General features: G+C 38.4%; 5 protein-coding genes and 1 pseudogene across 6 annotated transcripts; 2 read left to right on the forward strand and 4 right to left on the reverse strand.

Annotated features, from left to right (window-relative positions):
* The first annotated feature begins 2,034 nt into the window (after positions 1-2,034).
* Positions 2,035-26,589, forward strand: slc16a12b (solute carrier family 16 member 12b). 2 transcript variants are annotated; one of them, XM_088917188.1, is made up of 9 exons: positions 2,035-2,650; positions 6,546-6,597; positions 6,686-6,773; positions 9,188-9,445; positions 17,079-17,182; positions 19,976-20,119; positions 21,338-21,926; positions 23,091-23,350; positions 24,393-26,589. In XM_088917188.1, exons 4-9 carry the CDS (start codon positions 9,336-9,338, stop codon positions 24,614-24,616), a joined length of 1,431 nt encoding a protein of 476 aa, XP_088773314.1. In that variant the 5' UTR covers positions 2,035-2,650; positions 6,546-6,597; positions 6,686-6,773; positions 9,188-9,335; the 3' UTR covers positions 24,617-26,589. The 2 variants fall into 2 exon arrangements, with proteins under 2 accessions (XP_088773314.1, XP_088773313.1); XM_088917187.1 differs by lacking the exon at positions 2,035-2,650 and having other exon boundaries at positions 6,535-6,597.
* Positions 26,590-28,699: 2,110 nt separating this feature from the next.
* LOC148834691 (interferon-induced protein with tetratricopeptide repeats 5-like) lies at positions 28,700-33,434 on the reverse strand. Its single transcript, XM_088917966.1, has 2 exons — positions 33,367-33,434; positions 28,700-30,274 (listed from the first exon to the last, which is right to left on the reverse strand). Exons 1-2 carry the CDS (start codon positions 33,369-33,371, stop codon positions 28,843-28,845), a joined length of 1,437 nt encoding a protein of 478 aa, XP_088774092.1. The 5' UTR covers positions 33,372-33,434; the 3' UTR covers positions 28,700-28,842.
* An 899-nt stretch (positions 33,435-34,333) lies between these two features.
* LOC148834692 (antiviral innate immune response effector IFIT1-like) lies at positions 34,334-36,422 on the reverse strand. Its single transcript, XM_088917400.1, has 2 exons — positions 36,380-36,422; positions 34,334-35,734 (listed from the first exon to the last, which is right to left on the reverse strand). Exons 1-2 carry the CDS (start codon positions 36,382-36,384, stop codon positions 34,378-34,380), a joined length of 1,362 nt encoding a protein of 453 aa, XP_088773526.1. The 5' UTR covers positions 36,385-36,422; the 3' UTR covers positions 34,334-34,377.
* Positions 36,423-43,957: 7,535 nt separating this feature from the next.
* Positions 43,958-47,669, reverse strand: LOC148834693 (interferon-induced protein with tetratricopeptide repeats 3-like; annotated as a pseudogene).
* Positions 47,670-47,797: 128 nt separating this feature from the next.
* On the reverse strand, positions 47,798-51,724 carry ifit9 (interferon-induced protein with tetratricopeptide repeats 9). The gene is made up of 2 exons (XM_088917917.1): positions 51,364-51,724; positions 47,798-50,338 (listed from the first exon to the last, which is right to left on the reverse strand). The coding sequence occupies exons 1-2, from the start codon at positions 51,366-51,368 to the stop codon at positions 48,892-48,894; spliced, it is 1,452 nt and encodes a 483-aa protein (XP_088774043.1). The 5' UTR covers positions 51,369-51,724; the 3' UTR covers positions 47,798-48,891.
* A 2,516-nt stretch (positions 51,725-54,240) lies between these two features.
* ch25h (cholesterol 25-hydroxylase) lies at positions 54,241-55,969 on the forward strand. The gene has a single exon (XM_088916761.1). The coding sequence runs from the start codon at positions 54,945-54,947 to the stop codon at positions 55,722-55,724; it is 780 nt and encodes a 259-aa protein (XP_088772887.1). The 5' UTR covers positions 54,241-54,944; the 3' UTR covers positions 55,725-55,969.
* The last annotated feature ends 16,120 nt before the right edge of the window (positions 55,970-72,089 follow it).

Below are 72,089 nucleotides of genomic sequence, written 5' to 3' on the forward strand. Positions count from 1 at the left end.
AAAAACTAAGGCACCAGTACGGGTCTTTATTATGATACCTCCCGCACTTAACGTTAGCCTTGTCAAAAACAAAACTCAACAGGCGCAATCAAAACAAACTGACGCCTGAACGCACACCTAATAGCCTGCACCAAGCCTGGCAGTAAAAACACACACCCACCTTCTTTCTGGCTCACTTAGTGAGAGGGCTGATGCTGTTTGACAGATACCAAATGCTGGATATCGGGCTGCAGAGACATATTTTGTTTGGCTTTAAAGCCTCGTTTGATAACACTTCGGAACACACAACACACTGCGGCAGCGACTCGTTCTCAGTTCCCACGCACGTAAAGCCCAGAGCCCTTATCCATGATATGAAGGGTAATTAAGGAGTTATACAACATTCTGCATTAGCTTTCTTGTCGTGTCACATACAGTATAATGGCGCTAAATGGCGGTCACGCAGCATGCTAAGCCATAATATGTATAAAATGTTTAGATTATTTTATTTATATAATATATATATAATGTTATATATTTACGACTCTTTTACAATTACAACCAGGGCCGGCGCAACCCATACTTCGGCCCGGGTGCAAGTAAAAGCCCCCCGACTTCCTTCTCCCTCCGCCAGTGCACACAGAGCAAGAGAGCAGAACTAAAACGGGTTAACGTATTGAACTTGATACTGAGTAACTAGTTATTTTAAAGTTTACAACTTAACTGGTCGCAACAAACTTAGCGATGATATCACTAAAACCCACCTGCCTTGCGATGCTGTTCTTTATAGACAGCAAAGACAGAGCTGACAGTCTTTCCTGTGACATGGTGGACCTTAGATCGAAGTTTTGATCAATCAATTTCAGTTTGCTAAACGAGCGTTCAGCACTGGCGACAGCAACTGGAATTGTTAGAAACACTTGACATGCTATCACAGTGTTTGGAAACGCAGATTTCATATATTTTTTGACCAAATACTGCAGTACCTCAGATGGAGTGTTGACTTCATTGGGGAACAGATGAGAGAAACTAATTCAGTTGCCAAATCTCCGCCATGTCTCCTAAAAATAAGGCAAGCTCGTTGCATGCTTCAGTTGAATTATCTCCAGCATTTTTAATGTCAAACAAAATGCCAAAAAGACGACTGAATTCGGTCAAGAAAGAAAAACGTTCTTCTGTCTCACTGATGATAGTGTCCAGTAAGCAATTGATAAAGTTCAATTTAAACTTTTCCTCTCTCATTGTCTTTTCTGTTCTTTTCGTTTCTCGCTACCCGAGTTACATTTCTGGATCGTGCACACTGACACAGCTTAGCTAAAGGTAAGTTTGTCTGTTGCTCAGTCTTGCAGGGGAACAGGTCGCGTTATCCAATTCTACATATTTTGGAATGAACGCGCCAATGACCAATTGCAAATAATCCGCACAGCCGTGTTTTCCAATAGATCATTGTGTTTTATTTTAAAATATGCCAGACTAATATCGCTATTGGATAATACACCGCGTCCCCCGCCCTAGACATACGAACTCTCGTTCGTTTATTTTACGGATGGTCTTTTCTAAAAAAAAAAGCTGTAATATTAATGACGTTAGCAACGGGCCCCCTTAGATCTGGGCCCGAGGGCAGTTGCACCCCCAGGAGCGCCGGCCCTGATTACAACAATCATTTGACGGCCCCCCTGCAGTACTACCGCGGTCCACAGGTTGAAAACCACTGTGCTAGACAGCTTAAATATAGTGCATTATATATATATATTTTGCTTTTTTAAAAAAAAATGACACGACCTTTAAAGCTCCTGCACACTATTGAAAACAATTAGCACCTTCTGTGTTCTGCAAAAACTCGTACTTGAAACATAGCACTGCATTAACAACAATGATAATGTATGTGCAAAAATAAAAAGAATACACAGTACAGAATGCCATAAAGCCAAGCTACAAAGCATTAATTGCATGAATATGTTAGATTCTACATTAAATTAAGTTAACTAATTAATTTGGTTAGAGTAACATTATTTCTACAGCACGTCACCGAAGTACAGCCCTTCCCGTGCCAAGGTTACATCACATCGTGCATTAAGTTACCATAAAATGAAGCGATGCATTTCGTCCTCAGTTGAGGAGAAGGGGTCGGAGTTTATATGGCATATTTCACCGAAATATATTTTTTTTCTTGCGACTTCAGCTTCCTCATCAGCAGAGATTAATAATAACATCGTTATCGCCAAGGCAAAGCGAACTCGCATGTGTCGGTTTTCAGCAGTCTGACGCCTGGGAGCGCTGCCCTGGTGCTAGTCCTCTGCTTGGGCTGCACGTGCACGCCTGAGGTTCTTCTGCCCTCGCCCTGGGCGCTATAGAGAAGATGAGCAATTACATCACCGCAGCCGGATAAGAGAACTTGAAAAGCTACTTCTTAAGATGGGCGAGTATGCACTTCTAAGCGAGGATTTTTGCAGTTAATTTGGAGCAATGCGAGAGGACACAGAAAGAGAAGGGGTAGTCCGTGCAGGATAAGGCATTTTTTATTTACCATAAACCTGGTAAAAGTTTTTGGGGGCGTTTTGTTTTTCATTGTATCGTTTTTTCTCATTTTTAGAAGAAAAGTTTCATGTTTTAAGACATGCTAACTCCAGATACAAACGGATAATTGGATGTCGAAGTTGCACAGAAAGGGGTAAGTTTTGGTAGGTTTTTGAAAATTGTAAATACAACATGTCTTGTGTAAAATAGCATAAGTATATAAATATCGTATCACGTGAAGTACTTAAATATACAATATACTTTAAAATACATATAATAGGTCGTACGTGACCTGCTTTTGCTTTTTTAAGCGTGGTAAATTAAGTACACCGTCTGCAGTAACTCGAGCTACCCAGCTCACGTGAGGAAGGATTTCAAGAAAATAAGTTTGATGATGTATTTTAAAGAAGCTACAAATGAAATAAATAAAAAAGTAAAGATGCACAATAAATTATATTAATGGAATTAAGACTTACACAATACCAAAAAAAAAATAAAGCTGCTGTACTTCAATCTTCACATCAATCTTCAATTGAGCTAGACCGATCAATTTGCTAATCGATTTAAAAGATTTCTTGGTATTCAAAAAATGCTAAGAAAGCGCAGATTTTAAAATCTTTAAAGATTGTGGCTGGGATCTCCAGCTCAGGACTAGGAGAGCCCCTGTCCGGCATGTTCTTGATGTAACGATAAAATCATCTAAATCTAAAGGACTGGAACAATTCAAGAAGATGTTTTCTTATTCTAAAATATTATACACGTTATTTAGTGATCACCGGGTAACAAATACCAGAAAGCTCTTAAACCCTCAAGGACCTAAGTTCCCTCAACTAAACAAAGTACTTGTTTAGCTGATCAGCTTATAAATGTGTTTAATTAACAAAGTATTGATTTAGGGTGACCTATAAGACAAATTGGACTAGGGCTGTCTGGAAGCAGAGTTAGAGACCCTGACCTTAAGTGTTACATATGTTTAGACAGGTATCTGGGCTGTGATTAATACTATTTACCTGTAGAAAGAAAAATAAACACTTGTTTTTCAAGGCTGTTTAAGGATTGTTTATGGTGTGCAGGTCCACAGTGCCTCAGGCTTTTCTGAAGAGACTGATTATTTGCATAGAAAGGTTATTTCTAATACTAGTTTGCCTGCTTTGCTCTCAAAATATGGAGCTCTGCAGCAGCAGAAATGTATGAAGTAGCTGCAGCATGGTGCAAAATGTTTTCCTTTTTGTTCCTTAAAGGTTTTAATGCTGTTTTTAGTTTTTTTAATTATTTATTCTGTATGTAAAAATGGATCTCTATTGTTAATGATGTATTTAGCAAATTGCATATGTACAGCAGGAGTGTAACAGCTTTGTGCGGAAACATTGACATTTGAAACATTGAAATCAATGGTATTGAGAAATGTGCTGGAAGAGTGGGTGAACTGTGATATAGCAGACACAGACCAGTATGAACACTGGAAATAATTTATCTGACAGCGTGACCCTGTTTAAATGTAAGTCAATTAGTTATATAATATCTTATTGAATATCTTGTAACCTCTACTGTATGGACAAGGGTTTTAAAATATTTTTGTAAATACTGAAGGGGCAAGTGAATGCAGTTTTAAATAATTTTGATTGTGCTGAAAATCATTACATTTTTCAGGAGCCTACAAAGTGCCTTGTATACTGTAGAAATACTGCAGTCCTTTGCAGGAGGCCTCACAGGTGTTAGCCTTGACACTTATTGAGCCTTTTTATGAAAATGTGTTTATTTTTCTAGGCAAAACCTTAGGAAATGAATGGTAAGGCTATCCATCTCGATGTAGTTGTCATGTTTTGAATAGGAAACAGAAGTTTTTAACTGAAGTTCAGGAGACACAATGACAACCACGTCTTTTGCCTTAGCTGTTTTAAATCACAGTAATCCCTGATGCTGTTTCTAAAAGATATATATGTACACTTAATATGCAAATCTATTTTCTTTTTCATTTTGTATGATGTACCACTCCACCCTTCATCTCCACCTTTGCTGTCGCCCCTTGGTTTACTCCTTACTCTGCAAACACAGGACAAACATAATAAAAGGGTACTGATGGAAATGCTAATTAAAAGTCACAGTTTATAGCAGTTGCATGTCTTTTAGCACAGTCAAGCAGTGGTGGAGGTTTACTGTTTCACAGATGTCATTATATTGAAATGACTGGCACAACTGAAGCCCCGTCTTCAAGTGTGAGTGTGATGAGAACAGCTCTTCCTGCCCCTGCTGGCAGCATGTAGAGTGCCAGTGCCTAGACAGAGGAGACCTCTGCCATACCCAAAGACCTGGCCCTCTGCCACAGCTGAGTTCTCCACTGTCTAGATTTCACAGGGGCGTGACATCGCTTCTGTACCTCACTCAGCACTCTTGGTCAGTTTGGAAGCTAAGCAAGGCTAGACGTGGGGCGAGTATTGAGATGGAACAGATGGGAAACCAGGTTGCAGCTATAGATGGAAGAGTAGGTGGTACTCTTCCTGGACCAGAATTTCCAAACCAGTGCCCTACTATGTTAACCAGGGACACTGTGCTGTCAGAGGAGTGATTCCTTTACATTAGACGTTAATCCATGGTCCTGAGTACATGGTATTATGACGCAGTGCAGACCTGGAGAGTGTCTGTCTGTATAACAGGGCTGAGGAAAATACTCGCAAGGTCCCGGTGAAGGCAGGCTGACAGGCGAGAGCTGGGGATGCGCTGGGCTGACTGGCAGAACAGGGGAAGAACTGGGCAGGCAGACAGGAGGCAGAGAGAACAAGGAAGCTGCGCAGCCAAGCAGGTCAGGTTTGTTGCTAAGGATGCGTAGCAGCAAGGAGGCAGACAGAGAGACAGCTGGCTGCCAGGTCCTGTCTCAGAATCAGGATCAAGGAACCACACAGATTGAGGTGGAATACAGGACTTATAACTGTGCGAGGAGCAATTCCATACACTGTTAGGAAGCTGAATGACAGGGCGTCTCACTAAGGACAGGGCAGGGCTTAAGTGACCGGCACGGATGAGGTAAATATCCTTTAAGTGGGGGAATGTGGTATAGATAGCCCACCTGATCATGTCCTCATGGCACTGGGAGGTGTTTGACTCCACGTACTAATGTGGCCTGTTGACATGGAGACCAGGAGCTGCAAGGTAACACTTGGTCTGTAAAAATCCAGTAGTATTGTTCATGAGAGCAGAGGTCAATAACCCTGGTGTGCTGGATAATTTCCACTATGGTCTTGACCAATAGCCTATATAAAGTCACCCCTTACAGTTGGTGAAGCAGTTTCTCACTTTGCCACCTAATCTGCTGTGGGGCTGCTGGTGCAGAAATGTGGCCACATGTTACCCGGGTGGATGCAGCACTCCATGAAGTGGGTCTTCTTTTTACCTTGTCTTATCTTATTTTATCTTATCTTTTTACCTCATTTTCCCTTCGGGGATCAAAAAGGTCTTATCTGTCTTTATGCAAAGCACTTTTAGATGAAAAATGCCTCTTGAAATCAATTAATTTGAGTTGATGGGTAACCCATTTCGGTTGATGGGTAACCCTTAAATATTCCGCTCATCTGTGTGAGCAGTGTGCCAGGACAAAAACCAAGGCAAATGATTGACCAATACATTTGTTTGATGTCGATTGAGGTCAAGATAAAATGGTATTAAACAAATTCTGAGACCTTAAACAGTCTATAATTGAGCACTGTGATAAGAACACAAGAAAAGCTTACAAATAAGACCATTTGGCCCATTTAGCTCATTTGGTAGTTGGTAGCTAATTGGTCTGAGGTTCTTGGCCAGCCATGTCTTGAAAGAAACCAAGGTGTTAACTTCAATAGCATAGCTGGGTAGCCTGTTACATACTCCCACAACCATAATATTTATTCACAGGCCAGACAAGATAATCTCTATGGGAAGTTGATAAAGAACATTTGTGGTTTCTGTAAAAAAACAAAAACTTCCCTAATAGTTGAAGTCTCCTCCCACCTAATGCATCCCTCCTAAAGCATGATTTAAAAGTTACACAACTGTTCTCTTGGTTTTTGTTTTCACAGACTAATGAGTGCTTCATAGAATGTGGAACGAATTAGCGCTCAGCATGGCTAGGTATGTAGTATTTCACTGAGGTGATCCATTGGTTTGCAGTATACAGACAGTCGCATCACTGAACTAAATCAAACTTTCTTGTGTTTAGTAGTAGGTTTCCATTGAGCAGAACTATGAAAGCTCTGGCTAGTATGAAGCCAATATCAAGTGCCATGTTGGTCATTGTCAGTTTCCAGGTGAGTCTTTTTTTTACTCAAACGTTATCCCTTCTGCCAATGTCAAGGATAGAAAGTGTTCGGAATAACATGAAACACTCATACTGTTTTTCTGGAAATTTACAGTGAACTATAAGGATTATATTAAATGTCTTGCCTAAAATAGAAGCCTAAGTTATGCATACATGCTTGGTTTTTTAGAAGTGACAATTAAATGCTTTACTGTATAAGTTGTAGATTACTTATTATGCTGTATACATGACAAAGTAATGGCCTGCGCATGTTTAATCTTTCATTTTACTGTTAAATTGCTGGATAATTTTTAAGCAAGGTGGAATCTTCTATAAATTGCACAGTATTTAGTATGATTCGTGAGAGGTCTGTTTTGACCCACACCAGAACTCAGATGTCACGTGAATCCCAGCCTTTGTTCAGCTACTCATTGTGAGTGTGTACAAGCTTCTGGTTTAACAACGAGTCTTTTCTTCTCCAAATTTAAATCTCTAATTGTTCAGTGAGTCATGTCTTCTTTCTCCATCCATTAATGTTTGTTATTTCAGAAATAAAGTTGTCGGTGAAGTTATTTTCAAACGGTGCTGCTTTGTTTACAATACTACAAGGTGTAAGGTCTCACTTCTTATACTTAAAATACCTATTTTTGTATTTAATAAGTGCTGTGAGGAACTCATATAAACTCATGTTAGTGGTGTAGTGCACTGAATAATGTTTTTGCATTTTGTATATTTTCATTGTATAAAGCACAGAAAACCAAATGCGTAAATTCAAAGGAAATGGATAAATAGATTTCATTATATTTAGTTAACAGATACAGCAATTTGTTTAAATTCAAATAAGCACTGGGCACAGTTTATGTAAATAGAGCACACCATATTCAGGAAGTGTGTTTTTGCTTTGACCAGCAGTCCTGCTTTATAAAACCTCTCAGGAAAAAAATGTGAATCTGTAGCACACCTGCAGTGTGAATCCTGTTGCTAGGGGTGCTGTTGGCATGGCGTGACTTTTTGTTGTTATTTTTTTCTCTTGTATTTCCTGTGTAAATGAGACTAGAGGAAATTCTTTGGCATCACATCAGAAAGAGGTGGAAGGTTCGAAATATGTAGTGACTCCTCTGAAAAATGCATTGTTCTCCCATTTAAACCTTCATGTTTGAAGCCAGAGTACTGTATTCATGACTAACCCCTCAGGGATCAGGGATGTTTACAGTGTAACATGTTAAGCATGCTGTTGTTTTTCTAATTTCGCATTAAAGCCTTTCACAAGGCAGCAAGCCCCTCCTGGTAAATAAGTCAGTGTTGTTCAATCAGAATTCAGCATGGAGCAGCACAGAAAAGGCCCATGCAAATGGATGATGTTCTAATAGTCCAAAGCTATACTATGATGTTGCAGGAGATAGCTGTTGGGTTTGGATGCAGTGGGGTGTTTGTTCACCGCATGAACAGTCTTTCAGTCTGTTGGGTGACTCAGCAGAAAACTGTAAGGGAGGAGTCTTTCCTGACTGGATTGAAACAAATGAAATCAAGCTTGGATTCCCTTTAGGATGGTGGCTGTGCCCTAGCAACACACACTGCTTCCCCAGGTCCCTGGGAAACATCTGATAAAAGCACTATCCCTTGGTTAGGAGATACAATTTCAGACGTCAATCAGAAGCAGAAGATTCACTCAGCACCCTCCAAAATGATCCACTGACACAGAGTAGTTGAGATGTCAGTTTTAAAAGACACAAATCGCACTACATAGTTCGGTATCTTTTCTGGTGTTCCATTTGAAAATGCAAAATCATTTTCTTTTTACTTCACCTGATTTAGCATAAACTAACTTTTCAAATCAGTAAATTAAAAAGTGCAGAATAAGCAGAAATACACTACACGCATTTTGATGTGGACTATTTTTAACATGTAAGCAATAATATTCTGAATTTTTATATTTCTGTTTAATTTTCCTTTTTAATGGGCATAAAAGAGAACCATATTTTGAAATCAAAGCCAATAGATATTCTGGAAAAGCACCTACAAAAGGGAAATTTGAAACATTAGGTTTACAAAATTGCAGCAATCAGATAGTTGTCCATTAAAAGTGTTCAGAGACAATCTCACACAAGCCTCACTGCTTTCAGAGAAAGCATGAGATGTCAGAACTGTAACTTGTAAAGTTAAAACATAACAGCCAGGACAGTAACCTTGAAGGTATTCTGTCAAGACAAAGGGAAAACAGTGCAGACCAGGACTGAGAAGCATTAAAAAAACAGTCATATGAGTTCACTTCTCTAAATATCCAATTCTGTACCGTTGAAGAAAAGCAAAAGGTGAGCTATACATCAGAGGAAAGCTACTTTAAAAAAAAGCAAATTCTGCCTTTTAGTAACTTTTCCTACCTCTATGTTTCATGCATTTTTTAATGTTTGTGTTGTTTTCTAGAGGAACTGACAAATCCCTCTTCGGATAACATTCCATACATTCTGTGCAACACTGAGCGCTGTGGCACCGAGCGAACCGCGAGCTGGGGCTCAGCGCTGGGAACTCGAGCTGGAAAAAAGGGATTAGGAGTGCAAGCTGCGTTTCAGCCATGGCCCAAAGTAAAAAGGAGCTGGGAGTCGCCCCTCCTGATGGAGGCTGGGGATGGATGATTGTCGCCGGCTGCTTCCTTGTCACTGTTTGCACCCGCGCGGTCACCAGGTGAGCTGGGAAGCGCATGCTGAGGCACGCTACAGCACAGGCTCGTCTCGTACTAGAACAGGAAGAGCGAAAGACTGCATTTCTTGTAAAACTACGTCAAGTGTGTAATGCTTTTAGTTTACTTCAAGGAGTGCTATAAAAATCTGTGACACAAGTAATATTGTGCTATATGTAACAGGGTTCCATGTGCCATGTCTAAATAAGTAATAAGAGAAATGTATTTCTGGCAAATTTTTACTTTACAGCTACAAATTAAGTTGCTGAGCTTTTATACTGTGACCTGCATTGTATTTTTTCCTGCAAACTGTGGAGGGCTACTTTGACTTGTTTTGTAAATAGTTTGTTTGTAAAGGATTTGCTGTTTCACTTGGGGGCATGATGATTGCTGATTGTGCTTATTATAAATGTGTTGTCTGTGCAAAACCTGTAACGCTGTTAGAGATCTCTAGGTAATTTCCCTCTCCTTAAATGGGTGTTCACTATTTATAAAAAAAAATCGAATACAGTGTGTTCAGGGAAAGACAGCACTGAAAGCTGCGATGAGCAGATTCTATATTTGTTTTACCACTGACCCATTTTCTAGTGGGAACAAGGCTCCCCTTCACTGAATTTGCAGGAGGTAGCTTGTGTTTCCCTCAGATTCTGTTCCAGGTCGTGTTACACTGGGATGTCCTGTAAACATGGAGCTTCGTGTGAACATGTAATGAGTATGGATTGAGTGTCGGTCTCTTTGGGCCCTGAAGCATCAGGTTTTGCAGTTTGCAGAGAGCAAAGGGATTTTTGGATATACAATGTTCGGAAGGTGCTGCATTTTGTACATCAGTGTACAGTCTGGCTGCTTTATGTTTGTCAGAATAAATCTGTCGTTGATTCCTTCTGCAGAACTACTAGATAGTACCATTTACATTGCGCATGGGCCATTAGCATTTTCCTGTTGAGATCATATTAAGGTACAGAAATTGCTTTGTTCCTGAATGTGTTTTCTTGGGTTGCTTGAGAAGAGTTAACATTCCTTGGTCCACAAGTTCTTTGGTCACGTGCCGTGATCTTTCAGAGCATGAAAAATGTCAGGCCTTCATGTCTGTGAAAATATGAAGGGTAATTTTAACTGCACTCACAAATTAAGACAAATGTTGAAAGACCATCACACAAGATTTAATTTACATGGCAATTTTTTGCCCAGTTGTGTTGTTAGAAATCCTTCTTTCTCTCAAATAAAACATTTTGTTGCTCCCTTATTCTTTAAGAAGTACAAAATAATCTATTTAATTAAATGCTCATGCTAAACTACTGTAAAATGGATGAAGATTAATCATTTTTCATGTCTCTCATAGGTTTAATATCCACGTAAATGCAAGTGCATGCATTATTTTTTTCATTCTTTAGGATGCATGAAAATAAACATTTTTTGTTCAAGTGGTATTTTACAATGTATAAATTCCTGCTTGGGTAGGAAAGGAATAAAAAGTTTTTTTCCAATTTCCAGTTTAAAACAGGCATATTCAAAGTAGAGCTGTTGTAAACTGGAAGACATTAGGCTTCCTCTTTACACAGCTCTGCCTGCCTAGCTATGTGTGATAGATATACCTATATATATTTTACTTGTTCGATCAGTGTGAATATACAAACTGTTGTGTGAGCTTTGGAGAAGGGGAGTTACAACAATGACAGTACCTCCAAGATACATAAATAAAGTTTTTCAAGGAACTGAGTCAAAATCAATACATTTAATTAGTTTTGGATCTAAGCTGATATTCAACGTTTCAGATGTTAAAAGTGTTATATTTTCATATCCTTTTAGTATTAAATATTTATCTTGCGGTAGATTTATTTTATGTTCCTTATTGGTCAATAAAAGAAGTCTGGAAGCACAATAAGCTTAAGTCACTCAACGTGGTTGCTTTTTCAGAGAGCAGGCAGTGAATCAAAGCACACCCATAGATGAAAAACACTTTCAGATACAGTAGCTTCTACTTTAGCTTCTCAACTCCAATAATGTCATGACCATGGATTCCTCAGCATATTATGTGTGTCCATATTAATAGTAATTTTTACTGATTTAAGTTTTTTACCTAGTAAGTAAGGGATAAGGTGCAGTGTAGTGTGGTGACTGAGTATCTGGTTAGTCCCTGCTGCAGACACTACTGTTGTCCATCTCAGTCCATGTTATTATTACCTGTGGGGCTACATGTCACTGTTGAAAACTCTGGGCTGCCATGCTTTCCAATAATGACTTGAAGGTAGCTGCTGAAAAAGTTAATATAATGTCACCTGACATGGTTCAGGTTGCAGTGCTGAATTTCTTCACGTTTGGCATTTGGCTAAATGCAGACATAAACATATTTGTTGACCATATTTGGAAATGGTGTGAATTTCCAGTTTTAAAGGATTAGAAGCAATTTATTTTGGTAAATATTAGGCACATAAGAATGTTTACAGTCAAGGTGGCAATTCAGCTCTTTTAGCCCTGTTGGTGGTAGCTATTTGACCGAAGGATCTCTTTTCATTTTTGTGAAAAAATCTTAAATGATTTCAGCATTACAATTGTAACCCCTCTGGAGGTGGTACACAGTTTTGGCCTTTCCGTTATAACAAGCAGTCTGCAGCCATTGTTTGTTGTTGGAAGACATTCTTGGATGCCTAATATTAATACCTAATATATATGACTGGCTGTCTAAAATCAGTTAAATAAACCTACAGTAGCTGAAATAAAAATAGATATATTTAAGTATAGACACACATGCACAGTATAAATAAATCACACGAAGGAGCAAGATCTGGTGTGACGTGATTTTTGTTTGCACTAGTGTTTAGGGCTAGGACTGTTCATATTAAGTGATCTGTAGTGCGTGATATCACTCTGCCATAAATATTTTAATTCCATGTACAGTAGAATTGGTGTCACGTTGTCTTCTGCACTGAAGGCATTAAAGCTTGAAGAAAGTCGGAGGGGTTTCATGTGATGCTCTTCCTCACTGCAGTATTCACACAACTAGATGTCTGTTCTCTGTACAACAATGGTCTTTTCTTCTTCCAGATTACATGAAACAGCTGTGGAATAAAGCTCAATAACAGCAAAATCTCTATAGATGGGGTGGTCTTGGGTCTCTTAACCCCCTTTTTTCCTTCTCCAAATAAGGGCTGCTTTTGCACAATCATGTTTTCTTAACAAGTCAAAACATGAGTAGCTGGAAGAAAGGGTTCTTACGAGCAATTACCTGTGTTCTTGATAGTCACCAGATAATTATTTGTATCCATCTGCTCAATGGAAGTCGTGAAACTGAAGTAGCAGAGAGCTCGTTGTAATGTCCTTAATTATAGGGTGGTATTCAGTTGAATAAGTGTGACCAATATTCTATAAAAAAGTTTGAGTAGGAAGCTGTGTCAGCATGTATAGGCTACAAAGGAACAGGTAAAGGTTTATTTCATGAAGTAGGCTTCATAGCTGAAACCTTATGCCTCTTTTCTTTTCATTTCACCATGGAATATTTAAACTTTCAAGTAGGTAGCTGCATCAGCCTGTGTAGGCTGCAAAGGAACAAGTCAAAGGTTCATTCCATGCTGAAAAGAGAAGAAAGGAAACACAATGTTTCGGCTGTGGAGCTGATTGCAATAAATGTTTACCTTTTCCTTTGCGATATTTTATAACGTATGTTTTCAACACCTATACTGAATTTATTTTATTTAAATCTTAAGGTTAGCAGATGATAAAAAAAGTCCCAGAATCTTCATTTAGCTGCTCTATAAGATTGATTTGAATTCCTAAGCTGTTTGATTTAAAAGGTGTAGATCATGAACGTCGTCTATATTTAAGAAGGAAGTATCAGCAGGCTGATGTAATTAAAGTTAGCTACTAACACAGCATGTCAAAATAAACCATAGCAGCTAATTGCAGCTGGAAAGGGATCAGGTTTTCTGTCTGAGCAGCACGTGAAGATCTGCTGATCCGAGCTCTGTTGTTGGAGAGCTTCCACACCAATGTGGGTCAGAGCGATTAAGCAGCTTTGGCCTACACTTTTCTTCAGTTTAGTATACCAGGGAGTTTCTTTGACAATCACCTTCTTTGCCAGACCTCGTCCTGGCTCCAGCTTTTGGAATTGGCTACTCCAAACTTCCCTTCCCCCTTGCTTAGTGAACAATAATGGAAAATTGGCTTTGTTAATCACATTTTATTTTTAGTTGTATTTTCTCTTGTTCTGCTCAGTTGTTTTATCAAATATAATTTTCCAACATGTCAAAAATTGCTTTCCCCAACTTTTAGCAGTTCAACGCAAAAAGACCAGTATGTTTTGCCATGTGTTGAATTTCAAATGCCGTATAAATGGAAGGCATGTCAACTGGATTCTTTTAGCCTAAATCTAATCTCTATGGAGCACCTTGACTTGATTTTCTACTTGTGTCTGTTCAGAAACATTTGACTCTCAGCTGTAATTGTGGCTAAATCTGAATCCACCAAGTGTTAACTAGGGAAGGTGAGTCATTGCAGTGCAATTGCTTGCAATCAACGTGTTTTAGTTTCTTGGCAGTTTCTGATGACACTTAACTTCTATCACCCTTCGAAGTGTTCAGTTTGAGTACTGAAGTTTTGATTAAAAATATTAGCTTTTTAAAATAATGTGTATGCATCAGTGGTAATTCAGCAAAATGGAACTTCATTGGAAGGAGGTAAATACTTTGGCGAGGCAGTGTGTAATTTGTGTCAGCCTCATTGGAAGTCTGCACAGATTTATTTGTATGTTTTGGTGGTCTGAGCTCGCTTCAAAGTGAACGTGACAGTGATTTAAGCCATTTGATCTGCTGGGAGTGAACTCCTCTGTTTGTTGCTGTGCCAGGAGAAGCAGAAGGGTCATCACTGCGAAGTCCTCTTCGCGCTGAGAGAACTGCAGCAGTTATCTGCTGTGTGCAGCACACTGTTTGTGCAGCTGCCGGTTTGTCTCTCTCTGGGCTTGTTTTCACTGCTCTGAGCAGCCAACATACTGACCACATTAACTGCTTCCTTTTCTTACTGTCGAGTCCATTCTCAGTCTTCATTTGACGAACCTCCCTTCAGCCCTCAGCCCTTCCAAAGACCGGGCACATATTCTCCGCTGTAGCCTGAAAAGGAGGGACACCAAGGTATGGGAATAGAAATGCTAAAAGCAAGAGGATTGATTTAAAATGAGACATGCCAGCGTTGTCATTTTGGCTGCTTTCTTTTTTAAATTTTACATTTCAAGGGAAGGTTGCAAACAAAAGGACTAGAGGGGGGCTTTTCAGGCAGTTTTGCTTCTTTGGTCATTAACTGTAGGTTGTTTTGCAGAATCAAAAAGTTCATTCAATTATTAATTTTTGTGAACAAGATATTTTAATTTTAACTTCTCAGATACAATCAGAATTAAAGTAAAAGGCAACATTATGCCCTCCACCCCAGAGCCATAGACTTGGACCAATTATTCTGAAGTCCTAATAGAGCACTGCACTCTTCAAAAACAAGTATCAGGCCAGGGTATTTAAGACATTGTTGTGTTTACGATATATCATGTCCATACAATATACTGTCCATTTTCATTAGTATTTACAGATACTGAGGTAAAAGGGGCAGAGGTATGGGGTGGAAGGGGTAGGGTATAGGGGTAGAAGAGGTAGGATTATAAAGGTAGTGTAAGGGTGTAGGTTAGAAGGGCTAGATTGATGAGCCTGAATTGGAGGTTTCCAAAATATGGCAAACAACAGATGGGAAGGTAGACACTTTTGAATTCCCATAGACATAGAAAACTGGGTACACAGGAATGTTTACAAATAAAATAATCAATTTTTCAGTTGCTAATTAACACTAAAATCCCATCTACTCTATCTGCTTTTGAAAGAAGCCATGCTGTCAGTTTCATTAACTGTACTGGGTAGCTTTTTCCAGACTCCCACAATCCTTTATGTAAATAAGTGCCTCTTAGATAATTATTATTCTTAATAATTCTTCTTACACACATATACTCATAGTTTCCACTTGTGTCCCCTGCTTTAGTTTTATTTTTCTAACCCTGTTTCACAAACTTTTTTTTGTTTCAGTTGCATATAAACATTTTGAAATGCACAAATTATTGGCAGTTTTACACAACATGTTACAAAGCTATCACAGTATGTGCAACAGCAGATATAATGATATGTTTACCTTCTGCAGTTCTATTCCACAGGAAAGACACAGGGAAGGTACCTGTAATGAAGCGTTCTTTCAGGACCCTATGCAGACAGCACAATCAGGGGAGGAGTGAGGAAAACACGGGGTAAAAGGCATGCAAAGGGGCTGGAAGGAAAACAGGGGGCGTGTCCATGGTGCGCTGGTGTTCGGGGGAGGTGTGGCTGAGGCAAACAGTCCAAGGGAGTCCGAGACAAATCCATGAGTGTAGCAAAAGTCCAAGACCGGGTAATCCATCGTGACAGACAAACAGAGTGAAAAGCCGGAGCGGGATCCGGCAGAGGGTCAGGGGAATAAAAGGGGGTAACAGGACCAGGCGCTCCCTGATCCCAGACTCAGAATGTCAGGACGATGTGATGAAGCCTGTGCCATGGAGTCGCTCCTGGACTCGTGGATAGGCGGGCTTCCGGGAGTCCATCCTCCAAAGCTGAGCCCCAGTAGGCAGGAACATCTGGGTTATAAAGCACAGGGGACTGGAACCGGAGGCAGGTGCGGGAGATGAGTACAAAACCAGGAAGGGCTGGAGCGTCCTTATGAGAAGGGGTTTACGAGCGTGACAGTACCACTCAAAAAATACTTTTTCATTTATTAAGCTTGATTTATCCAGATTTCCTTCTGGAGATCTCCAACCACACAGGGGAGGAAAAACATTGTAAGGGAAAGTTTGTTTTGTGTTGTGAATGTGTTAGGTGACCCCAGGCAACAATGCAGTGCCAGCCCTGAGAGTTCAAAGGTTACAAGGAAGGTCACTCGTGTTTTTATTGCAATGAGACGCACAACAAAGCAAAACAGTCTAATTTTTACAAAAAATATTTTCTAAAACTTTATTTTTATACACTTCCCTTCCTGTTTTTGTTAGTATATGTATCTGTTTTTCAGGCACAACTAGTTATAGTTTAAGAGCTGAGAAACAGGATTACTTGTTTGACAAAGGCTCTGATTACACTCTACTCAGAAAAGACACATGATCTGGAAACTGACAGCTGTTTACTAATGGCGTTCGTGTAGTATGTGTTGTGTGGAGCACTTCGAGCGTGGTCTATAATGTCATTTTGAGATGATGACACTGTGTCAGTATTTGGATTGTATGTCTGCCTTAATGCAACAGAACACACTTAAATAGTTCAGTAAATTCAGTTAAACTTCCTTTTGTCACCTTACTTTACCAATAGTGGTTTGAAAATTATTTTACCTCATAGTACTTTTTTATTATTACTTTCTTGAGGTGGTTAAGGATTTACACAATGTGCCACTAATGGAAATGTAATAAAGAAGCTTTTTAAAATGATAAAAATGCTCATGTTCTGCTTGATATACAGACAATGATGGTGTTTTGGTTCCTTTTCAGGTTTCTGTACTTTGTTTGATAGTATTTAAAGATCACATGTATCCTGTGCTGACAGACAGTCATGTTTCAAAAAATGCATTTCAAACTCCTACCTTATTCCTTTTGTCTTTCAGATGTATCTCCATATTTTTTGTGGAATTTCAATTGCACTTTGCGCGGGATTACTCAGGAACAGCGTGGATCCACTCTTTAGTGGACTGTACCACAATGCTGTGTGGTAAGGAAAATGTTTTTTAAAATGTGTAAAATATAGGACTGGTATTCAGACTGAATTTGGTTACCTTGTTTCAAACCTCTGCTAAAAGTAAGCAGCACTATCAGCAAACCAGCCCAGCTGGTTTTGGCCTTGCTTGCTCTTAGTTGTTAATTCATTCAGACATTTAGGTCGACCAAGTGAACGCAGTGGACTTTACTTCAATCCCTGCATCGGCGGTCCCTTTGCAACTCTGGATTACATATTAACTCAGGTGACCTCAGCTGAAATGACAAACTGAGTGAATGCTCTTCTCTGTTGTGGGGCTCAGTTACACGTTATAAACGTGCAGACAAATTCAGTAATATCGTTTTGGGGCAGATCCTTCCAGAGACTTTGCAGCTTCATGCTGGAGCCAGAGCAGTGCCAGCTGAACTCAGATGATGCACATCATGTATGATGCAACCAGCTGACAGAATGGCATGTGGTACCATTGAGCTGGCAGCCAAGGTTACCATGAGGTTGAAAGGCTCTCAGGGGAGGAATGCTGTTGACCCATTTCGGAAATTCAGAAGGCAGTTTTTCTTTGACCTACTGTATAGCACTAATAATAGTGTATGCCCAGTTACCATTACTTAGCAAATAGTACAATCCTGGCCCAGAAATAAAGCACTTAATATATGTAGTGTTTTATTTCATGACAGTACAATTGTCTTTTTTACTCATAAAAATTAGAGCAGAGATCAAGTTTTGAACCCAAAGAAAATGTGTTGAAACAATTTTTTATACATTCAAAATAGATTCTAGAGAGTGTGAATTCAGAAAAAACATTGATATTTAAAATGTTATACAGATACAGCCATTCAAAACAAGTGGGGTACTCTGCGGTACAACGCGGTGGGTGTGTCGCATCAAAACTCGTCAAAACGCATCATTTCGCGTCATACCGCTTTGTGGAGTGAAATTCGGCATAGCCAGCAATACACATATCAATGGAAAGTCTTATACTACTGCTTGTGCAACAGTACATTAATATAATTATATCATTATTTATTTATTTAGATACGCGATTCCATATTATAATCCCTGTTAATCCAATTCTGAAAGTATGCTTTTGTTTACTCCGATAACGAGCATATTCGCAGAAAAACGTTTCCGAAATAACCACATGTAAGACTTTGATGCTTAAAATGTTAAGGGAGAAATGGAATACTGGTGTGTATTTTTTCTTTTAACTACCAATACCAGCAATATACAGTTTACATAATATGTTTATGTTCCTAAATGAATATCGTTTATGACCTTCAGATGCGTTATGCTCCTATTCTTTTTATGCTCAGCTACTAAAATGTCCCTTTAGTTGTAAAATTCCATATAAATATTCAATACTAAGCGCATTAAAAAGTAAAGAGATTAAATGATTAAATCTTTTCACTACCGACCAATGCACCACGAGTGCCCCTGTCAGTCATTCTGGCCAGCCAATCACGTACTGTGGTAGGGCGCGGTGGCTCGTGTGTACTTGTGTGTGGTACGGGTTTGTACCGCGAACTTTGAATGGCTGCATCTGTATGTGGGATTGGTACAGTAACCCCTTGGTAAAATTTCCAATTATGTGCAAAGTCATATTCTATCCCTATAGTGTACAGTAGATTCATATTCCTGAATTCTATATAGTATTAATTTTCACCTTGTTTTATTATTTGTGCATTTGTACAGAGCATTAAATTATTGTCTAAAATGTTCTAAAGCAAACAAATCACAAACAACATCCATTGTAAATAATTTGCCTACACCTATACTATTTCCCCTATTTCTCATTTTACAGACAAAATTCCTCTTTAGGAGATTTTAAGTCCGAAGTCCGTTAAAGCGAAGTACGTTAAACTGAGGGTTTACTGTAATATGAAGGCATTGCTATTTAAAGGAGGACAATATTCACAATGATTCATTCATAAAGCTACAACAGTTCAGTGTATTTTTGCAAGTTCTCAATGTTCTGTTTCAAGATGTTGTACTTCAGTTGTTACAGTCAGTTCTGTGTTACAAGACTGTTCTGCCGTGCCATCCAACTGCAGGAGAAGTTCAAGGAAATTTGTTATCTTAAACAATGCAAAAAACAGGACTGATCCATTACCTAATTCAAAAACAATTCTTGGGAAAAACATTTTTTGATTGTATGGATTATGCAAAATGATTTGCAGTGCTTGGAAAACATGTAAAATGAGCTAGGAATTACAGTGTTGATATTTGTATCATTTCTGTGTGTCCAATACTGCAAAGATACTGACAATTTGTAGAAATCATCGCCATAGTAGATCAGGTTTCTAAAAAGAACATTTTTGAAAAGAACAGAAGCGATTGCCTTTCTCAGGAAGCGCTGATACTTTCTAGAAGTATTTCTTTAGAGTTTATTGTGTTGAGTCCTTATTGACTACTTTTGCAAACAGTGTTCTGCAACAGAGTGATTTAAGTATGGGTTTTGTGTGTGTCAAAGCTAACAGTACTGTAGCAGTGTCTCTCAACCTGTTCTGTACCAGGGCCCAGCTCCCTAAGATCCTTGTCCTCTGAGAGCTGCTTAGGCTCAAAATTGAACGATGAATGATTCTTCCACTGTGTCTGCCTCTCGGGCTCTGTCTGCGAGTTCACATCGGGTACTGGTCAACACTACTCCAGGGACTGGCGCCAGCAGTTGAGAAACATGGTGCTTTAAGTTCCACACATCTACAGCTGTGAGAGTAACCCATAGTTTATTTGCAGAAATAACCCCTAATGCATTTGCAACCCAACATTCTTTATCTTCTCGTTTCTCTACAGCACCTCTTGGTAGCTTAATTGGGAATCGCCTATCCTGCCGCATTGCTATTATTCTGGGAGGGTTTCTGGCTTCGACGGGCCTTGTCCTGAGCTCTTTCGCCACAAGTCTGGAATACCTGTATCTGACACTGGGAGTCCTCACAGGTGGGGATATGTGTGACCTGATCTCCCAAGATCAAGCTCTTAGAGGTCATTACTCAGGCTTAGGAAGTTGTTCCTCCAACTATCTTTAGACCTGGGCTAAAATATAGTCGGTATGTAAAGCCAGAGAGATTGTAATGACTGAAAATCTGCCTCTAGAGGGCACCAAAGACCGGTATGATGTGTCATGTCGGCAATACAGTATACTGTATATACTGTAAATTATTGAATTATTTGTTAAGTGGTTAGAATGCACATTTTTACATGGAAATAATTAGTCATGTGTCAATGCATAACAAATGTTAATGGAACATATGGTGTTTGGGGTAAAAAATAGCTAGTGGTTTTTGTAGTAGAATAGGAGGGCTTTTCTAGAGACTACTGTTAAAACTCTGAAACAAAGCTTCCTTCGGATTGTGTTATGGAATTTATGTTGTGGTGAGTTTTGGAATGACCTTATCATAAGGAAGGGTCTGTCAGTGTCTTTCAGAGCTCTTTTTTAGAACTTGACTCAATAATCCATGGCTGAGAACTGACCACAAGCTTGGTTTGGGAGTGCTTACGCTTTGATTTATTCATCATTCACAATAATAAGATTTAAACCCCATTTACAAATCAGTGAAAAAATGTATAGCATTCTTTTAACTGTGTTAGATTTGTTCTATTGTTCTCAACTTCACAGTTTAATAAAGCCATAATTGAAAATGAAGGTAAATATTGTACATTTTTGCCTGCCTCTCACTAGTGTACCAGGGGGCCCTGTTCAGATTGAGAGGGGAGAAATATCCATGATTTTGGAGCACTTATATGAAAAGAAACGATGAACAGGCCATGTAAACAGACAAATGTTAAACATTTCACAGCTTGGAGAGAATGAATGACTCTTACAGCACTTTCTAAAGATAATCATATCAGTTTTGTGGGTTAAAGTGTTATTCTTGTTCTTATACGCTGTACCACATTGTGAAAACAAAAATAACATATCCAGTTTTGCAGTATTTTGTCAGTTGCCACTATCTTTCCTTACATAGTATTATAATAAAAAGTAAGTGTGAGTATACTTCTTATACCTTTTTATACTAAGTATACAGTATATGGTTGTAAAACCATAGAATCACATAAGTCTTCTTATTTAATTGTCTCTTTATAGCTGTACAAGTAGTGAAGTCTGTGTGTATTTGCACTCTGGATAAGCACTTGGTCTGTCTTTCTCTTCTCCAGGTATTGGGTTTGCGCTCTGCTACACCCCAGCCATTGCCATGGTTGGCAAGTACTTCTGTGAAAGGAAGGCGCTGGCTTATGGGATTGCTATGTCCGGCAGCGGGATCGGGACTTTCGTTCTAGCGCCGGCGGTCCAGCTCCTGATCGAGCATTACTCCTGGCGTGGGGCGCTCCTCATCCTGGGGGGGTTTGTGTCGAACCTGTGCGTCTGCGGAGCCCTGATGAGGCCCATCACTCTGAAGGAAGAGCAGCTGAGCAGCGCCTTGTCCGTCGACGCCGAGCATGCTTACAAAACGAAGCAAAAGGACTTGAGCTCGACCCCGGCGCAGTTCCTGAGCAAGGACCATGGGCACAGGTGCTTCTGCTTCCAGTCAGTGCAGGAGTACCACTTCCTCCTGATGCCTGACTTCATGGTCCTGGCGGTGTCCTTCCTCTTCCTGGCATATGGCTGCAGTGTGCCCTTCGTTTATCTCGTGCCTTATGCTCTGAACGTGGGGGTGAGTCACCAGCAGGCGGCCTTCCTCATGTCCATCCTGGGGGTGATTGACATTGTGGGGAACATCACATTCGGCTGGCTCACAGACAGAAGGTAGGTACTGGAAAGGGAAAGACCAGTTTTTTTTAGTCAAGCTGCAGCTCAGATTGTTAAGAAATCACAACCTCATTTTTAATCACAACCTCATTTCATTTACGTCAAGAAACAGGGTGAACAGAACCATGTCAGGTCTCTGTTGTTCCAGTACTTACTGTATTCTGCATGTTAGCAACTTTAGTTTTATTAGTTTTAGCAGGTAGTATTAGTAAGTGTAGTGGTAGAGCATGTAAAATCAAGGATGTAGGGACTGGAGAGTTAAAGCAGAATATTGTACCTCTTGGTATATGAGCCTACTTTTGCCCTGTGTTGTTTCCAGCCCAATGCTAGCATGTCTTTTTAGATGTGTTAGTGTGTCCACAGGTGTGGCAGTGAGAATGATCTCAGAGCACGTCAGTACAATTGCCTTTGCTTCATGTACTAGAGGAAGGCACTTTTTGTGATTGATGCGGTTGCTCTGAGTGGACTGATTTTTGAGAATGGAACTGTGGCAATACAGAGATCTTTTGAAGTGTATGAATGCAACATACAGTATAACAGCATAAGATCTGACCTGCAGTTTGGTGTAGTTTGTTTCATTTTTGTTTTGCACTGGATTTCTCTTGGTGTTAATAATCTGGTTGATGTGTCTCATAGCTTAGAATTTTGATATTTTGCTGTGAGATTTACGGGTGTTTCAAAATGCTCTGCTGTGGGTGTAACAATAGGAAACTGGTTTTGAGTAAATACACTGTAGGTGTGTGTATGAAGAAAATATTTGAGTGAAAATCAATACATTACGAACCCTGATTCTGACTGAGTTAGACGTTTTCCTAATGCAACACACTTTTGAGAAAATCCATCTAGCTATTTATTTCAGTACCTACAGTAGGCATATCCATGAAACGTAATATATTTCACAGTGTTTGTGCCATTTGTACAGGTCTGTTTATACAGTGACAAAGCGCCATTTTTTGCTAAACACATCTGAAGAAATTACAGATGGGAAAAGATTATTCACAGATATAGTTTGTTTTGCTTTCCACACTGATTGATCTGATTTTCTAACCACTGTTTATCGTTGCTTACTTGTGACCAGCAAATGCTGTGGAAAAATAATAAAAAGAGATACATAATTGGACTTCAGTTTAATTCGTGTTTTTTTGTTTGTTTGTCTCACAGGTGTTTAAAAAAGTATCGCAACATTTGTTACCTGTTAGCAGTGGGTCTGGAGGGCCTGTGCTGTCTCTTCATCCCTATTCTGAAAAGCTTCCCACTGCTTGTTCCATTTGCTGTGCTCTATGGGTATTTTGATGGCGCTTATGTGGCCTTAATACCTGTTGTAACATCAGACGTCGTTGGAACAACATACCTCTCTTCAGCTCTGGGAGTTGTGTATTTTCTTCATGCAATTCCTTACCTTGTGAGCCCACCTATTGCAGGTCAGTGCTGCCAATTATTAGGCCCTCAGCAGAATGTTTAACAGACAGTATGTGGCTGACAAGACAGATTTCTAATGTATTGCAGTTACAGAAATCTATTAACACATTTTTGCTGATTCATGATGTTTGATCAGTTTCAGCTGGTTCCTGCCTAATGTGTAACTCATTTTGTTCCTAAGAATGCATTTAGTGTACATAAAAAGGGTTGCAAACAAGAGGGGGCCATTAGCCCCATCTAGACTGTTTGGTAGATAGCAGCTAATGTATTTGAGGATCTTATCCACACATTTCTTGAAAGAAGCAGAGTATCAGCTTCAACAACATGGTTTAACTAGCTTGTTCCATAGCTGCACAGTACTTTTCTGTATAGAAGAGCTTATAGGTTTTCTGTTTCTTAGATAGTGTGTATGCATTCTTGAGTATGTCAGCTGAAAGCATGGCGTCCTTCAGGTAGACAAAGGCCTTGAAATCATTTTAACATGCTCGAGAGCCTTTTATGACTTGAATGATGAATGAAATGGAGGCCCTCAAAAGGCACATCGGAGGCTGCCCACGTGCTATATTCCAGCTCTGAAAAGCCCTTTTCAGATTGTTGGGGTTTAAAAAAAAAACACAGAAGCAATACGTTACATGATCCCAATCCATAGATAAAAGGAACTACAAAAAGAGTATATTTTTGCTTGTGTTCTGTATGTGGCTAGAGAACAGAGGGTACTGAAAGTAATTTATTATATGTTTTGAGAGTTAAGTATTCATACTTCAGAAGCAGGAGAATATTAGGTAAGCCTGGTTCTCTCAGTGAAGATGAATGTACATTTTTATATATTTATTTGTGGGATACTTTTACTCCTTTTTTGCTTTTGCAATTATTTACATAGCTTGGTGATTTACTGGAACAATTTGGGTAAAGTAGCTTGTTCAAGATTAGAACAGCAGAGTTTCACCTGGGATTTGAACCCACAACCTTCCAGTTACAAGTCTAAAGCCCTGGCTGCTGTGCCAGCAGTGCTGTCTTTCATGTACCTGTGCTTTCCTCCTGCAGGCTGGCTGGTAGACAGAACTGGCACCTACACTGCAGCTTTCCTCCTCAGTGGGCTCTCCCTCATCTCCAGTTCACTGTTGCTGAGTGCCGTAGCTGGGATCAAGAGGTGCAGAAGAAGACAGTCAGGCACTTACACCACTTCCACTGAGCCCAAACTGCAAGACTGGAAGAACAAGCAGACCAACTACTATAGTGCTTCAGATCAGGAACCAAAACTTCTGTGAATGAGAGACATTTGGCAAGCTACCTTGATAGGAATGAAGAATTCTGATTATTTTTCACTCAGTAAATATTATTATTGCCTGTTTTTGCCAAACCAAAGTACAATATTGTTAAAGTATATGACAAAAAAACAAAATTGTATTATTATGGAATTTTACTTTTTGTATACTTTAGTTTTGTGGGGGGTTTTGTGTGTGTATATGAATACTTTACTACTTTCCCAAAACACGTTTTTGTAAGTTAGTTATTGATTTTTTTGTGTGCAGATTTTATGCTTTAATGGGCCATATCTGTAAGATTGTTAATACCAATAAAAATGTTGGGTGTAGATTCTTAAAAGCCCTCATAGCATGGCAGTAAAATAAATAATTTCATACTGAAACTTTGCCTAGAAGGGACTGGTGTGGTAAGATAGGAATATGAATAGAAATATGAAGTGCATGTGTGTGCATATATTGTATATGTCTTTCTTCTTGTAGTAGGAATGAAAAAGGGTGATGACTACGATGATGATTTATATATATGTATTACCATCACCTCAAGCCCCTTTATTCAGCTACCCTTGTACAATTACCCCTGATGATTTTGTGGATTGTATTGTGCCATCTTCGTCTCTGGCTCTCTGGATCCACTTCAGTATTTCCGTGGTCTGGCAGTCTCCAGACTGTTGCCAAGCCTGCTCGCTTTTGATGCCACAGTGGTGCCTCATGGTTTTTATTAGGCTTGAATTTGCTTGTTTCTCTTGCCTTATCCTGTCATTATTCTGGGCACACATCAGGCTGTACTTCCTTGAGATGTTAAGCAGTCTTAGACCATTTATGCATTCAGTGTCCTTGTTGTGCATCTGTGTGTTAGTACTGGCAACACAGGTGGGTCAAGCATATTTCTTTTCAGGCACAGAGGCAGTTGCTCCTTCAGAATGTGCCTGATACCACAAAAGCACTTCAGCCCATTGACTCTTTACTTCAGACATCTAATTTCCAGCTGATAGTATTGTGTCAGAAACAGTATATGTAATTGCTGACTTCTTCTGTGATCACACCATGTATTCCATTTGTCTTGTGAGAAAAATATATTCAGGTTTGCTTTAGTTTTCTGTAAATTTATTTCCAGACCAACTGCAGTTTTCTCTTCTTGCCCAGTTTGAATTTGCAGTTGTATTTGTTTTTACACAAATATAATGATGTCACCAGGTTCTGTAATTGTAGTGCTTTGTTTTCTCAATCCAGTATCCGAACCATTTCTTTCAGTATGATTATAAATCATTTGGGTGTATTGCCATTTTATAACATGTGCTTCCCTTTTTTGGCATTTATAATGTTATAAAAATAATATTTTGAAGAACTGAACAGAGGTTGTACAGCACAGCAATTCTAGTTGTTTTAAAATTTCAAAAGAATAAAACTTAATATACTAAAGATATTACTTAATATAGTAAGGTGCCTTATGTCAAAACTGGAAAAAAAAATTGAGTGGCTTATTATTTATATAAAGATGACCAAAGCATGCTGATAGTTGGTTTTAATTTCTATAACTTCAGACCCTTCTTCTATCAGAGTTTGGTAAATTTACAAATCAATTTCTATTCATGGTGTCGAAGTTACTTTTCTTTGGAGTTCATGACTAGTCAGAAAATGTCAGAACCTTTGTTTTCCAGCTTTATAACAGTGTTACTGAAAGCTCCATGAAGTCTGCTATAGGATTGACCTTTGAGGGTATCAGGGATCTGTCAGTTACCTAAAAAAACCTCTTCTTATCTGTTTTCCTTGTCTGTTTGCATGTCTTGTGTCATTTTCCTTATTTTGTATCTAATGCTTGTTTGATTTAGAAATATGCAAATGTTTGCCTCTAGAAAATAATACAAAACTGAAATCCATAAAGTGAGACGGTGCTGAAGTGTCTTGGTACAATATATTGTATATTAAAATATACTGTATGTGGCTGTCAAAGTTTAAGTTAAAATCTTTTGTCATCATCTGGCTCCATCTTGTGGAATAATTTGAACAATACATACAAACATTTTTGTTCAACAGGGAACGGGTATTTCTTGATTAAACTGATATTTTTAAATTCTTCGATTTTTGGCACGTCTCTATATTTTCGTTTTCAGTACCATTTTAATTGTATTTTTTCCATTTAACTTAGTATTATTCGAAGTATTTTGGGTTTTCTGTCACTGGGATCTCAGTCAATTATGAAGGCACATTTTTTGTTGATACTGACTTTTAAAAATAAAAACTGACATTTTTTAATATGCAATTGCTGTATTAAGATATCTGTTCATTCACTGTAGGTATTTTGTCTATGGAGGAAATAAGATTTGTTTGATGTTATTTGTAATGTTTATCATGGCAAATCATGGTACTGTATATATTGATTAGACTCTCGACTCTAATTTCCTAATGAAATAATTTTGCAGATATACACATTGATATAAAAACAGATTATCCTCGCCTGGACCGGTTTTCCGGCTGTATCATGTAATGAATTAGTTTTCAATTGGCGAAAAACATTGATCATGAGCATGTGAAAAATGTTTTAATAACTTTAATAATACGTGAAAGTTAATGAATTAAGCAATACACTTTATGTTTACATAACTGAAAGTAAGAGAAGTCAGACCATCTAGCTCATTTGGGTGCTGTCAGGGGACCTATATGGGGAATAGGAGGATCCTTATGCGTGACCGGAATCCCACAGGACGCAGAGTAGCAAAGGGACGATCCGAAAGACGAAATCCAAAAGGCTGGGTCGATAAGGGAGGCAGAGGGTCCGGTAACGAGAGATATCCAAAAACAATCCGAAAGTCAAACTCCAGGAGGCAAGGTCGAAAAGGGAGGCTAGGGGTCCGGCAATGAAAGAAATCCAAAACAATCCAAAAGTCGAAATCCAGAAGGCGAGGTCAAGAGGCGGAAGCAGAAGATTCGTAACGGGAGATCAGTCGAAAGGCTTGGAAACGCGCACTGAAGAATACTAAGAAAGGTTTCTCAATAGTGAGCGTGGGAAGGTGTGCGAAGGGGGTTTAAATACTGAAAGGAAAGGGGTGTGATTGGATGATTGGTTAGGGAGTGAGAATCTGATGCATGTGAGAATCTGATGGGTTCAATCAGGGATGAGATTGTGAAGCAGAGGTTCCGGGAATGTAACGTCGTTTGCGAGGGAGAGTGTGGAATGTGACAGGGGCAGAACGTCGTTTCCGAGGTAGAGTGTGGGGCGTGACAGGTGCTAATAGCTAATTGAACAAAATGAGTTAGTCCAGTTGATTCTTCAGCGATGGTCAATTTTAAATGCACTTCCCCTTATTTTCAATTTCTGTCTACTGGTTAATTTATCATTAATGAAATAGGAATATGCAATACCATATTATTATATATCATCCTTTATTTTGTACAGAATACAAATATAATGCCTTGTGCTGTTCACACAGTATATAGGTACAATCCTGCTCAATATATTTTTTGTTATAATTTTGTTATACAGTGAAAGGCATTAAAAACACAACAAATGAGTAATGCAATCAATATACCTGTAACCTGTATATACATTTACTTAATTATATAACATAAAGCTAAATATACCGTGAATTCACATAAGAGTGTGTGCAATAAATGTAATAAAAATGGAAATTGTATTTTTAAAAATTTTATCAATCATTGAATTGTATTAATTACTATACAATTAAGCAGAATTAAATACAGATTTAATAACAGACACTGAAACCATTAGGACATGCAGAAGAAATTTCAAACAAATGCTGTCTAAATGGAAAGGTAAGAACCCAGACCTGTACAAAGCATAACTGAGTAAAAGCCCTGTGAAGGTGAATTAAGAAATCATTAAATGTGCATGTGCACCAACAATATAGAGAACTGCACTGTTAAATGTATCAGATCTTTAAACATTTTGTAAAATATATTTTTTAAACTGTTCACATATTCTACCCAAGTCTCGGAGACATTGTGATCATCCTTCACGTGTTTAATAGTTCACAAAGAATTTCTATATTAAAAGAACATTCTCAGTAATATGGAGTACATAATATGGTATATAATAATATCACCCACACTGATGTAATTTGTCAGATAGTGCTTCTCTGGACCAGCCTGAAAAGCACATGCATGATTTCCATGTAGCATGCATCTTTAGCCCCAAAAAGATGGAGCTTTTTCACATGGATGAATCACGACATTCTTATAAATGGTAGTTTGCGTTTGCTACACAAAGATGTTCAGCTCAGCGAAAGCCGCAGATCACAAAGAGCAGCTAGATATTCCTCATTGCCAAGGTCACCTAACAAAGCCTTCTCATAACACTCGATGGCTTGTATTTTCTCATCTTTCATTCGATGGACAAAACCCAGAATACCATAGGCTTCTGCATCATGGGGGCTCTTGGAGATGTGATTCTCTGCAATGGTTTTCAGTTTGTAAAGACACTTCTTGTCTTTTCCTACACATGCTTCCTTATAGTGCTTAATAGCAAGGTAGTCTGATTTTTTGTGGTAAAGTTGGAAATCTCCGTAATAGTAATGTACTATTGGAATATTTTCATTCTTCTCTTTAGCAATAGAAAACATTCTCTGAAACAGTTCCTCTGCTCTTTCAGTGTTTTTACATTCAGCATAGAAGAGTGCTAGTTCTACCCCTGCAGAAATAAATGAAGGCTTTTGTGTGGTTGCTTTTTCCAAGTGGTAGATGCACAGTCTGCGAAGTTGGTCGATCTCCATGCTGTTCTGGACATAATTTCCATTTTTGCTCAGTGCAATCTTTTTCTTTTTGTAACTGAGTGCTATTTGATGGTGTACAAACCCTGAATTTGGTGTCCGTTCCAGTGCCCGTTTCAAAAGTTTAATGGATTTCTCTACAGGCCCGTTCTGTCTGAAAAACTTGGCCACATACCGTGTAACATAGGGGTTGTCTGGTGACGTCTCCAGAGCTTTCTCCACTAGCTCTTCAGCTTCCTTGTTTTCTTTAAAATGTGCAAGCTTCAGGCCCAGCAGGACCATGATCACACAGTCTTCTGGGTTAAGCTCCAGTGCTCTTCTTAGCTGTTTCAGGGCAGCTGAGTCCTTAGCACTAATCAGTTCTGATTCAAACCCTTCAAGCCGACGAAGTGCGATAGCATACCCTGCATTCCAGTCAGCATTATCTGGCTCCACTTTCAGAGCCTTTTCAAAACACTCTTTGGCTGTTGTGTAGTATTTCCGGTTGTACTTCAAACAGCTCCAGCCTTTCTCCCCATATACAGCAGGCTGGAGGTCAGCTGGAGAGGTGGCCAGGAATCTCTTGTTAATATTGTCCAGCATGTCCAGGTAGCTCTGGACTTTGCTGAGGTCACCCATGTGATGGTACACCCAGGCAAAGTCTCCATAAGTAATACTGAGAAACTTCCCATATTCATCTCCATGCTGTTTCTTTATAAATTCTTCAGCCTTTCTTAGGTTTTCTAATGCTTCTTCATTGAAACCTTGCAGGTGATTTACATAAGCCAGAAGGTTGTAGGTGCAAACAGTCCCTGTATCTCCGCCATGGCCAAGCCCCATTTGTTCCTGAAGTCTGTCCTGCAGGTCTTTCAGGTCGGCATCAACTTTTCTCAAGCCCCAAGTGAAGTGACACTCGAGTCGGAGAAGTTTGATTTTAATTGATGCTTCTTGATTCAAACTGTTACAAAAAGAAATGGTTAAATAAGGCTAAATAAGCAAAACAACGTCTAATATTACATTAATAGTCACATTGACACTTTCTAATGAGAGGAATAAAAGAATTGCTTCCCTGAAAAAGACTGCTAATTTAGAATAAGGTGAAATAATACAGGCTAGGTGTAGGCTATTCAGGACAAAAGAACCTTTCCTAAAGACTGTCTAACCTTTCTACTCCACCAACAGCTCAGTCTGTATAATCGCATCCATCTATTTTCTAACTGCTTCATCCAACACAGGAGCGAGAAGGAGCCCGAGCCTATCCCAGCAGCACAAGGCAGGACAGGCCCTGGACGGGCCGTCAGTCCATCGCAGGGCACACTCTGACACAAACGAGCACACACTTTAAAACCAGGGCCAGTTTTCCCAGAAGTCAATTAACCTGCCAGTATATCTTTGGACGGTGGGAGAAAACTGGAGCACCTGGAGGAAACCCACACTAAAGGGAAAAACAACATTCCACGCTGATAGCACCCCATTGATTTGAACCCAGGACCCCAGCACTGCAAGGCAGCAATGCTAGCCACCGCGACATCTGTATAGAAATATCAAAAAGTAAGTATGACCCTGACCGAAATTTCCCATATGATGGCACAAGATCGATTCAGTCTCCCAGGATTAGGTTGTGCTGCTTCGGACAGGTTATCATTGGCACATGTAAGCCTACTGTGTTGTAAGCAACTGTCAGGACCCTGGGCCATTGCAGGTGTCACTGAGTGTGACCAGGAGGCAGCTGTCCTGACATTATGTCTGGTCCTTATTCCTCCTGCGCTACTTTGAAGGTCGTACTGGTGAAGCCAAAGTAATGAACAGATGCAGATTACAAATTGTAGAAGAGTGACAAATCAAGTTAGATGAATGTGTACAGAATAGTGTGATATACAGTAACTGCAACTTTCAACTTGAAAAACACTGAGGCAATTTCTGTCATCATGGGCAATTTCTTCATGAAAATCACGTTTTTTAAAATTAATTTACTGTTTTATTTTCTTTTCATCTCTGTCTATTTAACAAAATATGATATGTTGTTAAAATGAGCTTCTGTGTCTTTTACAGTGCCTTGCGAAAGTATTCGGCCCCCTTGAACTTTTCAACCTTTTGCCACATTTCAGGCTTCAAACATAAAGATATACATTTTTTATTTTATGTGAAGAATCACCAACAAGTGGGACACAATTGTGAAGTGGAACGAAATCTATTGGATTTTTGAAACTTTTTTAACCAATAAAAAAATGAAAAGTGGGGCGTGCAAAATTATTCGGCCCCTTTACTTTCAGTGCAGCAAACTCACTCCAGAAGTTCAGCGAGGATCTCTGAATGATCCAATGTTGTCCTAAATGACTGATGGTGATAAATAGAATCCACCTGTGTGTAATCAAGTCTCTGTATAAATGCACCTGCTCTGTGATAGTCTCAAGGTTCTGTTGAAAGCGCAGAGAGCATCATGAAGACCAAGGAACACACCAGGCAGGTCCGTAATACTGTTGTGGAGAAGTTTAAAGCCGGATTTGGATACAAAAAGATTTCCCAAGCTTCAAACATCCCAAGGAGCACTGTGCAAGCGATCATCTTGAAATGGAAGGAGTATCAGACCACTGCAAATCTACCAAGACCTGGCCGTCCCTCTAAACTTTCAGCTCAGACAAGGAGAAGACTGATCAGAGATGCAGCCAAGAGGCCCATGATCACTCTGGATGAACTGCAGAGAACTACAGCTGAGGTGGGAGAGTCTGTCCATAGGACAACAATCAGTCTTACACTGCACAAATCTGGCCTTTATGGAAGAGTGGCAAGAAGAAAGCCATTTCTCAAAGATATCCATAAAAAGTCTCGTCTAAAGTTTGCCACAAGCCACCTGGGAGACACCCCAAACATGTGGAAGAAGGTGCTCTGGTCAGATGAAACCAAAATCGAACTTTTTGGCCACAATGCAAAACGATATGTTTGGCGTAAAAGCAACACAGCTCATCACCCTCAACACACCATCCCCACTGTCAAACATGGTGGTGGCAGCATCATGGTTTGGGCCTGCTTTTCTTCAGCAGGGACAGGGAAGATGGTTAAAATTGAGGGGAAGATGGATGCAGCCAAATACAGGACCATTCTGGATGAAAACCTGTTGGAGTCTGCAAAAGACCTGAAACTGGGACGGAGATTTATCTTCCAACAAGACAATGATCCCAAACATACAGCAAAATCCACAAAGGAATGGTTCACAAATAAACGTATCCAGGTGTTTGAATGGCCAAGTCAAAGTCCAGACCTGAATCCAATCGAGAATCTGTGGAAAGAGCTGAAAACTGCTGTTCACAAACGCTCTCCATCCAACCTCACTGAGCTCGAGCTGTTTTGCAAGGAAGAATGGGCAAGAATTTCAGTCTCTCGATGTGCAAAACTGATAGAGACATACCCCAAGCGACTTGCAGCTGTAATCGCAGCAAAAGGTGGCTCTACAAAGTATTAACGCAAGGGGGCCGAATAATTTTGCACGCCCCACTTTTCATTTTTTTATTAGTTAAAAAAGTTTCAAAAATCCAATAGATTTCGTTCCACTTCACAATTGTGTCCCACTTGTTGGTGATTCTTCACATAAAATAAAAAATTTATATCTTTATGTTTGAAGCCTGAAATGTGGCAAAAGGTTGAAAAGTTCAAGGGGGCCGAATACTTTCGCAAGACACTGTATATGTGTATCTTGAGTCACCTAATCTGTTCACTCTCTCTTCTTTGTGCAGAATGATTTGTTTTATTGGTATCAACCATACACATCGACCATAGTTAAGAGACCATAGTTTCAATTTTCTGGCGACCAATCTTATAACAAAATTTAAAATTATTCATTTAGCTCATAAGTTTACTTTATGAATTCATACAGACCAAATTATTAAAACTATGTTATTGATACTGTAATTTCAGTTTACGAAATTAGTCATTTCAAATGCACGTGCAATACATTGCAGAACATTTATATTTTAAACAGTGCAACGTCGTGAAATAATAAGAATAGATTCTAAACTCCTGAATGTGTGAAGAATAATGCGGATCCATACTTACTCCATGAATAATTTGCCTCGGATCTCTTCAGCTGTTGAAAGTCTCTTGTCTGGTGCAAATAAACTGGTGAGCCGCCCCCTTATCCTTTATTTATACTCTATACAGTATGAGCTCAGGAATCAGAAAGCGAAAGTGTAGACTAACACTGGTTTGTTGTCACCAGTCACCTGACATTACTCGTGTCGCCATGGTCTGGAGTTTTCGATTCTGTTTCTTGAGCTGAGACCAAGCTTTCGTTTCGAAAAGAAACGAAACTACGTTTGACATTTTGAGTTCAGCGCAAATCTTCCTGTTTCTATGAGAAGCTCGCAAAACCCCAAAAGTGCACCATGAAGAGTTTAAATATTCCTGAAAGCAATTGCAATATACTAAGACGATTATTTTTATGTTAGAAGTAAATTAATACAACTACATTCACAATCATAATAAGTACAATACAATAACTACCTTTTGATCATTCAAATAGTGTTTTTATTTCAACATTCTGTATTATAGAAATTTACAGATAAAGCTAAAAAATATGCAATGCAAGTGACATTAATTCAGTGATAAAAATATTTTTTGAGTTGACGTTGGTTGCAAACTTTAAAGAACAATCTTTGATCATATTAATTGATAATAATTGATAATATTAATTTGTATTACGTTTACAATTCATCTGGATTTTAAAACAATATATATAAATAAATTTGAACAATAACAATACTAACAGTAACAAGGTTATATCAATAACATTGTATATACATTCAGAATTTCTACTTAGTAATTTCTAGCTATGGTGTACTATTTAAAGAGCTGTTACTTAAAATAAAATGTTCAATCCAAACTAAGGAAGGAAAGAAAACTCGAAGACACAGGTACAGGACAGAAAAACTGTGATACAAGAGATCATTTATTTAATTCAGTCATTAATCTACTTAAGATCAGATATATATCAGACAGATATGTGCTGTCAGAGAATCCTAGTTAAAATGATGCCAATGTCAGCCTTAGCTTAGCTTAGACTTTTTCCTACATTTCTTTGTGTCCAAGACCTTTTCCCTCAATTTGATTAATAAAGTTCAAAATATCCTGTGCTTCTTCAACATGTGTTTTCTTTAGTTTGTACACAATTTGTTTTAGTTTTTTGGTACACTTTTCTCGTTCCCTTGAGGGATATCGTAATATTACTGCTTCTTTGTACCACGGAATTGCATCCAGATCAGAGTGCCTGTTATACAATTGGAAATTGCCATAGTAAAGATACAGTGCTTGCTTTTCCACAGGATTCATTTGATGCATCCTCCTGAATGCAGTCTGAAATATTTCTTCTGCTTTCTCAATGTTTCCTAATTCTGCGTACATTTGGGCAAGGTCTGTATGAAGGTAGAGGTATTTTGACTGCAGCATCATAATTTCTTCATAAAGTTGAATGGCCCATCTTGTAAACTTGTTCTTTTCTTCCTTGGTGTGCTTTTTGCCTGCCACAAATTGGTGCACTTTCCACTTACAGCAGAGTGCTAACTGGTGCTTCAGAAAACAAGAATTTGGAGACAATTTCAAAGCCTTTTCCAGTATTTCAAAGGCTCTATCCAACTCCCCGTGCTCTCTAAAAAATTTTACCACATATCGGATAACCTGGGGGTCCTCCTGTGATGTCAGTGCAGTTTGTTCAGTTAGTTTTTTGGCTTCATCTACATGGCCATAATCCACAAGTTTTAAGGCCAGCTGTATGGCGACAAATGCATTTTGTTGGTCGAGTTGTCTTGCATGCCTTAACTGCACCAACGCCATGGAATCTTCTTCTCTTCTCTCCCTTCTTCTGAAACCTTCAATGCGGGTTAGTGCAATAGCATACCCTACATGCCACTCGTTCTCTAATGGTTCTTCTTTAAGTGCTGTTTCAAAACATTCTTTTGCTGTCTCATAATGCTCCCTAGAGAACTTCAACAAAGACCAACCCTTTTCCCCAAAGACCGCAGGGTGCAGCACCAAAGTTGTAGAAGTGGAAACCTTGCTCTCCATCTCTTGCAGCTTTTCCAGGTAGCCCTGAGCAGTGCTATACTCTCCCAACTCATAGTGCAACCAGGCAAAGTCTCCATAAGTGACAATGAGCTTTTTCTCATATGAGTTCTCATGGTTCTTCCTTGTGAAATTTTCAGCTTTCTCTAGACACCTCAATGCCTCGTCATGTTGAGCCAGCAAATATTTCACATAGGCAAGGAGGCTGTACACTCGTGAGATCCATTTATCTTTGCCTGAGGAGAACTGAATGTCTTCTTCTAGTCTGTCTTCAAGATCTTTGAGGTCAAGTAAATCTTTCTTCAAATCCCAAGTGAAGTGACATTGTAGCTTTTCCAGTTTGGCTTTCAAACCACTTTGATTTAAACTGTTATAAATAAAAAAGAAACAGATTATGTGTGTTTACTTCAGTTTTGTTAATATTCCCCTAATGTTCTATTGCTTCTATACTTGGCAGAAACCCACATGTAGGTACTGTAGTAATACAGTATGTGAAGAAGTTATCTATCCACCCCTTTTCTAACCACTTCTTCCAATTCAGGGTTGAATGGGAGCCGGAGCCTATCCCTGCATGCAAAGGCCACAATGCAGGGTACACCCTGCTCGGGACGACAGTCCATCGCAGAGCAGATGGACACAAACACATTCACACCCCAAAGCCAACTAATCTACCAGTATGTCTGTGGACTCTGGGAAGAAAGCAGAGTATATGTGAAGACATGCAAAGACTTATTGCAAATGTTGGCATTTATTTTTTACTCTTTAGTCAATTATTGTTTACCTGTTTATTTTTTTTCTCTTTTTCTCAACTTCCTTAGTACTTAACAGTGTGTATCTGGGAACCTTCCTTAAGTTAATTAATATTTTAAGTTATCCTATATAAAGCATTAACCAATATAATTTGCAAAAAAAATCCAAATCTATGAAAAAAAGCACCTAATTCACCAGTGATCAAACTATAAATTCAACCTAAAATATTTCATTTCACTACAGAAATACATAATGAACTTACGCCATCCTGATGACCAGTGAAGATCTGCGATTCCTTCTTTGTAGTTTTGATGTGAAACACACTAAATGTGAGTGGTGTCCAGGGCTGTGTTCCTTATAAACCCAGTAATGAGATTAGATAATGACGTCATTCTACAGGTAAGACATACAACATTACTGAACTTTGGCCAGTGATTCTTCTCAAGAATGTGTGATCACCATTAAAGGAAACAGATAAATGTCTGGATTCTACTGAAAGGAAAGAGGAAGACTGAGAGCTGATGTAATCAATAGTTCATCAGTAGTACATATCAATCATGCAAAAATTCTACATTTTTATTAAACAATGACACGCTGCTGGTAGTAAACCTTTTTCATGACTAGAAGTGCATCTTCTTGTTCAAGAAGGCCTTCGTTAGGCTTCTTATAAAGTTTTTATATGATTCTCACTCTCTTTCCAGGGAAGGGGTAGGCAACAGAACTGAAAAGTTAAGATTATAAAACAGGTTAGAAATAAGAGGAAGTCATTCAGTCCATCTATTGGTATTTTAGTTAATATTGGTAGTTATTAATTAACTCATCCGAGCTGCTTCTTGAAAGAAACTGGGGTATTGCTTCCAACAGCATGGCTAGGGAACTTCAACATAGTTTCCTCTTGTGCTCTCTAGATTGTGTTTCACCATTAATTCTGAAAGTCCTCAAGTTTTAGGTTCCTCTAAGGTTTAGAGGTACCTTTATTGTTGGCACCTGATTAAGAAAAAAAGGAAAACACAACTGGTTTAACTTTTTACCCATTAAATTGGTTAAATTAGGTTATTAATGTCACGAATTGCACACGGGCGTATAAGCGGTCCCAGATTCTTACGAGCTTTTCTCCCTAAACGTCCACGCACCAATCTGCTCAGCACTATTTAAGCCCTAACTAGTTCCCTTCCTCACTCACGATTGAGGTCTCCTCCCAGAGCTGCATATTCGTACATTTCCTACCATGCTTTACTTGTTTGATCCCCTTAATCTGACTCAACGCCTTCCTTCGACTACGCCCTCGCCTCCCAATTTGGTACTTATGAACTCCCGATGCCTTTCCGGATTTTGGACCCCTGCTCTTGTACTCGACCACGTCATCGCCTACGGACTTGACTCCTAACCTTCGCTATCAGAAGTGTCTCGCATAGGATCCCAATCTACCGAGGTCCAGCTGAGCCTGACAATTAAGGCATAAGACAGAATGAAAACCAGAGGCGAGTGTAACTTTAGAGGAATGGAGTTGACAGCCCTGCTCTAGTGCAGGGCAGGCATCTGATACTGTGATGATTCAGTCCTTTGCTGTGTGTCTGTGGGTACAGGCAACACAAGACTGAAGTCCCTGATAGAACCAGTGAGGACAGACTGGACTGTCTAGCTGGTAACCTCAAAAGCTGACCTTAATCCTCTCAGGGGTCCACAGGTCATCACCTTCCATTGCTTTTCATTAATACATTTACATTTAATACATAATTTCATTAATTTCTAAAAACAGAAAAGCGGTTCCAATTTATTGCTATCTTAGAGGGTTTCATATGGTTTCATAACCAGACTAAATATGTGTTTGATGCAAAAGCCACGTGTACAAAGTACAAATTATTGCAATCTGTGAGTAATCTTAAGTATAGTGCTGTTCCTGTGGAAGTCCATAGTGCCAGAGAAGGTGGCCTATTTTCTCTTTCTAAAAAAAGAAACTAAGCAGCTGCCTTTTACCACTTTATTACATTTGGAGTACATAAAAGCAGGGGCACATTGTAACCCTTATAACACCAGTCTATGGGGAGAGTTAAAGGTTTTTTTTGCTTCCTTTGGGAGTCATGTGTACATCAAAAATATGTTTGAACTGGGGTGGCTTTCTTTTTCTTCCTGGGGTGGGGACTTTTCCTTTTTCATTATTGTACTTATAATTACAGTACTGTATTAGACAGTTAGACAAGGATAAAAATGGTCACAAAGATAACTATTTAATAAGATCAGCATTTATTTCTAGCCATGTGAAACATCGTAATGAAAAACATTCAAAGATAAACAATCTTCAGAAAACCTATATTTTAATCTTTTTTTCTTCCTAATATTTTAAGTTTTCTAGTTTCTTTCTGATCTGTTAATTTGCAAGACACGTCAGACATGGATGATTCTACAAAATGAAAACAAATGACAGATTTATTATATAATAAAGAATTTAACTGTTTGCACTTCATATCCCTTTTTCAGAATAAGAGCGCAGATAATGCAACAGAGAATACAGCAAGGTGGCTCAGTAATTAGCATTGCTGGGACCCTTGGACCAATTCCTGGGGGACTATCAGTGTGGAGTTTCTATGTTCTCCACGGTTATGTGGGTTTTGTTCCACAGTCCATAGACACTCACTTATGTTAATTGGTTTCTGATTTATTCATTTAAAAAATGGCTCTTGTGCGTGTTTTTGTGTCTGTTTGTACCTGCCTGTGATGCGCTATACAGTACAGTATATACAGTACTACTAATAATATACGTGCAAGACTTTATTTAACATTTGGAAAGACATTGCTGCATACCCAATTTGCAAATAGATACTGTGGATTATTATTAAATCAAGGCCAGTTAAAAACTATTTTCATTAAAACTTTTAAAAAACAAGATGTAAATGTTGATATCTTAAATGACTTAATCCAGAATAAATTGAGTAAAATAGAAAGCAATAACAAATGTGCTGCTCAGTTTCTATTTCCTGTGCCAGTTTTAGATTGTTAAGAAAACAAAACTGATCAACTGAAAGGCTGTCTCAGTTCAGCTATCTGAAAAGCTACCATTTATACAGTGGTAATTAGATGCACTCAAACCACACCCAAACCTAGCAACAAGGAAACTTTGACACAGGAAATGCACACAGATCTATACTATACTCATATTATTATACATATAATAGGTTTATTCCATGCTGAAAAAAAGAAGAAAGAAAACACAACGTTTCGGCCGTGGAGGCTTCTTCAGGTGTGAGAAAGACAGGGCAGTAAGCAAAGGTAATGTAGCGGGAGAACAAAGGCTGGGAGAGAGGAGGAGTGAGAGGTGGGAGCAGGGGACAGAAAGAGAGGCCAATCAAGAGGTGTGAAGTCAGAATACAGTAGGTGTACAGAGGTGTGAAATGAAACCTCCAATGAATGCAGAAAATTTAGAAGAAAAGTAGTCTGTCATTAAGAGAAGGGGGAAGGTGTGATCCTAGCTGCAGGAAAATTTTGGTGTCTGTAGTCTATCTGATGTCTGAGTTAGGAAAACAGTCTTTGAGAACACAGATGGAGAGATTAGAGTGGTCATGGTCGTCAGAGGTGAAATGAGAAACAATGGGCTTGGAGAGATCTTTAATCTTCACAGCCCTAACATGTTCTCTGAAGCGGTCTCCGAGTCTCCTTCCTGTTTTTCCAATGTAGATGGCTGGGCATTTACTGCAAGAGATACAGTAAATAAGGTTGCTGGAGGTACAAGATGCCATCTGGGTGATCCGGAATTGTCCTGAGGGGCCTTGAATGAGTGTGGTGTTAGATGTGTACTTGCAGGTGATACAGAGAGCTCTGTTGCAAGGGAAAGTGTCTGGTGTGGATGGTTGCTGAGGGCGGTCAAGGTAGCTGTGAACAAGAAGGTTGCGCAGATTAGGTGGTCGGCAATATGAGATGATGGGGCGGTCAGAAAAGAGGGCCCCAATGGAGGGATCATCCTGTAGGATGGAAAAGTTGTCGTTAGTAGTCCTGGGGATAGGAAGTGTGTTGGGGTGGTAGGGAAGCACCAAAGGAATGCAGTTGTTACGGCGGGAGTTCCTGATTGGGTTGATGGTCCAAGGTGTGTTTTTGGCTCGGGCAAGGGCCCTGTCAATAACACTGCTGGGGTATCCTGTTGATGAAAAAGGAGTACATTTTGAGGGCTTGGTTCTGGAAGTTGATGTCACTGCATAATCGTTGTAGCCGAAGGAACTGTGGAAAAGGAAGAGAGTTTTTAGTGTGTTTGGGGTGAAATGAACTATACAAGAGATAGCTGTGTGAATCCGTGGGGTTGTAATAAACTGAAGTGGACAGTCGGGGGTAGTTGATAGAGAAGTTGATGTCTAGAAACAGAAGAGTAGTGGAAGATATGTTAACCGTGTTTGAGGGACGAGTGGAAGTTGGTGAAATGATGCAGAAAGCACTCAAGCTGGTCGTTGGAGCATGTGGCGGCACCGATGCAGTCATCAATGTATCGCTTGTAGAGGTCAGGAACATAGCCAGTGTAGGAAGCGAAGAAGTGTTCTTCTACCCAACCGACAAAAATATTGGCATAGCTGGGTCCCATTCTGGTGCCCATGGCAATTCCCTCACCTGTTGGTAAAAAAATGAGAATGCATTCAGTGTGAGGACCAGTTCTGCAAGGCGTACCAGGGTGTGGGTGGGTGGATCAAGCACTGTGCGTTTGTCCAGCGTGTGCTTGGGGGCTGTAAGGCCATCATTATGGGGAATGGCAGTGTAAAGAGATGTGATGTCCATGGTAAAAATGTAGCATTCGGGACCCTGAAATTGGAAATCATTAAAAAGTTGGAGCACGTGGTTGGTGTCTTTGATGTATGAGGGGAGACCTTCAACCAGCGATCTCATGAGGCTGTCGAGAAAGGCCGAGATGTAAGTAGTCAGACAGTTGCATACTGATACGATGGGGTGTCCAGGGGTGTCCGGTTTGTGGATTTTGGGGAGGAGGTAAAATTGAGATACCTGCGGATGTTCTATGATGAGCTGGCTCGCCTCCTGGGGGAGCTCCTTATTGCTGATAAGAAGGGTGATGGTGGATACCACTTACTTTTGGTAGTCAGTGGTAGGGTCCTGTTGGAGAGGGAGGTAGGCAGAAGTGTCAGTTAACTAACTACTAACCAAGGTACTGGCTTCACCAACATGGCTGCGCAGCTTGTTCCTTACTCTCACTGACCCTTCAGGTAAAGATGTGCTTACTTTTCTGAGCTTTAAATGCTCTTCTGTTTCTTTTCCACCTGTGTCCTCTGGTTCATGTGAGTGCCTTTGAGGCACAGCCAGCCATTTATTTATGTCACTAAAATAAATGCACAGTTAATGTACAATTGAATAAAAAATTCCAGTACAACAAGTGTTCTAAACTGAAATGTCTTGTTAATCTCAATAAAGCAACAAAAAAAATAAACTAGGCACAAATAGTAGCTGTACTGTTACCATCTGGCTGCCATTGTCATGACTAATCTTTCTGGTGTAAAACCCTGAAACTAATTAAACTTATTTGATTGTAACCACTGTTGTGAGTCACATGGCAGCTGGGATAGAAAAGTTCATATTTTATGACATGAGCTTGGCTCTAATATTTTTTGATTTACCAACTGCGTAGTTATAAGTGTAAAAGCTGCACTTGAATGCTATTTATACATTTAGATGGATCTTTAGGCACTGTCAGACTATCAGATTTCAGTGGGTAATTTACATTTTTACAAGGGGAAAAGATTATGGTAAAGACTGGATATGGAGCAGACTTGGAATACATCATCATTATTGTTTTCAATAATTTGTTAGTTTGTTGATGTATTTCTGTCACAACCCGCCATTTCGCACTTTATTAAGAATTGCAAGCAAGCTCTTAGACATATATATATATAATACTGTAGCAGAGTCAGCTATGACAGATTATTTTCCATACAGTCAGTTCATCCATCTATAATAGCGATGTCACACACATTCTGGAAAGAAATTATTTAATGAAAACCTTTACTTCCAAAAAATAAGAAAAGTACTAGAGAGAGTCCATGACAGGTAAGAAACCAATCACACACATCCCTCACAAGCTCCATTGCCAAGGAGGAGCAGCAACACTCTGACAGAATTACTTTGGTTTGCAAATAATTTTCAGCAGAGCTCAAAGTTAAGAGATTAAAAAAAACTTGAATGATGAAGCTTTATCTATTTTTGTACCCTGTATGAGAAAACCACTCTACCAACTAGTGTGGTTTTCTCATACAGAGTATGATTTTTAAACAATATGTACAAATGTAAAGAATAGTACTGAAAATAGCAACACCATTATGCTCTGTGTGAAAAGCAGTCCTAGTGGTTTTCATGTCCACAAAGAACATTTTGACTTTCCACTCAACATTGTGAAGTTTGAAATCAGACCACGAATTTCTCTATTAAAATATTCAAAATGCAATCAGTTCCATCTTTGGCACAATTAAAAGTTTTACTTTATTTAAACCATTTTTGCCAAACAAAGCAGTATTTTTTCATTAATAATATCTTTGCAAAAGCACTGTATTCAGACAATATCTTTTATTTTTCTACAGTATAAAAACAAAAAATAAAAATGAAAAAACATCTTTAAATGCACTTACTCCATGGCAAAGGCTCGACTTCAACAATATTAGCTACAACAAAGACAGATGCCAGTGACACTGAGTTATCATCATACTAAATGCAAATAAGATCTACAGGACACATCAATGGCATAATATGTAAATTATGGACCATGTATGCTTTCACTGGGCATAATCCCATTCCCGTTCCAGAAACAGGACTAACTTTTCTTTTGATCTAACTACAAACAAAATGAACGTTCAAGTGAGAATATGAGCTCCATCTCCTGCCATCTCCTACCAGTCACCTGCTCCACTGCTGATCAAATAGGGGAATTTTGCCCCCGCGTAAAACGTTTTAAAAACGGCTTTCAATTCAAGGGGGCCAGGCTGTCACCCACCAGCCGCGCTGGTTGAATAATGTCCATGATCCTTCTTTTTGTTCAGTCAACTGCTCACATAGCGTGACATTGCGGCAAGCTCTGGGTGCTGGCATCGCAAACTTACTGTACTGAAAAGAAAAATCTCTGGCTATGTAAGTAAATAGAAAAAATGATAGCAAAGACCATTGCTCTGAAGCAAGGCTCCCCACCTACATTCCCATATCGACCCAATCTAAAGCTCTTCCTGAGGTCTTGTGCTAGTGCTGAGCTGAGAGAGGCCTACTGCACTGCGGGGGAGCCCAAAGCAAGCTGTGCATAAGTAGAGCAAAGTATGGCAAATGGAGTTTTTAAGACAGATGTTCAGGAGAAGGTCAAATGTTGATCTTCTGTTCTTCTAAACATAAATGTCTTGCCTCCTGAGCTCCCTCTTTCTGCCTCTCTTGCACACCGCCCTCCACCCAGTCTTCACTCTTGCAGCATCTCCCTGGTTCAGTCCTTGAGAGGACAGATGAGGTCCTGTCAGCTTCATCTGCATGAGCAGCCAATCGTTCCCTCGGGAAGGTGAGTTACACCAAAACACAATTAATGCATTTCAGACTCTCAATAATATACAGTATGTGTGTGTGCATAGTGCATAAATGGCTCCAAAAAGTTCCCCCAACAAAAGAAAACAGAATTAATGTTTTTTCAAAGATTTATGAGGCAGAAAAACTCAAAACGCTTTTTTGTGGTAAATATAAACTTTGTTCTTCATAACTGTTTTGACACAGAAAGCCTAATACAAGTAAAAAAATCAGACTCTCAATACATTTTGTCTCAATGTTACTGTACATCAATAAATATTTGGCCCAACTAATGAAGATTCTCTTGCTGAAGTGCCCCTTAATTTTATTTCAAAGAAATGTGCAGGTCACACATAGCACTCAAATATTCTTCATTCCCTGTATCGTACAGCAGTGCTTTCTCATAGCACTCAATTGCTTGCTGCTTTTCATTTTTTGTTTGATGCATGAACCCCAGAAGGCCATATGCTTTTCCATCGTGTGCATTCATTTTAAGTCGTTTTCCAGCAACTTTTCAGAGTCCGTCACAACACCGTGCATAATTTACTGTTTGAGTTCCTATGTTTATTCCTTCTTTATAGTGTAGAATTGCATCTGACTCAGAATGTTTCTTGTAGAAGTTAAAATTTCCTAGATAGAGCTGAATTCTTTGTTTTGATTCCTTTTTGGTATGTTGACTTTTATACAGAGTGTAAAGCAATTCTTCAGACCTCTGGATTTTACCACATTCTATGTACATGTCTGCCAGATCTATTTGAGGATCAGCAAATGATGGTTTGCATTTTATCACAAATTCAAGATGCAAAATGCACTGCCTGATAATCTCATCCATTTCTGAGGTGTTCTTTCGTTGAGTTTCTTTCATTTTGAACAGCTTGTGTCTGTAATAGAGGGCCATCTGACAATGCATTAATGCCGAACATGGCAACAAATTCAATCCTTCTTTCAGCAGATCTAAAGAACGTTCAAACAGCTCCTTCTCCCTGTAGAACTTGGCTGCATATCGAATTTCACGTTGTCTGGTGTCATCTTCAGGCATTCCTCCACAGTTTTAAAGGCTTCAGGCTGTTGATACTGGTGGAGCTTTAACCCCAGAAGAACCTTGACAGCTGCATTTTCTGGGTCGAGATTTTGAGCATGTCTTAGCTGTTTCAGTGCAGGCGAGTTCTCAGCAGTAAATTCTTCTGTTACAAGTTTTTCAAAACGATACATCAGGATAGCATAACCTAAGTTCCACTCCAGTTCATCAGACTCTTTTTCAAGGGTTTTCTCAAAGCACTCTCTGCATAGTTCAATATCCTTACTCCGGGGCTTGAGATATGTCCATCCTTTTTCCCCATACACTGCAGGGTGGATCACCGAGGTGGGGGTCTGTGGGGAACTTCTTGTTAATCTCCTCCAGCTTCTCCAGGTATTCCTGAGCATTTGTGTGCTCACCCATGTGATAGTACAACCAGGCGTAGTTCCCATAAGTAACTGTGAGAAACCTTTCAGATTTATCAACATGCTTCTTTTTCATCAGTCTTTCCACTCTTTTTAGGTATTTTAACGCCTCTTCTTTCAAGTCTTGTATGTGCTTCAAATAGGCCAAGTGATTGTAGGTCCATTCCTTATATCTAGTCAGACAATACAGTTCATCTTCATGAAGCATATCTTCAAGAACTTCAAGGTCAGTGGCTTCCCTTCTGAGGTCCCATGTGAAGTGACACTCTAGTGAAAGTACAGTGTCTTCCAGGATATCAACAGATCTTAAATGGCAATGATTAAGCTAAAAAGAAAAGTAGGCTGTAAATCACTTTATACAGTATGATGTGAAATACAGATAAAAAAACAGCTAGGCAATGGGTTTTTGTATTAAAAAATACTGTAGAATACAATCTACCTCCGTTAATATTTAAATATTTTTTTCAGGGCTACAAATGAAATACTGACTTTTGACAGGAAGCATATGTTAAGAGCATCTCTAGCACAAGCATTTCTGCAGAAGGGGAAAGCATACACCACAATGAAGTAAATTAGGTTTAAAATATAATTGTTGTATATACAAAATGTGTATTAGAATATATGTGTAATGAATATGTGTATATATTGTATATGTAATATTTAATAATACTTATGCCATAATGAAGACTTGGCTTGACACAGTTTCGATTGCAGAAAGTGAAAGTGTGTCTGTGGCAAACCCTTACCCAATGAAAATGAAACTTAAATTTACAGGATACAGATGTAAAACAAAAAAACGCAAGATCAACAAACAATCATATCTAAGACGGGAAATAAAAAAACAACCATTGACCGCTAGGGGGTTGCATAGAACTTTTTTTTAATTTATCTTCGTACTTGTGGAAAGTTCTGTGACCACTCTTTGCTAGAAGAATGAATTCTCACATTGACAGTGTTTATTTTTAACATTTTAAGTACAAATCACTATGTGCCTTTATTCAGGAAGGGGAAATACTTGTATATTAGGTCTTAAATTAAGATGAAACAAATATGACAAACAGAGGAATGTTACCTAAAGTGCAGAATCTGAAAATAAAAATCAATTCTGGACAAACCAACGAAAGACAAGAAGATGGTGAGCAAAGTGACATATTTGTGGAATACTACACACACACAGGAGCAAGTGCTCGCTTAGATCAAGAGAGCTCTGTCATCAGGAATGAGCTTTTTGAGGATTTGGTTTTAGATACTTTTCATCACTTTTCATCAGTTCCTTCACATTTTATGTTGCACCAAATGGAAGTTGTCAACTAATATTAGGAAGGGATGATGACAGTCAAGCTACTTGTAAATTTGTCCCAGCAAATTATAAACATTCCTGACATCAACATTTCTCGAAAGTTATATACCCATCCATCCATTTTCTAACAACTTTATCCATTACAGAGTCACGAGGGTGAATACACATGTAAGTTGTGGATAAAAACAACAGCCCAATAGATTACTTATAATTGCATCACACTCTGTTGATCGGTATAGAAGTCTATTTTGAGATGAGAAATTTTAAAGAATACACTAAATTATTCGTTGGTCCTCTGGATGCTATCGTTTTCTCTGTACAATTGTTCCCTGGCACTCTGGTGTTTTTTGTTTCACCAGGAATTTCAGTGCTGAATGCACAGCTTAAAAAGCTAAAATGTGTGCTGCTGCTGAGAGGATTCTTCTAGTTCTAGCCAGCAGCCATATCACCCTGCAACTCACAACTGGCAGCCCACTGAAGCTAAGCCTGGGAAAATCTAAGGTTGCTGCTGGAAGAGGTGTTAGTGGGGCCAGCAGGGGGCGCTCACCCTGCGGTCCATGTGGGTCCTAATGCCCCAGTATAGTGATGGGGACACTATACTGCAAACAGGTGCCATACTTCGGATGAGACGTAAAACCGAGGTCCTGACTCTCTGTGGTCATTAAAAATCCCAGGGTGTTTCTCGAAAAGAGTAGGGGTGTAACCCCGGCTTCCTGGCTAAATTTCCCATTGGCCCTTACCAATCATGGCCTCCTAATAATCCCCATCTATGAATTGGCTTCACTACTCTGCTCTCCTCCTGATAGCTGATGTGTGGTGAGCGTTCTGGCGCACTATGGCTGCCGACGCATCATCCAGGTGGGGCTGCACATTGGTGGTGGTGGAGGGGAGTCCCCATTACCTGTAAAGCGCTTTGAGTGGAGTGTCCAGAAAAGCGCTATATAAGTGTAAGCAATTATTATTATTATTATTATTATTAGTTTGAATATTGTTTATGAGAGGCAGCCATTTAACAGTGCAATATGTCTGACTGAGGCAATATATTGTTATTTTTTCAGCAGATGTCTTTTTTTTTCATAATAGCCCTGCTCCTTTAGTCACATGTCTAATTAATTTCAGGTTATCTAGTGCCATCTTCTGATATTCTCCAATGCTCCACGCAAATGCTCTTGGAGAAATACTGCAATGTGCAAGTAAGTTGTCCGCTGAGTGTGCCTGATGTTGTGGTTGGTATTACCAAGCTCAGGCTTCATAGTCATATCAATCTGATGGTTTTGTTTGAACTTACCTCCATGTAGCTATATAAAGTCTCTAGATTTGTGTCATGTGCAAAATACAGTATGATCCACAGCAAAAATAAGGAGTGGGCATTGAAACAAAAATAAAATGCAAGGCAATCAGACTGCATCCATGGAAAAAATTGACAGTGCGCAGAACAATATTTTATTCCAAATATCTACTCCATGTTCACCTGGCTCATTCTTCATGAAAGTAAATGGAGGATCTTTCAGCCTCTGCCACATGAGTTATGGCAAATAAACTTTCAATATGTCTGCCTCTACGTTACATTTATTAGGATTTGACCAAACTACTAAAATAACGTCATTGATGCATGTAATTAAAATAATGTAATTATTGTATTATTAAAATACTGAAATAATGTAATTAGTGTACTCTCCCCTGCAGACAAATTTCTTAAATATTTAAAGTCCATTCAAATTATGTTGAAGTCTTTATTTACATCCTTAACAAATGCTTTGCTTCTTAGAATCACAAGACCATACAGTACATTACATGCTTGATATTGCTATTCCTAAATGGTAGAAAGAACCACATTTTGCAAATGGCAATATAATTAACTAGATCTCTGAAACGTTCGTGTCTTGGTCTTCTTCCTTATTGCAGACCGAGAGAAGAAAAGCAAGTTTTCAGCAAGATGGTGTTCATAGCTTTTTCAGCAGATACAAGAAGATTTAACAAAGGGATTTAAAGTTTTAACTACATAAATATAAAGAGTGGTTTAACTGTGTATTTATAACCATACATGATTTGTTATACAATCATTTGTTAAGGTTGCACTTTTGATGTTAATTCTTGCTTAACTACAAAAAAGACAGCATAGTATAAAATATTGCTTGTGGTTTACTTAGGGGCACATTGTGTTTATAAGATTTAAATGTCCACTATATTTCACATAACTCATGGTGTATACATAGTACATTTCCTTATGTAACAGCATCTTTATATTAAACAAGGTCATTCATGGTTACTTAAAGTGTATTTCTCTGGTGTTTTCTCTAATGAATCAATGTATACATTTTATTTTATCTGAAAATCTAAACATGTTTTAGAGATTAATTACACACTTTCAATGCTTTTGATTTCAAATAATTTTCAAATCATTTATCTGATTAAAAAGGCATCTGCTTTTCATCTTGGTTTCCTTTCCACCATAGATCTGACACCAGTAAAGAAAAAAAATGAAATGCATTCTTTATTTTGTTGCTGTCTTCAATCTACTTCAGCTTCATTGTTTCGCTGAAGGCAGCGCTGAGCTGGTCAGCACTGCCTGCTGCAAATTGCCTTGCTCTTGCTGTGTATTCCATAGCTTTCCTCTCCTGTTTATCCTCGGTGCACAAAAACGCCAGAATTTCAAAGGCCTCACTGACCTTCTCCTTGGATTTGAGTTGCCTTTCTGCAATTTGTTTCAGCTTTTTGCCAGCCTGCCTTCTGTCTGATGTCTGCATTCGGAACTGATATGCGGCTTTGAACTGGTTTATTGCGCCAGGCTCTGATTTTTTCTTGTACATCAGAAACAACCCATAGCTGGTGTGACAGTGCTGCCTGTCAGAGTTGCAGAGACTCTGGTCTTCCAGCAAGCTAACATAGACTTTTTCTGCATCTTCTATTTGACGATTCTCTCCATAGGCCTCTGCCAGGTTAATATTAGCATGTATATTGGAAGGCTTCAGTTCTACTGCTCTTTTGAAGTACTGGATGCACTCCACAGCCTTGGCTCTTTTTTCAGTCGCAGGGATGCGTTTTGCACCTTTCTGGGCTTGAAACATTAGAGCGAGCTGCTGTTTGTAACAAAGGCCAATCTGGTGATGCAGAAAGGATGAATGGGGGGCCAGCTCTATTGCCTTTTTAAGGATTGCTAGGGACTGGTCAATGCATCCTTCTGCTCTGAAATACTTTGCCACGTACCTTGTAATCTGAGGCACATCAGGAGACAGCCTGAGAGCTTGTTTGATGAGTTTCAAAGAATCTTCTTTCTTGACGTGTTGAAGCTTAAGGGCCAAGAGCACCATGGCCTCAGAATCACAAGGCTCTAATTGTAAGACCTTTTTTAACTGACGTACTGCATCACTTGTCTCTGGATTCACTCTTTTCCCTATCATTCCCTCAAGTCTATAGAGAACGACTGCATACCCAATGTTAAATGACACATTCTCTGGATCTCCATGCAGAGCTTTTTGGAAACTTTCTTTAGAGCTTTGATAGTATCTGGACCCAAGTTTTAGAAATGTCCAACCCTTTTCTCCATAAACTCTGGGCACATTGGCTGAATACTTTGACGACTGTGGGATACCCTTGCATATGTTTTCCAGTTTGCCAAAATAAGTGCTGACTTCAGTTAGTTTGCCAATGTGATAGTATATCCAGGCAAAGTTAGCATAAGTAACAAGTAAGTCAGCCTCTGAGAATGACTTCTCCTCCCTTAAAACTCTTTCAGCCCTGTTAAGGAATTCAAGACCAGTTTCACTCTTCCCTGTTGTCTGACTAATGAATGCCAGCACATTAAAGAAAGTGGGATGGTATCGACGGTGACAGAATTTTATTCTGTCCAGGAGCTTTTCTGGGATGTTATCCAGATCTTTCACATTGCCTTTCTCTATTCCCCATGTGAAGTGGCACTCAAGTGTCTTCAGTGTGACTTCCAGTTCTTGGTTCTGTGGGGCACTGGAAGAGAAAAAGAAACTTTAAAACCACCATTTCAGATTGCAGGACAAAAAGTTTGCTGATGAAAACTCCTTTTCAAAGACAAGTTTGCTCAATTTACATATTATTTTTTACATATTAAATGCAACAAGATAGTTATATACTCAATTATTTATTAAACCACATATTTAGGTAATCATGTTTCTTTTGCATGTTAACCTATCTGCCTGAGGTAGTCTGTAAAGACTGGTATTAACCTACAGTAGGTAAGAAATAATTGATGACTGCAATTTTATATACAGTACAGTACATGTGTGTATTTATATGCTGATAATACAGTGTCTCTTTAGCTGTTTTAACTAAAATAATCTTTACTTGGATTATTGCAAACTAGTCTTAAAATGAGTCTTATGCTTGACTTAAAATGAGTTAAACTAGTCTTCTGCTTTTGGGCATTAAGGGATGGCTTTTCTTCAGTGCAATGGTTCACGAATCAACGCTGCCCTGGCTTTTAAAGACGTAAAATGCTGCTATTAGCGATAAGAAAAAGTAGTGGGTATATTACAAGTGTATTACTAAAAAAGATCATACATACATGATATATATATAAACAGTATATACTGTATGTTACGGTGTCTAATTTATGACTTTTCACGCTTCATTTCTTGTTAGTCAATAACGCACACTGAAAATGGTAATACTTGGAAAAAGTTTAAAACATCTGGTTATTAGTACAGCAGGATAGTCATATACAATTAGCATAGTGGTGTGCATGAAGTATCATTGTCGATTAAGCTGCTGAAAAAAATCCCAAAATAAACTGTCACAAAGTTTTAATTCGAGTATTCGCTCAACACGAATATTATAATCCATCTCAAATCATCGCGACTGCGAATGAATGGGGACTGCGGAGTATTAAATGTGGATATTCTGATTGAGTTCAGGAAACCGCCAACAATTCTTCGTATTCGTTTCATTCACACGAATGTCATATACTGTATAACGCTATTTACAGAAAATTTCAAAATTAATGTAAAGAGTTTTACCTCATAGTGTCGACAAGTGCAGCTTGTGTACCGGCGGTTACCGATTGTTGATTTCAAGCTTCTTACACCCAGAGAAACGAAACAGAAACTCCATCCAGTAGTTTCCATTTCTCAAGTTAATAAACTGTTTCTGTTTCCCAAGCCAGAGGTCGTCAGAAGAAATTGAAAACACGCCCTATCCCTTGCTTGCTAGCAAGTACTGCACCAGCTTTAAAGTCAAATGCTTGAAATAAAATAATTATTAAAATCGACGGAGTACTGTATATATTCTGAACTAAATTCATACTCAAGAAAAACGTGCTCTGGTACGGAATCTTATATATCGATCTGAGCTGGGCTTTATCACCGGAAGAACGAGTATACACTGTAGACACGTCTGCACTAACATTTAAAAATACAGTACGTGTACAGTAAATCGCTGTTGGTCATTATTAACATAGTGTATAAACAGAATGTCGACATTATTAATATAGCGGATATACAGATTTTGACACTTTTTGCCCTTAAAGTATGGGTGCTTTGATGCTTGCTGAATTATTAAATGTCCCTAGTAAATACAGTGTAATGCCGTGTAACCAAATCAACCAGCCATTACTTATTTTCGAATGATCAATAAATCGTTGCTTTCAATATCTACTCAGTAAGAGGAATAATCTGAGAGATGGATATAAATTCACAACACATCTTGAACAAAAACGCGTTACACCACAGGAAAATGAACAGGTAACAAGAAGGCGTGATAACGTTGAGCAAAGTTCTCCCTAATGGGCTGAAAATGGATGGATTGCAATACAATTTTAAACAAGTATTCAGCTCTACTGTATAAGTGAATACTTGGCGAAATTATCGTGTTGAAAACCTGACATCCATCTAAGTCCTCTGAAATAAATGTATCAGCCCTGTGCAGAATCTCCCTTTGGCATCTCCTGGGTACGTAATGTGTACTATTTTCACAATTATACACTATAGACTTTACCAATGTTCTTCCTATTGATTTCTGTTGGTATTTAATTTTGGGGGGGAGGGATATACATGTACAGTACATTGTCATACGTTATGGGTTGCTTAGTTTTTTGGCTCGTTTCTCGTCTTTTTGGCGCGATGATCATCCAAGCACAGTGTTCTGAATAAAGAAATGAAATGACGGCGGAACTGATACGGCGAAAGCGACAAGACTACTTTTCGATGTAATTTCTGATTTTACTGTTGGAGGAAAAAGGTCTAATCGTCTACTTGTTCTGTTTGCAAAAGGCATTTAAATAGAGATGCACATAACAGTAAATATAAAAATATGTAATATACAATTTTGTGCTTAATAAAACAGCATTGACATAGTGGTTAGGACTGCCACATTACAGCTTTTGGGTCCTGGAATCCATTCTTCACCGTCGTGCCTTAACACTGTTTACGCGTTTTTCGTGAGGTAGGTTGGAGTATGCATGATTTTTTGCTTAAGGTACTGTAGTTTGGAGTTTGCATGTTTATTTCTCCGGCTAGTGTGGTGTTTGCGCGTTTGCATTATTTTTCTCTAGGTAGTGTGTTTACATGTTTGCATGTTTTTCTCCAGGTAATGTGAATGTTTCATGTTTGTTTCTCCAGGTAGTGTAGAGTTTTCATGTTTTATTTTCCTCAGGTATTCTGGAGTTAGCGCGTTTGCATGTTGTTCTCCAGGTAGTGTGAATTTTTCCATTTTTTTTCTTAAGGTAGTGTGGAGTTTACATGCTTTTTTCGGGGTGTATGGAGTTCGCGTGTTAGCATGTTTTTGCTCCAGGTACTCCAGTTTTCTTCCACTTCCCAAAGTCTTAATCGGTAACTCTAAATTGTACCTATGTGTGTGCCATGTTCCCTAGAATAGGCTTCAGATTACCGTGATCCTCACCAGGAACTCTGATTTTTACCGGACCAGTTTTCTGATTAAGGAAAGATAATTGGATACAAAAAAGGATCTACAGTAGCTTTTAATTTAACATCAATGTAATGTTATTCTTTGACCTCTAGATGGCGCTCTAGTTTTCTTATACAAGTATTTTTAAGCGAAAACCTTTTCATCACCAGGTATTGTGATTTCCTGAGAAGCGGGGTTTTGAAAGAAAGCTTTGAGTGGTAATTATGGTGTTATAGGCACAGAATAGTTGCCTGGGCATCAGGAGGAGGATATCAGAATCCCCCAAATAGGAGGAATAATCTTCATAGTTGAGAGACGCAAAATAATAAACGAAAAGGGATGTCTCTAACTTGTATTTGGTGTAGAAGAGGTTTATCACACAAACCAACTAATTTTATCTATATAGACTAGTATACCTTTACCAAGACATTAAGGTATATTTTAAAATATACTATAGCTAAATATCTGAATGATCTGCTCACTTGGAGCACATATTTATGGTAAGTTTCTTTCTGGAGATCATGCACCTTAGTGTTGAGTGTGCATTGCTCTTTAGGTCTGTGTTTTATATTCTGTAAAATCTTAAAGATTGGGGCTTTCTTTATTCATTAGTTTATCCAACCTGAAAACACTGTATTTTGATGGCCTTTTTAACTATATTCTTGTATTCCTTTATCTTAGTCTTGTAATATTTGGAGCTACAGGACTGATATTTTGGTATCCTTTTTGTGTTTATGAGACATGAAAGATTTAATGTAGATTAAGATGTAGACTTAATAAAAATATCTTCCGTTCTTAAGTCATTTCAGTGAGTAACAAGTTGAACATGTCCCTTTTAGCAATTTATGATTAGAGATTTGCATTTTTATCAATATTTTTGGAATACAGTATATGAGAAGAAAAGTCTGAAGTGAAACAATATGGAAAATTTTGTTACCCTAGATTTGTTTTTATTAATCTAAACTTTCCACAATTTTCGTTTTTCATTTTATTTTCTAGTCATGTGTAAAAGCTTTCAACATACAGTAACTGTTTCTGTGAATCTACTACAAGTGTATTATTAACATTCAGCGCTGATATACAAAAAGAAATAGCCATTGTCTTCTTGACATTGTTTAAGTAAGTCCATTTTGAAAGATTTTAATTACATGATTTTGAGATTTGTTTAACTTTGTGTGTTCTTTTTGGAATTTATTAACTCTCCTGTTTTAACGCTACTTTGTTTGGAATGATGGTCACCATACAAAGTCATGCTAATAAATATAAATAAATTGCCTGACTGATACGTAGGTTGAGGATGACATTAATACAAAACGCATATTGACAATAAGAGGATAAAAGCTTGTAATGTATTGTAAAAAAAAAATATTCAAATCTTCTTAAGTGAGAGGTAATTGGTCAAAGCAGAGAAAATAAATCAGTCATAAATTGTTTCGTTATACTAAGGAAACTTTGACTGTAATCTTCAAACTTTCAACTTCAGAACTTTCAACATCTTAAAATAGAATATGGCATTACCAGCAGTTAAAAGTTCTTTATCTTGCTACCTCTGATGGTTTCCCTTATCCGAGGGAAAACCCCAGACATGCCCTGTTTTTTATGATGTTCTATGACGTATAGGAGAGAGGAGGCGTGGTGACTGGATTCACAATAAGAATCCTGTGCTCTGTGCTAACAGAGCCAGATTGCAGCAAAGATGCAGGACACTTTGACTTTGCAGAACGTCTGGGACTTTGTGCGGGCACAGGATGCCTACCTTAAATCTCCTTTCTTTCCAGTCCTGTTTTCCTTCATCGTCTACATGGGATTCTGTCTACCATTTGTGATTCTGGATGTCCTCTCTTCCAAGGCAGCTTTCATCAGAAAATACAAGATTCAGCCAAATACCCAAGTTACATGGGAAATGGCAGGGACCTGTATCATGCAGACTGTGTACAACCACATTGTCTTCATTTTCCCATTGACTGTCTTACACTGGTACTGGAGACCAGTCTTCTACCCTCTGGAGGCTCCTGGGCTGATCAGAGTGATCCTGGACATTGTTGCGTGCCTGCTGCTCTTTGATTTCCAGTACTTTATCTGGCATTTAATTCACCACAAAGTTCCGTGGCTGTACAAAACCTTCCACAAGGTGCACCACAAGTATACCTCCACCTTTGCACTGACTGCTGAGCACTCTGGAGCGTGGGAGACCCTTTCCTTGGGTTTCTTTGCTGCTATCAATCCTATGATGCTGGACTGTCATCCTCTAACCGAGATGCTCTTCTTTGTTGTGAACATTTGGCTGTCTGTGGAGGACCACTGTGGCTACGACTTTCCTTGGGCTACGCATAGACTAGTGCCATTTGGACTGTTTGGTGGAGCACGTCATCACGACCTCCATCACTTGAAGTTCAAATCCAACTACGCTCCTTATTTTACACACTGGGACAAGATATTTGGCACCCTGCTTCAAGCCAACGTCAGAAATAACTAATTTTGTCTATGGTGGAACACCACAATGGACTAACAATAACACTGCCATTTTTCTGCTGGCCAGTAAAAAAACATATAGTATAATTGTATTAATAACATGTTTGTCTTCTTTTATATTAAAAGGGATATTATGGATATTGATGTTTCATATAAGCTAATTATATTGTGTCCTCTGTGAATTGTCTTAATGTGTTAAATAATCTATTTTAATATTTAAATTAATAAAATAATTTAAATTGAACTGCATTTTTGGTGTGTGTCTGCATATTTAGCTTGGATAAGATCTTTGCATCCGGTGTAAAATATGAAGTCATCAAATGAAGAACAAATTTCATTCACTATTAGTTCTTGAATTAGGTAATTGAGCCAAAACTAAGGTAAAGCATGCACAAAATACAAATATAGTAAGGATATAAATTTATGTTTCATTTAAATTGTTATCATAGTGACATGTTTTCACTGAATGTGATACAAGCAGTTTGGAATATATGAGGGTAGAAACAAAGCTTTAGAGTGTGTGGCAAAGTACCAGACACTGATGTTATCAACTGATCAAAGACATTCTCAAGTGGAAATGAACCAAGACAAAAAAGTGATGCACTTTCCTTTTTACTTTCTTTAAGATGGGTTGTACAATCATTTGGGAAAACATCCACACACTGTATATTTATCAAGTGAGCACAAGTATCCAGCCATAGAACCTTAATATTTTTGTTCATATTCATGAATGGTTCTGCTTATATACAAGATAAATGCTCTTGTAAGGCAGGTTTTTATTTTGAGGAAAATATAGAACTTTAAAAATACAGTATATTGAATTTTGAGAGAAGTTCAATTATATATATACTGTATAAATTGCAGTATAAATTGTCCTGGTTAATCCACACAATAAGGGATCATTTACTTTTTAAGATAAAACATAAAAACAGAAGAAACGTAATTTTTTATAATTTAATTTTTATAATTTAATAAATGCTTCATTAGAATTAGATTAGGTTTTGGCTGGAAGCACTAAGAATTATGTGACTTTTCCTTACTAGACATTAATAAACACAAAATCCTAAAAAGCAGTAATAAATGGCTAACATTAGGTAGGTTATTTTTCTATATATTCATCAGAGAAATAACTTTTCTTACCTTTTTAGAATCCTTCATATAAAGTGTCATAATCAATAATATAATGGAGAATAAGTAAATAAGCAATTATTTAATTAAACTAGTTTAGGAACACTTCTTAAAGCTTTCTTTCCTTCTGAGGAAAAACTTCACTCTTTATGAACTTCACAAAGAAACTGTCAAAAGATTGTTGTACTGTAGCTTGCAGATTACATGATGCAAAGAAGGAAAAAACAAATTCCAATGAAATAAAACCACAAAACAATGCTTGCTCTTCACAACAAGTTCATCTTTCCTACTTGTGTTTTTCTTATTCTCAAACTGCATTTCCCTGTTTCAAGTAGGAACTTGACTTTTGGCAACACTGATACTTGACAAAGTTTAATACCCGTCAAGAAAAATAAGCTCCTTCCACAACAGTAAGCATAAACATATGACACACAAATGTAATATACAGCACCCACAATTTTTTCAGTGTTTTTCTAAGGCATTCTGTGGTGTTAGTCTTATAATGTTTCACTATTTATATGGATTTCATTAAAACTGTGTATTTCAGTAGAAATTCAAGCATCACTACAGCAAATAGTTAATATCAGGTCAGGATTGTTTGGAATTCACGCTAGTAGCAGTATGTTGCAGAAAGCAAAAGAGATCAAATGTAAAGTAGTTTTGCAATACAGAGCAGCTCATTCATTTTAAGAAATGATGTGACAGGTGGAAACATGATATAGACAGAACAGCCTGATGTAACAATCTCTCACATCCTTTACTCCAAATCAGTCTTGGAGCCTAGAGGAAGAAGACCAATAGAGAAGTACAGTATGGATCTTCAGTGAGGGTCCCATGTCTAACACGGCTCATTTGTTGCTGAGGTTGTGATGTCACCCCCTTGGTTCCTGTATAGTGTTGAATTGTCCCACAGCAGGAGGACAATTCAGCACTACACAGGAGAGGCCTGGCCTTCTGGGATTGTGGAATTCCTTGCTGTATGGAGTTCCTGCAGAGAAGAGCTGCATGGTAGCTGATTTTCATGTTCGACAGGGAGGAGAAGACTGCATGGGTGACCCTGACAGGGCTGTAGCAAAACATACACTGGTAAACCAGAACAAAAAGCTCAGTCCCAGCCTTTGAACTTGGTCTTTCTATCTAACCAGTCCAAAGGACCTACTGTACACTCAGGGCTCTGTGTGGCACACATTTTACTCCTGTGACATGAACTTGGAACTTGTTTTTCTTAATAATGGAAAAAAATAATGGAAAAACAAATGAGAGGAGGCCACATTTCTCGTTCTGTTAAATGAGCTCAAACTTTCACCCTGTTGATCACTATGTTCCAGTAGTATTGCTTGTGCTCAGGGGGTTTGTCCTCTTCTAATTCCAGTGAAAATAAAAAAAGTATTTTCTGTTCCTTAACTGCTGTGCAAACAGTGCGTCCCACATGCTCTGATTGTAAATGGTGAAAAAAAGAAATGCCAAGTAAATACGTCAGCTTTGAAGCACTCAGAATTCATGGACTTTCTATTTATAAGGAAGCTTATCAAAGCTTAAAACATGAAGCATTTTTATGGTGTACTGGTATCTACTGTATGACCACTGATATTTGTTCAAGGAAATCTTGTAAGTTAGACAAACTTCTCATACCCACAAAGAAAGAGAAGGATATGTCACGCCCCACACTCTTCCTCGCAAACGCCGTTCCATTCCTGTCACGCCCCACACTCTCCCTCACAAACGGCGTTGCATTCCCAAACCCACTGTTTCACAATCTCATTCCTAATCGAACCCATCACATTCCCACATGCACTAGATTCCACACATTCTCACTCCTGAACCAATTATCCAACCACATCCCTTTCCTTTCAGTATTTAAAGTTCCCTCACACACCAACCTATCTTCACTATTGAGAAGCCTCCAGTAGTATTCTCTTGTGTGTGTTTCTAAGCCTTTTGACTGATCTCCTGGTACCAAGTCTTTGCTCCTGCCTTTTGACCATGCCTTTTGGATTTTGTTTTTGGATAGTCTTTGGGATTTCTCTCTTTACTGGACTCATTGCCTCCCTAATCGATCTAGCCCCTGGATTTTGTCCTTTGGATTGTCCCTGCGCTACTCTGCATTCTGTGGGATTCACGCTTACCCATTAGGATCCTCCTATTCTACCAGTTGGTTTCCTGACAGGATGAGTACAATTAACCTGACAGGTTTTTTTCCAATAACCTACACACACAGCAGTCCATTAGCAAAATGTCAATGCTCTCTATTCAAAATTTAAAATCTTGCATATTTATACAGTATGAAGCTAATTAAAGGTATATTGAGGTTAAGGCCAGCTGATTTATCACTTTTGTTAGGACTCCCTAGGCTACTATTGTCTGATGACACCACATCAGAGGAAAATGAGACAGAATTAGTGAACGGTTAAGAAGATGCTCTGTTCAGAGAGCAATGTTGGCACATCTTTTATGTTTGATTTCAAATTAACAAACCCTTAGATACTTATGGTTAGAACTGGGTAATTGTACTTAAAGAGGTACTGTACAAAGAACACAGGGTGGTTGTCAATAGCCTGTGCTTGCTTTCATCACATATATCTAAAGCAAGCACATTAAGTGGTATGTGACAACGTGGGGAAAAAATGCATTCATCCCCCTCTTTTTTACAATGAATTCATGTGAGTTTTAATGAAAAATGATGTATCTGGTGATGGAGAGTCCCTGTACCAATGGTGAAGCAGAAATGACATGGCACAATCTAATCTGATAGTTGTGTGAAAGAGGACTTCTTGGGGTTTCTTTTGAAGGTCGTGTCATTTTTCACCATGTAAATGTCACAAGAAAGGGAAGTACACAAATGTGTTGTGCATTAGTCACTCAGAGTAGACAATAAAAGTTAGATAGAATGAGGACAAATTTCCATTGTGTGTCTAGTGTTAATGAGTGTAAATTCCATGAACAACAGTATAATTAAACCCTTATCTGAAAGTCATACAATAAAATGACAGGATGTAATGTACTGTGCTGGGTTTCTATTTAGTGCCAAGGATTTTTTTTTTCAGTGGTCCAATTTGTCCGTTTGGAAAAGATGGGAAAAATTCTGAACATCAGAAAGTGCTGCATGTAGCTCTCAAAATATCCTGTCCAATTACAATGAATAGAATTCCCCTTGTTATCTTTTCAGTCATATCTGACAATATTCTGACCTTATAGTTCAGCTTGCACTTTCAGATAAACAACAAAAAATCGAATGGCTGGGAAATGTAATTACATTTTGCTGGGGTAATATTATTTTATTGGGTATTAATTTACAAATATAGGTTTTTATTCATTGGATTCCATTACTCAATTATTTTCTTAAGGAAGAAGAAATAATGTCAAATTATACACAGTAGTTTAAAATCTTTGGGTTAAAATGCTGTGTTGACTAATAAACCATTTCGTTGACTTGTTATGATGTAATGTTTGTTAGAAAGTGCCACACCTGATTAAGACTTAAGACCATAAGATTAGTAAACTTTACATCACTTTTTTTATACTTCAGTTTTGTTTATCGATCACTTCTACTATTAGCAGGACAGGTTTCACGAAACCCCTGAGATGTACAGACAGCAGTGGGCAAAGCATCATGTTGGGATGTAATCTGTCTATGGCCAAAACTTTGATTTCTGTGGATTTGTTGTAACAGCCACTGCTCGTGGAAGTATGCGGCGGTCAGAGGTTCGAGGGAAGAACCCAAGTGCAAGGCGAAATGAGCAGGCAGCGGGAAACGTGGAAGCAAACCGGCAAGGGAAACACACTCCAGGAAAGTAATCCGGGAACACAGCTGGGTTCACAGCCAGGTAAACACAAAGAACACAGCCAGCAAGGGGGCGATCGGGAAAGAAAGTCAAGGTCGGAAATCTAAAGCCAACGCAAAGGAGGAAATACGGGAACCATTGGGACTTGAAAGGCTCTGAGAAAACTCTATAAGAGCACAGAGCACTACCAGATTAGACATTTAATAGCCTGCTCCACCTGAAATGGGGAAGGTCCCAATTAGCCACAGGTGCAACAGGCCTGATGTGAAAAGGTCTGATTGTGTAGCCACTGTAAGCAGCACTGACACACAGGAGAGCAAAGGTGTGGTCAGCTGCCACAATAACCCTAGCTTACTCCACAGCTCTCCAGTGGGTACAAGCATGACATTTGTCGTATGAAATTTCCTTCCCACTTGTAAAAATTTGAATATAAAGTTTGTCATGCCTGATAGAGTGATTTCTCTCAAGAATAGGTTCACTAACAAACTTTTCACAATGAACACTGTACAAGAAATTACAGTGTTCACTATATATTTAAAACTGTTTATAGGGCTTGAGGAAACATGACACTTTCTGATGAGCTGCATGACAACCAATAACAAAGTTAGCTGTTCATAGAATTCATAAATAAATGCATTCATTTTGTTTTTTCACAGAATCTATCAATTTGAGTGTACATTGCTTTATATTTGTTTTTTCCTTTTGTTCCCATAATAATTTCCTGTATACTGTAGTGTACTTTGATGCTGTGTGCTGTAAATGATCTGCTCACTCATGTAAGAATGCCATGAAATTAAACTAGAATGAAAGAATTTAGAGAGCATCATTGTAAGGACGAAAGAGGTGCTTTGAAAACTACCTATCTGAGCGAAAATGAGACACATCTGGCCTAATTAGATAAATGACATCCATAGGCAGTTAGATTCCACATGAGGGAAAGAGCACAGGGATAGGCTCTGTGTGTAACAGACCACTGCCCTGGATTAGTAAACTGGAGTATATTGGCAGACAGGAGGAAAAGGGAAAAGTCTGTGTCTAAGCTCCGACAGGAAAGGTAGAGAATGAGCACTTAGAAGTGAATGCAGATAGCACAGGTAAGTAAGACTCAGGTTTAACATCAGCTGACAGGTGTGCAGGCTATGTGGTAGAAGGATTAAGATTAGGAAAAGATAATATGTGAAAGGAAGCTCAAAGTCACTCAAGTAGAATATCCTGCTATTAGTTGAAAAGGCCCCAGTTTGGGAAGGTGATTAGTACCTATTAAAGTGAAGTTGGAAAACTGGGTGTAAAGGGGAAGGACAAATTAAAAGCAGCAGGGTGTCACCCTATAAAAAAGACAAGTTTGTGATTCTTGTATGTGAGAAACATGGAGTAAATGAGAGGCATTCCCCCATTCCAGATTTCCTCTTCCATCATCAGTTAATCTTGGGAATTCTAATGATTTTCTTACCACAACTATGAGAAGACTATGCAGACTTAGCAAGCCTTTCCAAAAGGGGAACACCGGGACATCTTGAAGCCTGGAGGGATTCCGTCTGCATGCCTGCGTGATGGCTACTAAAAACGCAACAATGTTAATGTGATGTGCAGGCCATGAGCTGTGTTCCAGTTCCATGGTTCAGGCATTGCCATGACCACAGTCGTGCCTGATAGAGAAACTTCTTAAAAAAGTAACTGTCTTCTCTAAATCTATCCCAGCAACATGGAGGTTCCCTCTTGTTGAAAGATGCAATTTGTTGTAAGGCTCTTGTGATTAAAAAAGGCAGGTTGAAAATATATTTTTTTCTTTACTTCAGTCAGGGTGACTCTTGCCATTGATGTTTGACAAAACGGTACATTGTATCAGTGCTAAACTTTCCTGACCAGAGAGAGAAGTTGAGCAAGAGGGCAGCAGGCCAAGTCAGGACGCAGGGAAGGGCTAAAGAGGAAGAGGTCAAACACACAGGGAAGGTTTCTGATTCATTGTTTGTTATTTAATGTATGAGTCATAACTGCTCTGCAGCTGATGTAATGAAAGTTCAATGTCTTGTAAATAGGTTCCCTGCCTCAATTACTGCTTAGATTGTCAAACTGATTTGTTTAGACTCAGAGGGGCTTACTAGGGTCTAGCCCCCAGGACGTAATATGGACCCATGGACAAAGTGAGAGTCCCTCTGTCTACACAACAGCATTGACAGCGGCTTTCTGAAAGAACAAGCTTCCATCTATTGTAACGGAGAATTGCATAAACAGCTTTCCGTTTCCGATGGAAAAAGAAAAACACGAAGGGAATTCACACTAAAACGGCTGTGTTAAACCTAAGATATTTAAAGCCTTTGTCACTGTAAAAATCTGCCACACCAGAGGTGGGTGAGACTTCATTCATACTATTTCTCATATCATCTGAAAAATTCTCACCGACACCAAATCTAAATCTTTTTATCAGTTTTGAGAAACCACCTACATTTGTGACCCTTGTCTGGGAATCCCCATTTTCACTGCAGTCAGGGACTGTCATTTACTATGGAACAGGTAAAAGATTGTTCCTCTAACAAGTAAATGATGGAAAAGTAACACACCTGAGTTAACATTCATAGTGCCAGGACAAATATTTTATCAGCTTTACAACAAAAATGGCTTCTCTCATTTATTTTATTGTAAAACACATTTTACACTTATTTTTTAAACTTAACAGTCACTTTTCTTCTCTTCAAAATGCATTCAAGAAGAGCAAAAAAATAAAAAATATGTATTTCTCTGTTAAAAACATTAAATCCATCCAACAATCAATAAATCAAGTTGAAGTCATTGAAGTAATTACAAGATCAATTTGTCATTAAGAGGAAGCCATTTGAACCATTATCATTTCTGATCATGACCTCCAGTAGGACCCGGAGACATTACATCATCAGTTCTCAGGAATGAACAAATTGAATGATTACAGCTTTTTCAGTATGATACTGCTCAGCTCAATACATAGACCTCTACCATAACATTTAGAAAACTGTTGTGTACTAGGGAGTGGTTGAATGTCAGGTAAATGCAAAGAGATCTTCCACATAGTAAACCTAATTTTTGCATAACATGCATACTTCTATCCATGTCTCTAAATGTCAATGCTTTAAGAATATGATTGAAGTAAAACAAAAATAATCGCATGCTAAAAAATAAAAATCCACCACATATGGAACACAGACAGAGGGTGTATCAAAAATAAGTATTTTCAGTTTTGTTTCCTTCCTCGTTACAGAAGAAGGCAGCATGAAAATCGTATTCTCCCCACTCCTTAGTTTTCCACAGCATAGGAAATTCACATTTTCCACCATGATCAAATCATATCTGTGCAGTTCAAATACCCTCTAAACAATTCAGACAAGAAATGTTTAAAGTCAAGACAAGATGTTAGATAACATTTTGAATATTAACAGGAAATTACAAAACAAGCAAGGAAGTCAGTCTGTTTTTTTAACTTGGGTCTGATCTGTTCCTAACACCCAAACCTTCTCTAAAATATGGTTCTCTAAGTAGTGGATATTTGTTAAACAGGAAAAGTTTAGCTTTTTACTTTTTAAAATAAAAAATCTCAGTACTACAAAACCTTATAACCTATGTGGCTCCCTGAAGTTATCACAGGTGAGTTTATCTCAGGTATATTTTCATTATAGATTCAAATGGAATAAGACAGTGAGCAAACACATCTGAAAATTGGCTGTGACCCCATCAGTAAAAGACTAGTATAAAAGAGGTTCATTATGATCCTGTTCTGAGTATCCTACCATGAAAACATTACCCCAACTGCCTTCTTCAAAATTTCCCCACTTAAATATAACAAAAAAAAAAGCAATGTCTGAATGGTGTTATCTGTGGGTCTTATTACACACAGTATTTCTCAGGTCCTGTGTGATAACCTTGCAGGGGCGTCTACCTTTTTTGATAAGTTACACAAACCTATCACAAAAGATGCAAGGTACCGGTGTAATAGGAGGCAACAAAAATAAGGGGCACATACAATTCAGTTTTTTTAATTGTTGTATTTATATTTAGAAAACAACATTTCTGCAGACCTTAATTAGCTGGTAGTTAGAAATATATAGAAATTACAACAAGAAATAAAAATAGGCCTACATCCATCCTTCAATCCATTTTCTAATTGCTTCATCCAATGTGCGTCACGGTAGAGCCAGAGCCCATCCCAGCAAGCAATGGGCAAGTTGGTATATACTCCAGATAGGATGCCAGTAAGCCTACATTTGTAAGTTGGTGATAAAATTAAATAATTAAAATAACAGCTTTCACTTCAGCAATAAAGACGTAGTATTTGAAATTCAGCTTTTCAAAAAGTACTGGAGAGGGAAGTATCTTGTTATTGTTTTAGCCATAAAACAATGTTATTATGTAACAATAAAAACCCTACGTTGACAAGTAAAATTAATTCTATTCTTATACTCAGATAGGTAGACATTAAATGTTGTGTGATGAAAATTAAAATGTTGGTTTGCAGGATTAAAAACATGAATAGTGTGCACAGGGTAGGGGGTTTTGTTCTTTATCAATGTTTCTTCACCAACACACACAGTTTAAATAGATGTATTTCTCTTTGATGTTCACATACATCTTGGCTATGTATTCCTTGAAGATTAGCCTAGACCATGTAGAGAGATCATTATATGAAATGTAGTACAAGTGTTTAGTCTCCCCTCATTGTTTATTTAACACATTTTAATTAAGATTTTCACCTCCCTAAAATATCAGGTAGAGTTAAAAGGTCTTACAGTAGTTTTAACTGTAATTATACTGTTGTATTTACAGTACTTTGAATGGGAAAACACAGATCATATTTATATTGGCAGCATAGTCTACTGTATATTATTTTAATTTCCCATTAAAAATATTTTATAGTAACCATGAAAAATATGCTATACTGTATATTAGGCGTTTAGTCAGTTCTCAATTGCCATGCAAAATTATCACGGCACAATAAGAAAACTGCTATCTTGAAATACATTTTTTCCAGAAATAGCTTGTTTCAACACATTATGATTCACTGTCCTGTTGGAAATAAAAAATGCTCTCCTTTTGAGTTACATTCAGACTGTGTTCTAACTTGCCTATGATCTGTGCAACAAGCACATTCAATGGTTATTTGAATATTTATCATATGTTTTCTGATATACCATTCTTACAGCATACAGCTACTGTACATAATTGTGATAACTATACACCAACAAAGACTATTAAGCTATAAAGACAAGCTTACCATTTCATAACCAGATCTAGTTAGATTTTCAGAAGCTAAACAAGGCTCAACCTGATCGGTACAGGCACAGGAGATCTCTAAGGAAATCCAGGTCACTGCAGTACTGTAAGTGGAGGGTGGAGGACCCCTAAGGGGCACTCTTCCCAGAAATTCCAAACCAGTACCCCAGCAAGAACAGTGTGCTAACAGCGTGTGGATGAACAACCAAAGTCCTGATTTAAAGAGCGGAGAACACGGAGACAGAGAGGACTCAGAGAGAGAAGAAACCATGTGCCAGGCGAGAGGTACTTGTCCGGGTCATCCAAGACCAGATTCTAGTTACGTATTTTAACCTTGTTAACAGACCTGGCCATTTTGTTGCTTTTAAGTAGCTCTAACTCCCTGTATTATGAATCTCTAGGTTAAAAATGTCCTCTCCCTGTTAGCATCCAGACCTATATAGAGTGAGATGTAACTGTAGGTTGTATTCTGTTTTGTTTAGAAGGCAGATACATCTCTCTGGTTGGCCTGTGTAGGGATTCTATTTATAATTTAATACTTACTAGCAGTCTAGGATTTTTCTTGTTGGTCCGGACATAGAACTCTGGAAGGCCTTGTTTGTTAATAGAGTAACTTAAATTTTAGTATTTTCTTTTTTAAAACCCCCTATGCGTAACAATACGAAACAGAGACAAACTAAAAGAACTGAAGCACTCATTAGCTTGGCACAAACAAAATCTGAGCGCATACTTGTTCAATTATCTTGATAGTATTTTACTGCCCAATCTTTAGCCAATTAAAATAAAATACAATTATGATGAGTGTGGTGAACAAGAACCCCTGAGAAACAGAACCCCTTCTTCATGCAAATAATTGTAACTTGAATAAATCTGTTAAGTAATGGTATGACTTTCCACCAACTGTTTTCTGTGGTTCTCGGAATGTAGCAACCTGTGCAGGCAAGACATGTCTCTTTTAATCCCCAGAAGTCTTCCGTGAAGACTCATTCAGAAAGTTTTTATTCCAAAAAAGAAAATAAAAAAGCAGACTTTTCTGTTATTACTGTTCTTGTGAATCTTTCTTTTTTATGGGTTCTACTATTGCTCAATTTAAAATAGAAAAGCAGTAAAACTGACCTATTTAGTTTATTCCACATTAGAAAAATTCTTACTAAAATGTCATATCATGAAATGTAAGAGAACATTTTTCAGATTTTTAGTTTTGATGCCAAAAATGAGAAGACTGTTTTTAAAAGACTATTGGAAAGAATGTTTGTTGTTTTCATTTAGGGGAGCTCCCTGTGGCTCCCATAGGGGATCTGCTCTTTCTGATGTTGCCCACCCCACCCCACCCCACCCCAGAGCTCTAGAATAACCTCTCCTCTCCAATGTTTCCAAAGCAGAAATTCCCTAGTCACTTTCTACTTATCTGCAGTCATTGCACAGGAGCTCAAGCTTGTTCCATGTCCTCCAATCGATCACCCTCCTTTTACCACCTACCCTGGCTTTCGAACTCTCAGCCTTTCCTTTGTTCATGTTCTTCTAGAAGTCCTCTGTTTCAGATTCTCTATGAGGCTCATTACCCTTCACTCATCCCATTTACTGTATGATAACCCTACTGTATGATAACCTACAGTCCTTTCATGACCAAATTCTCCAGGCTGCTCTGACACTGGCAATCAGTTTTCTTTGAATGCACTGCGATGGACTCTATCTTATCTAAAGAACATAATCAGAGTTCCACCTTTACCACTACCGAATTAGACCTCTTGGTGTAGTCATCCAAATGTATTTGGAAAAAGCGCCTCATCGTTGATATCTCAGGTCTGAATGATTCCCCTACTCCTAACATCAACAGTTTAATTACCCCTTCTGATTTCTCCCTGCACTACGGCACCGTCGATCATTCCTTTCATTTAATTTGGTGAAATATGAGGGAAGTGTCACATTTTGTGAGCTGCCTCCTATCTATTTAATCACTATTTTTTGAGGTTGCACTTGGAGCTTAAGAAACATCCATTCATTCAGACTACATATCTGTGGTCTACATTATAAACAAAAGGTGCTCACAGATTCCCTTTACAATGAACACAGCATGAGCCTTCACCTCCATAACATTACACAACTGATTTATTATTGCACAGCTCACATCCCTGGTTACTCAAACCGGATTTCTGATCCGCTCTCTCGTTTTCAAGTTTATGAATTCAGGATGATGGAGACCTATCACTTTCATGCAGGTGAAACTGTGAAGTTTTGTAAAGAGAAAGCGGGGTCATTGTAATTCAGGGGTGCAGCCAAAATAATAAAAAAATAACAGCACTCTTCTCTCTTTCCCGTGTACAGGTAAGGTAGGCTGAATGGGTTTGTGTAGGTCCTTATACCACAGTACAGTAATGGGAACACAGATAATAATAATAATAATAATAATAATGTGTATTACATGTATGGTGTATTACAGCTTAGTACAGACTGATATGCTAGAAAATACCATAGATTAATGGTGGTCCTTTTGCCTTACACTGATCACCTCCAAACTGTATTGCTCAGGGTCAGTTAAAGACACATCAAGGCAAATGTGTCAAGGTTTAACATACCTTTACATGAAGAAATCCAAATCTTTTTCTTAGAAACGGGTAATTTGCAACTTGCCAAATATCATCAACAGCCAAACCCTCTTGAAGTTTGAATGCATCACTTGAAGCAACAAACTACACATTGCTGTGATACAGCTATAGGCGACTTGCAACTTAGCAAATATCATTAACCACCAAACCCTCTTGACATTTGCATGCATCACTTGAAGCAACGTGATTTGCATTGTTGTAATAAGCCTACAGTAGATGCTGCTAGTTAAACAAATTTTAGAATACAATGACAAAAAAAACAACAAATTACAGAAGACCTTTAATTAATTGCCATTCAGTCTTTAAAAGAATTCCTCTAGATGATTATCCTCGACAATTATAATACACATAAGTATGCTCAACAATAAAGAAAACTATGTACTATCAACCAGAGTAATCATCGTTGGAGTAAAATTAGCATTATTGAATTAGGGTCATACAATGTTCAACAGAATGTGAATAAGAACAGAACTGGACACTGGAAATGTTCACTCAACACTCAATGGATTTTGGCAAATGACAAAAATAATCCCTATTATTTCGTTACAAAGTAATTGACACAAGAAATAGGGAATAGCTAAAAAGTAAATGACGTACAGCTCTTCCTGTCCCTGACGCCATTCTTTCCTGGTTGCACACAGGCTCTCAGCACATACTGCGTCACTTCCTAGATAGTGGATAATTGTGCCAAAACACTTGGCCCTCTGGCACAGCAGAATTACAGTATGACATGCATGAGCCTGGTTATCTACAGAAGATTTTAAAGATGATGATACTGGCAGTGGGTGGCAGACTAGTGCAGTGGTCAGCATTGCTGCCTCACAATGCTGGAGCCCTGGGCCCAATTCCTGGGGTGCTAGCTGTGTGGAGTTTGTATGTTCTCCCTGTGTTTGCAAGGGTTTCCTCCAGCTGCTCCTGCTTCCTCCCATAGTCCAGAGACAAGCTGCTAGGTTAATAGGCTTTTGAGAAAATTGTCCCTGACATGTACAGTTTGTGAGTGTGGTGTTTGTATCTGTCTGTGCACTGTGATGGACTTGCATCCCATCCAGGGTGTACTCTACTTTGTACCTGGATAGACTTCCATAGATGGATGAATGCTAGCGTTTGTTTTGTTGAGAACAGCATTTACATCATGGGTTAGTTTTTAAAGCTCATTAGGGTCTGCGCCAAATGGACAAGACATGTGGATGGTGTAGATAGCAGAGGATCCTCTACTGGGAGAAAAAAAACGGCAAATGATTTGTTTCCAGTTATTTCTGGAAACCCACCACTACACCTTGCCTCTACTCAACACGGATCTTTTCTGCATATTTCAGCCAGTGAAGTGCAGAGGGTTATTGACTCTGTTCTTTCTCGACTACGTTCTCTGCACTTTCTAAGCACATTGAAAGTGCACATTGAAAACACATTGTTTTAGTAGTTCCTATTCTTTAATATAGGCCAAAAGGAACAGGAGAAGTACCTAAGCAAAATAATATTCTTTTAAAATAGTTGAATCAAGAAAACAAGCCAATTTATTTAAATTGTTTTCTGCCTCTAATCTTGCTTACAACCACTGCTTGAAGACCTAGGTCATTTGGTCATTGCACAGACTTCCTTAATTTCATTGTCTTGTAATGGTACTTCCTTGCTACACAGTCAGCATACACCGAGATACATTAAAAGCTCAACAAATGCTTTTCTTTTTCTCAATACTCAGCTATTGTGTTTTTAATGCCTCTCAGTGTTTCAATTACTTATTGTATTAATAAATAATACAGTCTTATATCACACATGAATATACAGTAACAGTTTTTTATCAAATTACTATCTTAAATTTTAGTTTTCTGAATGAGATAATAATCTAATATTCATCTAATCATTATTTAATACTCATTTTGATTTACTTATGTTCTAGCCAGTGGTGGCTGACTAAATTCTGCAATTTAAGGGAAATAAAAGCTGTGGCTGAAAGATTCAGGGCAACAACTTCACGGGGGACAAGATCAGAAATTAGGAAATGAAGAGAAAAATAGGGTACTTTTTAAACAGCTCCATTTGACTGTAGTGACTATCCCCGATTCCCAATCTATGGAAGATATACATTCCTTTGGAAAGCTGCTGGAATGGGGATTGTTTTGGCAATAGAGGGGATATTGGAGAAGAATGGCTGATATTGTTAGTCAAGAACATACAGTAGCAATGACTCCAACAGATGATGATACCTGTGATTAATTTAGAAAATTGCTCAGTACACAAAGTTGCAAAATCTTATAAATGTTAATGTATGAGGAAATAAGTACACAAAACATGTTGTAAATAATAATGCTCTGGCAATTGAATGGGTTAATGGAATACCGAAACATGCAGACCTTGAAGTTAGTTTGAGAACCTCTGATTCAGTATGTGATTAATCATTCCCTTCACCGCACAGTAATCTGACATGAATGTATGAAAAGTATTAACTGGAAATAGAATTCAAATAAACAAAATGTAATTCACAAACTATGTCCATTATTTCAACATTTGCTTTATGGAGGATGGTGAATACTGTATATTGTCCCGAAAATATAATTTCACAGGAAGTTAGCTGCAACAATGCAAGCTATCTTTAATTTAATTTTCATTTAAATGCCAAATACTACCTAAATTATTAATCTAGAACAAATCCTTGATAAGTACTCTTCTTTTAAAGGAATACTATACTTTTTTTCTCTTTAAATCCAACTTCAGCTAACTGTCAATAAGAACATAACAGGAGCCCAATGTCTGTGCCATGCAAAATAATTTTGATGAATTTTGAAGAATTTGAACCAAGTTTTGTAATCCATGTTGCCCTTTTTCCAAATTTCTGAAATTGACTCAGAATTATCCATATAATTTGGCCAGGATGCCATGGTAACACCCCTAGTCTTTTCGAGAAACACTCTGGGATCTTTTATGTTTATGAACACAGGGAGTCAGGACCTCAGTTTTACATCTCATCCAAAGGACAGCACCTTATTACAGTATAGTGTCTCTGTCACTATAATGGGGGCATTAGGACCCACACAGATTGTGGGGTGAGAGCCCCCTACTGGCCCACTAACACCTCTTCCAGAAGCAACCTTAGTTTTTTTCCAGGAGGTCTCCCATCTAGGTAGTGACCAGGCTCACACCTGCTTCGATTCTGTTGGTAGTCAGCTGTGAGTTGCAGGGTGATATGACTGCTAACAAAAGGGGTGACTGATGGTAAATACAGTACAGTATGTCATTATTCAAGAAGAATATAATCATGATGTTATTTATACTCTGTGTCTTCAGGGTGATCTGCTCTGGTACTATTTTAGCTTTTGCACGTAATTGAAAGTTTTAAAAGCTTTGAAAGCTAAGATGAAAGGGAAAACCCTGGTTTTCTCAAGATCAAGCAGTCATTTGTAAAAGGGAGAATCACCACTAACTGTGCCTTGCCTTTCATATATCATGTTTTAAAGCTCTACATGCACGTATTGCTTCAGATATATTCTTGATACTTCTGCTGACACCTTGACACCTTATTTTTTTCATCAACTACAACTACGTGATGCTTGCTATCTGCTCAGGGGTCTTCAATCCTGGTCCTGGAGGGCCTTCAGTTATCTTAGGCTCCAGCACCTGAAG

The sequence above is a fragment of the Atractosteus spatula genome, chromosome 5 (genome assembly GCF_055471065.1).
Source record: "Atractosteus spatula isolate fAtrSpa1 chromosome 5, fAtrSpa1.hap1, whole genome shotgun sequence".
Taxonomy (NCBI): Eukaryota; Metazoa; Chordata; class Actinopteri; order Semionotiformes; family Lepisosteidae; genus Atractosteus; species Atractosteus spatula.

Excerpts from the sequence above, each read along its gene's own strand:
- ch25h (XM_088916761.1), top strand. The coding sequence starts at position 54,945 with ATGCAGGACACTTTGACTTTGCAGAACGTCTGGGACTTTGTGCGGGCA.
- slc16a12b (XM_088917188.1), top strand. The coding sequence starts at position 9,336 with ATGGCCCAAAGTAAAAAGGAGCTGGGAGTCGCCCCTCCTGATGGAGGC. Across the intron at positions 17,183-19,975 it reads CTGTACCACAATGCTGTGTG|CACCTCTTGGTAGCTTAATT; the intron begins GTAAGGAAAATG and ends GTTTCTCTACAG. Across the intron at positions 20,120-21,337 it reads GACACTGGGAGTCCTCACAG|GTATTGGGTTTGCGCTCTGC; the intron begins GTGGGGATATGT and ends TCTCTTCTCCAG.